This window comes from Rhodamnia argentea, chromosome 1, assembly GCF_020921035.1.
Source record: "Rhodamnia argentea isolate NSW1041297 chromosome 1, ASM2092103v1, whole genome shotgun sequence".
Lineage (NCBI taxonomy): Eukaryota > Viridiplantae > Streptophyta > Magnoliopsida > Myrtales > Myrtaceae > Rhodamnia > Rhodamnia argentea.
This window is the reverse complement of record NC_063150.1, coordinates 21,161,863-21,222,810: the sequence shown is the minus strand read 5'-3', so window position 1 is coordinate 21,222,810 and position 60,948 is coordinate 21,161,863. Positions and strand designations below refer to the sequence as shown.

Below are 60,948 nucleotides of genomic sequence, written 5' to 3'. Positions count from 1 at the left end.
TTAACTTAATTTTGCGGCTGAAATTGATGATATTTTACATTTGCTTTAATGTCATGATAGTTAACATAGGGCTGACTGATTAGATTGTTGCGTTTATAATTCTTTTCTCAAGGGTTAACTTATATGTGGAAAATAGGAATATGTTACATGATCTTTCACGTATAGGATTCCAGTTTTGGAATTGCCACAACTTTAATTAGTCACTATATAATTAGTTATTAATTTATGAGCTCTTCCGATATAGAGTGCACCAATCACGTTTCTGCATAAAAGTAGAAAATAGAACTCTCTTGTAAGGAATGAAGGAAATAATCTTGGGTTTTCTCTTGATAGGAAATTAATTAATTACTTATGGTTTTTAATTAATACATTTATATGATCGTTAACAAGTGCTTTCAAGGATTTGGCGACAAATGCTGTCATAGTCGAGAGACAAGGAATTCTTATGTTGCAACTTCGAGTGTTTGTCTGACATAAATCTTGAGGCAACTTCCACTTGTCACGACCTAAAAAATAAACAAGTTAATTTTCGGGCTAATGGATTATCAGGTTAATTAATTAACTAACCTAACTCGGACTCTCCCAAGTCCATACCAAATCGCAACTTAAGGTTCAAATAATTAACATGCAATGTGTTTTGAATTTGGAGTCGCCACTAATCATTTTCGGTAGGTTGATTAGAAACCTAAATAAAATAGCGGGAGAAGACTATCTTATTTCCGCGAACCGGAGATTTTGAATTCGGGGATTTGGTTACGCTAGATTACTCTAACGCCCTTTCGGTACCATTTTCATGAAAAATATTTGATTTGGCAATTTTGATGGATTTTACTTGAAATTCAAAGATGCAATTTTTTTGATTTTTTCTTCTTTTTTATGGGGATGTAAAACATTGAACTTTGTACGATGTACACCATGGGTGATTTAGAAAGAAAGAAAACGCAGCCAATCACGAGTATTTACAAAAATAAATTAACATGTAATAATGCTAAATTTTGGGACACGTGACATGTCTAAAATAAACAAACAAATGTTCACACCAAACGATTACATTTTTGTAGATCGAGATGGAAAGGGTTACCTTCTATTCCACAAAATCTTACTCACGTACACGTTATGGCTTCCTTCAAGATCTCGGAGTTGGAAGAACGTGGCTATCGTCGAAAAAAGGCAAGTAGTCGCGTTGTTGGATGGCGAGAGGCGAAGTACGTGTCGGGACTCGTCGAAGATGATGCTCGACTAAAACTCTTTTCTTCACTCTCAAATTTTCTCTTACGATTTTTCTCAAGAACTCTCTTTTTTCCTCTCTAAAGAATTTCTCTCACAAATTCTCTCAATTCTCTTCCACTCTAAAACTCTCTCAATTTTCTTTCACTCCCCCTCAATTCTCAAGAACTCTCCCTCTTTTATAGCCAAATTTCTCCATCATCTTCCCTTCTTCATCTTCTCTTCATCATCTTCTCTTCATCACCTTCCCTTCATTATCTTCCCTTCATCATCTTCCCTTCATTATCTTCTCTTCATCACCTTCCCTTCATTATCTTCCCTTCTTCATCTTCTCTTCATCACCTTCCCTTCATCATCTTCTCTTCATCACCTTCCCTTCATTATCTTCTCTTGGTATTTGCAATGCAGTCCCCGAAGTTTCAAGTATTTGTAATACAGTCCCCGAAGTTTTAAGTATTTTCAATATAGTCCCCGAAGTTTCAAATCTTCTCGGTGTATTTTTCCATCCCATGCCTAGTCTAGACGCATGCTAAATTAAGTGTTCTGCTTGCCCAATTATATGCCAATGCAATGTACGCTAAAAATAAATATGTGAGATGATTTTTATTTAGAACTAAAATTAGTTCTAATTTTTATGCAAAAAATAGATTAGTCAAAATTTAGGCGTCAACAGCTGCCCCTCTTTGAGTGGAGGCTCGTAGAGGTTCCGCTCAAAGACAAAATTGAATCCTAAATTTTGATAGTGCAAATTATGGATGAACTTTTTGGTGGGAGTTTTAATCCCATTTTTTATAATGTAATGAAGTGATGCATGATATGCAAGACTGTAAATAACATGTGTCATAATTCCTCTTTTCCATGTTAGAGAAACCAGTACATGGATCGCATACAAGAATACCTGTTTTACCAAATTTCTCGTAAGCTAATGGTTCTCTTAATTTCCAAGTTTCTTTTTGCGGATGCAAGGATTTTAAGGTATTGGTGCCTTATCTGTTACCAGAGGCTTCTTTCCGGTGCGAGACAAATCAAAATATATGTGTCGTTCGAGATCACAAGAGCTACGTCGTTGTGAGTCGAAAGAAGTGGAACCAAGTTCACAAAAGCTACGTCGTTGTGAGTTGATTAAATGTTGAAATCGCCAGTGCATATGTCTTCACGATTCGACAAAGGGGAATCAAAATCATAAGAGTTACGTCATTATGATTTGGTTTGGATCAAAACCATGGGTGCTTATGTCTTCATGATTTGATAAAGGAGCCGAAAATCATAAGAGCTATGTCATTATGAGCCGACTAAAGGTCAAGATCACCGGTGCATACGTCTTCGTGATTCGAGACCGAAATCATAAGAGCTACGTCGTTATGATTTGATAAGATGTCAAGATCGCCGGTGCATATGTCTTCACGACCTGACAGAAGAGGAAACAAAATCATAAGAGCTACGTCATTATGATTTGGTAAGATGTCAAGATCGTCGGTGCATATGTCTACACGACTCGACAGGAGAGGCATATTGCCCGATTTGAACAATATTTGAGAGGAGTACCACCGAATGGAATCGATAAGTACAAAAGGGGCATATTGCACGAATTGAATCATAACAACTATCATTAGAAGAGTTGTTAATTTGAAAAAGGGTTCAGAAAACTTACCTGGGTTCTCCAAACGATTAATCAAGGAACGAAACAGATTGCTCGTATCGTACACGGTAGGCATTTGCCAGCAAAACTTGCTCATTCAATAATCCTTGGATGAATTTCGAGACCTCGGGAGGGAACTCGAACATCGGGAATGTATTACCTATCATAGAATGTCAGAGGTAACACACACAAACATATTCAACAATGAGTATAATGCAATCACTCATACTATGGTTCATGCATAACCATTCTGTCAAGTTTGCATTACCAATTTTGTCCAGGGAGGTTCTCACATTACGAATACCTCGAATGTGAGCTGAATGGGGGGACTTCAGTCCGAAAGGGCTTTCTCTCACTCTCGAGAAAAGCTATTTATCCCGTCTGCAGGATTCAAGAGAAATCACTCAATCTTTCCATCATCGCATTCGATAAGGATCCAAGTAATCTCGCAATTGATACGACCGAGCCGATCCGGAGGTCTTGATTAGGACCGTAATGAGAGCTAGGTCAAAGGTTTACAAAGGGGACTCTAGTTGAGTCAAGGCTGCTGAAATGAATTTCTTCGTTATCTGCTCCGGGTTTACAAGTCAAGAACCCCGCAAAAATGAGAGAGAAATAATCTTGCTCGAACTTCTTCGAGTGATGCTTAAAATCATTTAACTCTACGTTAACTCAAGTGCCCTAATCGGAAGAGACTTTGGAGGGTTATAACGTAGGCTAGGATTGGGGACCGAGGAACGAAAAGGCTCGTTTTGGCTCAGAAATTAAATGAGAAGGGGCTTGACGTTGGTGATCATCGCCGACTAGTCACCGATCTTGGTCTTCCGGAAATGTCTTCGAAAAGAATACCATCATTGAATGAGGGATGGTAGTTTTTTACCGAAAATTGCACTTTGCAAACCGATTTCTTGGGGAGTCTTCTTCACAACAAGTGTCTGTCAAGGATTTGCAAGAGACACAATGCAAACATGTACATGGAATTTACAACTTAACATGCAAAAATGTACATTCAAAATTCAGAAGTACTTTACAAATGAATGTGCATTGGCCTTACTTTTGGTAGGCACTTTGCTTTTCCTATGCTTGAAATTTTCATATGAGATCAGCATTTGCTTTTCTTACTCCCGACTCTCATCTTTCTTTTTTTCTTCTTTTTTTCGAGAAGAGATTTCTTTTTCTTTTTCTTTTTCTTTGAGAGCTCTTCGACATCTCTTTATTTTGCTTCTTTTTTTTTTTTTTTTTTTCGAGAGGGCCCTTCTCCTTTGAGCTGAGTTTGCCTCTCCATTTTTTTACAATCCCATGATTTTGAACCAGGAATTACAACAAGTATAAACATTTACAAAGAAAAATTATGTAAACGTAAAAAATCTAGCATACAAGAAATGAGTCCATTCGGGAATTCTCTGTTAACCGGACCATCTCCAATTCTAATCCTTGGGAAAATGCTATCTTCGTCTTTGGAATGAGCAAATGGTCACCAACAGGGGTTTAAGAAATGAATTTGCGGGCTCAAGTGGGATATGCAAAGAATGAAGTGTATAGGATAGAGAAATGAATGCTCTTCATCATCCTAAGGCACTTGAATTAAAATTCGAGTATAAATGCAAAGAAACACCCGAAGATTAATGTTAGTCCGAGCAAGAAAATTTCTAACCATTTACCTCGTGTTGCTGCTGGAATTAACTCGTCTAGACCCCGATGTGGGGTGGTTCTTGACAGGGATAAAGAAATGAAACCACCGCTCAAAAGGGGTAATCAATGGATCACCCGTAGTGTTTGAGATAGAGAACTGAATGCCTCTGTCATTTCGGCTATCGTACCTTTTGCGAGAAGACCTTTTACCTTGTGAAATGCGGAACTTAGCCATCGTTCAACTCGCCTAAAAAAATGGGACGTGTTTGGAAAAAGATTGCCTTTCATCATCCTGTCTCGCCCCATTCCATACATTCGATGTATCTTATGTAGTTCATGTTCCTTATTCAGAGTTGGTAAATTAAACATGAGGAACAGTCATGCGCAAACTATGCAATGTATGAGTGTTTTCGAGCATATAAAATGTAGCAACTTTTTATCTTGGTGCAAGCACGTAAGAAAATTCTTAAGGGCGTGAATTGTGAGTTGCCCCTGCTCATGCAAATGAGTTGCAAAACTTCATTATCTAGTTTGAGACATGAGATTGTCAAAGGCTCCAGGAATTTCTCATTTCATTAATTTTTCGGGAGAAGGGATACTTCCCTATCCGGAAAGGCAACCCCTCTGTAAAAATCAAAAGGGAAAGCGTCAATGTACGTTCTCACGTTCTAAACGAGTTGAAAAGATACCGCTTTACCCTTGTACGTATTCCTTGCAAACTTTGAATTGAAAAGATCAATTCATCCGGATCAGATCGTATGTCCGGGATGTTATTTCTCCAGGTTACGTAACCATCTTGGCTGAGTTTCAATCGGCACCGAATCGCGAAGCAAAAAAGTTTTTATTAATCTTTGTACATTGATGCCAAATCCCAGGATCGAACCCGGGATGCCTCGGACCACTGTCATTCCCCCAACCACTAGGTGTGGGTGATGTTGGCGTCCATGGTTGGTTCGCTTTTTGCTATATTGTTCTCAAAACGGTTGGCAATCCCCTGTCGAGAATAAAATAAGCATAATTTAGAGTTTGAAATGACTGAGAGCCAATTGGGACGATACGGAGTTACCCATCTTTGAGCCCGTTTGGCCTTTTACTCGTATTCTCCCAAGTAAGGCTATTCGGAATTTTTCTTTACGGGCGTTCAGAGGCGTAGTCCACAAATTGATTTGCTACGGGCCTAACTTAGTAAGGAACTTACGCATTTGACAAGAGAGGAGAAAATTCGTCCTTTAACTCTAGGCAAATTCTAGACAGTTAGAAAGTAAAAAATATCCCACGTAGGGGAACTATACATGGAATTAAAGGAGTATTCATGCGAGATTGGTTCCACCTCTCTTGCTGGCCACTTCAACGATCAACCGATTCTGTCTTGGACTAAACACCAACAATCGTTGTTTGAAGACCCATAATAACTTGCTTCGGATCACAGCTCTGGAGGTCCTTCATTTCCAAACAGGCTCATCAAGGTAGCAAGCTCATCATCAAAGTAATCTTCTGATTTTTCGAGCAATTGATACTCGAATTGGGCATTGTTACTTGCTAACACCGGTGACAGATTGCTGTGAGCGATCTGACTCCTTAAGCTTGAGCCTCCGTCGTTGCTCGGGAACTTGTAGGGATGATCAACTGGTCTGCTACTAGAACCACCAGCGGAAGGTTGGTATGACCTGTATTCTTGATTGGGAAATGGCCGGGTACCTTTTGCTCGGTAGGTTTTCCCGGAATTGATCTTCCAATCAACTCCGGTCCGGTCGCCTTGGTCCCAAGCTGCATCGTGCTTCCTCAGCTTATCTCTAACCCTTTGAAGGTGATTTGTGACACTTTGCATGGTGAGTCCGTCTATATTCATCATTTTGTGTACAGCCGGTGGTCGTGCTGAATTGATTCCTAGCTGTCGAACCGCCTCAATGAATATAGAATGAAGCTTGGCGGACCAAAGGGGCCTTTTCTTTTGGACAAAATCGTCGTCGTCGCCTTGGTCGTGGTTTTTTTGTACGAGTAATTGCTTCCTTACAGCATGCTGCCAAATGTTTTGGAGCACTCGAACGCAGACCGGCTTCAGTAGGACGTCTCGAGCACCATGCGATATGGCCCTCGTTATGAACTGGCGATCATTACTTGCTGATACTACGATGACCCGTATGTCCAACTCGAATCAATGATCTTTAAGAGATCGAAACCGTCCATGTCGATCCCTACCACGGGCCGTGACGACGATGTCAAAATCATATTTGTACTGCCTCGGACTTGTAAGGCATCCGTTGCTTTCGCATAAGCAAAAACCCCGTACATGCAACTTTTCAGCATAGCAACGAGGATTGAGAGGGAAACGGGGTTGCCATCAATGACCATGACTCGCGAATCTTCGGGATAGGAAGGTTCCCATACTTCCGCTTGGAATGAACGTGTTTTTCTTTTAAAACCTTCCATATGTAGATCGAAAATGGCTGTTTCGACCAGAGACCGAGCTTTAGATGTTTTCGAGACTTGCAAAACAATCGCCCGAAAATCACAAAAGTGATGGTGGTCTTTCGTGACGAGTTCCGGTGGTCATTTATAAACTTTTTCTGATCCGTTAGTCTCGCATATAGGTTTTCGCTTTTTCTACGAAAGAGGACAACTTTTCCTCTCCTTTCCGGTCTTAGTGCCTTGGATCCATTTCGTAATAACTCTTGCCTCTCACTCAATCTGTCATCTTTTTCCTTTTCTGATATGTAGGAGCCCTCAAATCTTTTCGCTTTCTCTATAAACGAGGCAGTTATTTCCCTCCTCGGATCTTTTCGGTTCCCCCTACGAACGAGGCGATTATTTCCCTCCTCAAATCTTTTCACTTCCTCCCGAGGCGCTTATTTCCTCGAATCTTTTTGCTTTCTCTAATAACGAGGCAGCTATTTTTTCTCAAATCTTTTTGCATCTACCTATGTGAAGGCTTTTAATACTTTTCCTTTCGGCGTTCAGTCAAATCTGACAAAGAATTCACGCATTTAAGCATGACGATATTTGCGGATAGTAATGTTCTTTGCCCCTTGATTAACTCTAGGCGTAAAAGGAAGAATGTCTCACATGGGGACTTTGTAACAAACAGTACATTCATTCACGCATGTCTCTACTTCTCTTGAGAATTCATAAGGGCTAGCTAGTGATGCTCAAAAGAGTGATATTTTGAAAGCCCATAATAAAAACTCAAGCTTCATGTAGGCTACGGATTCGGAGTTTCATCGGTGTTGAATCGGCCGAGCGTGACATCGTGGAAACTCCAATTGTAGTGATGCATGTCACTTCCCTCGAAGGGCATCGGTTACGCCTCCGCAAGGCCGACTTTCTGGGATGTATCCCCAACGAAATCCGATTGTGCGAGAACTTGCTCGGGAGGATGAATCGATAAATGAGCATTTTCAATGCTCGGATGTGGCTCATCAAGGAACATGCCACCAAAGGTGATGGGGTTGCTGCAGACATGGCAAACAACGGTGTTAAGAGCATCCCTATACCTCTTGTTCTCTACTCGAAGCTTTTCATTCTCTTCCTTTAGAGACGCAAGTTCATGACTTTCACTTTGAACTTTCACTCGGGCCCGCTTGTTTTGAAACCAAAACCTGACCTTCAAGGGCTCCATTCCTAGCTTCCGGCTCAACTCATTTTTTCGTTTCCCGTTCACGTAAGGACACTCCTTGAAGGCAGCTTCGAGCTCTTTGATTTGATGTTTTCTTTTAAGGGGTTGACTACGGCTGCTGCTGCTGCTATTGTTGTTGCTGTTATCGAGATCTTGAACTTCACCGCCAAGGGAGTTGGGTTTTACGGCTTCAAGGCTGGATCCGGCCTCGAAATTCAGCAGTTCATTCTCGGGGATGTCTAGGTTGGTTGCCTCCAGTAAGTGCTGGTAGCCTTCAAACATGTTGGATTGAAATACTTCTTACTGGCTTTTGTTCATTCTACTCTCCGATGTATGCTTACTCTCTCCAAATTCTTCCGAGTAAACATGCATGTTCCGTAGCCTCCCTTTTAACGTGGATGAAAACCACTAAGCCAGTGCTTCTCCCAAGATTTCGTGTTTCCCGCTCTGTCTTCTTCATTTCCTTCTGACATGGTGGGACCCTCAAATCTTTTCTGCGATATGCTTGTCCCTCTTTTAATATGGCGGAACATTTAAGTCATTTCGCAACTTTTTCGAATTCGTGAGCCTCGAGATGGTAGATCCGTGATTCACGGACGAAACGTCTGTAGTTTCACCCGGATAATTAACTCAGCCCCCACAATAATTATTGCTATGACTTTTCCTGCCCTTTAAATTAGGATTTAACGCCGAGACGATCATCGCTTTCATATCTTCATCTCCAACCTTCTAAGCACTCTTTCGCATCCATTCTTTTTCGCTTGCTTCAACAACAATGGCCTCCCTCCCTGCACACGTCTTCTCGGCTGAGGTTTTGGCCAAATGGGAGAAACTTTATAATCTCCTAGGCCAGGGCTACTCTTATATAGCCAACCATCCGGAGGTCGAAACTGAAATTCGTCTTATGTTTAGGGATATGGACACTACTTCTATTCAAGGTACCAAGTTAGAAGAGGAATATAGGATCTTCCCTACCCTCTTCACTAACTTCCCGGAGGCTTACAATCATGCTCATCAAGATGTTACTTTGGCCCATCTTGTGAGGGCACGCTATCGGGATCGGACGAGATAACTTGGTGTTGGCCGATCTTGTAGCCGACAATTATAAGAAGGCCCTTGACTACGGTAATGATCAAGTCTCACCGCTGATTCGTGAGAGGGGGAACTTGGTGGAACGTTTGGCCATGTCTCGGACCATCTTTGAGCGTGATCCGCTCAATATTGTTTTGAAATTCCAATGCACATGGCTGGAAGAAAGGATGGACGATCCGACCCTGGATATAGCCCGCGGGAGAATGCTGATCCATGACTTGGAATTTGCTTTGTCGAGTATCACGAGGACAAGGTAGCCAAGCTTAAAGAGAAATGTGAGCTCCTCCTCTTTAAGGTGGCGGATCTTGATTCTCGGAGCGATCGGTGTAGGCGGGGTATCAACCGTATGGAGAGTCGGTTGAACTCCTTTGTGATGCTCATTAGGGCTCGGTTTGGCTTTACGTTCCCACCCCGCTGATCTGTTTGTAAGGTTTTCCGCTGAATGAAATGGATGCAAGTTTTTGCTCATTCGCATGTTGCTTTCGCATTATTCCATCTTCTATATGCTTGACGATTTTATCTTGGTCGTCATATTTTTTGCAAGATAACCATTTTACTTTGTAGATATGTAAATCTCACGCTCCCGATGGTCAATTCAATTGGGCCGGAGAAACCCCCCATTTGAAACAATCTCTCAGCAAAGATTAGTAGTGAGGAAACAAACGAATGCCCGAATGTGAACAACTTGTGAATCTGTCTTGATATTATAACTTGATTATGACAACATGAGAGTAAATCGGGTATAATATTTTTTTACAAAGATCGAATTGACTGGATTGGTAAAGACACGACCATCCATCTCGGCTAGAATCAAAGCACCACCAGGGAGCACATTCGTTACTATATATGGACCACCATAGTTTGGAGCAAACTTCCCTTCCGGGAGTGCGACTATTGGCAACAATTTTCGCAAGACCAGGTCATTGATCTGAAAATATCGAGGCCGAACTTTTTTGTTGAATGATTTAGCAACCCTCTGCTGATAACACCGGCCATGACATACAGCCTTAAGTCTCTTTTCGTCGATTAGATTCAATTGGGCCGTCCTCTGCTGGATCCATTCGGCTTCAGTCAACTTAGCTTGAGACAGTATACGTAACGAAGGAATTTCCACTTCAATAGGTAGAACAGCCTCCATTCCATATACTAGAGAATACGGGGTTGCTCCCGTAGATGTCCGGATCGAGGTCCGATATGCCATAAGCGCAAATGGCAACCTCTCATGCCAATCGCGATAATTTTCAGCCGTCTTTGCTAAGATTTTCTTAATATTCTTATTGGCGGCTTCTACTGCTCCATTCATCCGAGGACGATATGGGGAAGAGTTCGGATGCTTGATCTTGAATTCCTTGAACAATTCGTCCATTAGCTTGTTGTTCAAGTTTGAGCCATTGTCGGTGATTATGGCTTCAGGTGAACCATATCGAGCGATGATATCTCGACGGATAAATTTCACGATATTTCGTGCTGTGACCGCTAAATAGGATGCGGCTTCGATCCATTTAGAGAAATAGTCAATTGCTACCAAGATGAATCGATGCCCATTGGATGCTTTAGGATTGATAGGGCCAATAACATCAATGCCCCACATAGAAAACGGCCATGGTTCGGATAAGTGATGCAACTCATTCGGAGGGACATTAATCTTGTCACCATGAATCTGACATTTGTGACAACTCCGGACATGCTGAATACAATCTCTTTCGAGCGTGAGCCAATAATAACCCAACCTCATGACCTTCTTAGCTAACATGTGGCCATTCATGTGTGGACCACAGATCCCTTCATGCACTTCCATCATCAGACGAACTGCTTCGGTTGAATCAACGCATCTTAGCGGGACAGAATCGAATGATCGCTTGTATAAATTTTCTCCGTTTAAGAAGAACTTCGAAGCCATCTTCCTTATGTACTTTTGGTCAGACACGGTACTTTCTTGAGGGAACCGCTGCTTCTGAATATAAGTTTTGATGTCATGGTGCCACGGCTTACTATCGGGTTCATCGATCACGGCCATACAATATGCCGGCTTTTTTAATACCTCGATCTTCAGAGGGTCAACCTCAAGTCCATTGGCGATTTGTAACATTGAAGACAAGGTAGCCAATGCATCGGCGAATCGATTATGAGTCCTGGATAGATACTCAAATGAGATATCCTCAAATTCCTCCACCGGTTTATCCAGATACTCATGGTAGGGTAGCAATTTAGCATCTCTCGTCTTCCACTTTCCAACGATCTGAAGGATAATCGGAGCGGAATCTCCGAACACCTTGAGTCGGGCTATCCCCATTTCAATCGCAGCCTGCAGACCGAGGATGCATGCCTCATATTCCGCTATGTTATTTGTGCAAGGGAATACCAATTTTGCGGCCACAGGATAATGTTGACCACCTGGAGATATCAGAACCGCGCCCGTGCACGATCCCGATAAATTGACAGCTCCGTCAAAATACATAGTCCGGATGTAATCCTCCACCGACACGATCCGGTCCTCATAATAATAGGCATCATCATCTCGCCCCGGATTTTCAGCTAGGACATCTGCTATAGCCCGTCCCTTGATTGACTTTTGGGACAAATATTGAACATCAAATTCGGAGATGAGGATTTGCCATTTGGCAAGTCTACCAATCAAGGCGGGTTGATTAAGCAAGTATTTGATAGGATCGCACTCTGTCACCAGAAGTACCTGGTAATGCAAGGTATATTGCCGAAGCCCGTGCAGTACCCGGACTAACGCCGCACATGTTTTCTCTGCTTCGGTGTACTTCATTTCAGGCAGTGAATTTCTTGCTCAGATAATAAATGGCTCGTTCTTTTCCATCCTCCTGCCTCTCTTGTGCTAACATAGCACCCAAAGACTCACTAAGGATTGTGAGGTAGAGGATTAAAGGTTGCCCCGGTGTTGGAGGAACAAGCACGGGTGGACTCATGAGATGCTGCTTCAGTTTCCCAAAAGCTTCTTCACATTCGCTATCCCATTGGATTAGCGCATTCTTCTTTAACAGCTTGAGGAATGGCTTAGCGGTTTCTGATAACCGAGAGATGAATCGAGCAATATAGTTTAGCCTACCCATCGGACTTCGAACTTCTTTAACCGTCGTCGGCGGCTTAAGCTCACGAATAGCCTTGACTTTAGAAGGGTCGACTTCAATACCCTTATTGCTCACCACGAATCCGAGCAGCTTGCCCGAGCTGGTCCCAAAGACACACTTGGCGGGGTTGAGGCGTAACTTATACTTTTGGAGTCCGTCGAACAATTTCTTGAGCGTTTCGACGTGATCTTCTCCATGCCTTGTTTTTGCTATCATGTCATCAACGTAAACCTCAATCTCATTATGCATCATGTCGTGGAAAAGGGCAACCATGGCTCGTTGGTAAGTAGCCCCAGCATTTCCGAGACCGAACGGCATCACCCGGTAATGAAACATTCCCCATGGTGTGGTGAAAGTGGTTTTCAACTTGTCATTGACATTCATCGGGATCTGATTGTACCCGGAAAAACCATCCATAAATGAAAACAATTCAAACCCCGCAAGATCGTCAACGAGCATGTCAATATGTGGGAGGGGAAAATCATCTTTAGGACTGGCCTTATTCAAATCTCGGTAATCGACACGGACTCGAATACGTCCATCCTTCTTCATGATCGGGACTATATTGGCAACCCAATCAGAATATTCCGTAGTCTCCGGGAATCCGACGTCAAGCGCCTTCATGACTTCCTCTTTGATCTTCCGGACCAATTCAGGTCCGGCCCTCCTTGACTTTTGCACTATCGGCTTAGCCGAAGGATCGATCGGCAAACAATGTTCGACAATAGAACGGTCAAGACCGGGCATATCTGCATAGGACCAGGCGAAAATGTCCTGGTAATCCTTTAAGAGCTTAATCAAGCGCTCGGTCATCTCTTTGGAAAGGTTTGCCCCGATCTTAACTTCTTTAGGGTTTTCCGCATCGCCTAGGTTGACCGAGATAGTTTGTTCACCTGTCAAGGGCTTGATCTCCTCATGTCGTTCGAAATCTCGACGAATTTCCTCATAATCTGGATTGGACTCATCTAGGTCGTATACTTCTAAATCCACTAGGTTCTCCTCCTCATGTATCCCCCTGAAACATAAAGTAACAAAATCAGAAAAACAAACAAGGTTTAATTGCGGTGTTTTTTTTTTTTTTTGAAGAACTTTATTTATTTATTTTTTTGTTATTATATTTTTTTTCAAAACCGTGGGACATGAATTCTTGAAGAAGCCCAACCCTCGGTTCTTACCATGATGACAAACTTGTTGGTCGTTGGTTATCGTCATCGGGTTGGTTTGGGATACTTCAACAAGATTCGAAAAATAGTGCAATTTTATTGATATGAAATTACATCTTCTAGGAAAAAATTCAAGAGTGCAACACAAAATAGAAATCCCAATGTGACCCAAAACCTAAAGGAAACAGAAAAGGTCCCACGCAGGGGATTGCATAAACATAAAGATGTTACTACGAATCTAAACCCTCCAATGGATCATCACATATGGCATTGACGAATGATTTGGAAGGTTTAGGTGCTGGGTAAGATTCCTCTTCATGCGCTCCGTCTTCGGATATAGCAGCAATTGTTACATCGTCAAAACAACCAGCGATATCGAAGACCCCTTCATCCTCTTCGCACCCTATTGGCTCAACTGGAATATCTCGATCCTTTGGTGTGTTGGGGAACACAATCCCCAAGTCTTCTTCGAATTGGGTCAAATTATCGTAACCTCCAACCACTCCACCTGATCGGAAAGTGGTATATAGAGGTGGGGGTAAAGGGATCGCATGCCTCGCTACCGCGACCCATTACGCCTCTTTTATGTCCACGTCCTCGACATCCCGCACCGGCTGTATGAGATTGGCCTTTGGGTTCAATTGGGGTGCGAATCCCTTGGCCATGTCGACCTAAACCCATACCGGGTTTGTAGTCATTGCCAACCATTATCTTAGCCACCATAAGAGAAGTGGCTGATATTTCGGGAACCGGCAAAGGACTTTCCGGTGATGCATGGATGGTGTGTACTATCTCAAAAGCGTGGTAGGAATCTTCTTCAACATGAGTCGGTTCGATGTAAGGGATGGCCGTCTCATTGAAAATCCGGTGATCTTCCTCCCCATGGACAAATACCAACTTCATTCGACCACGAACTTAATTTTCTCGATGAAGGCTTGATGGGACAGCTCCGGCATTATGAATCCAAGGTCGGCCTAAGAGAAGGTTAAAGGCCGAAGGAATATCCAATACCTGGAAGAGAATGTCAAACAAAGAAGGCCCGATCTGAATCTCCAAGTTGATCCGCCCAAAGACATCCTTCTTTACGCCATCGAATGAGCGGACGGAAGTCTTGGCCGTCCGCAACCCGGCCGGTGTCGATTCCAAGACGATTCAATGTGGCTAATGGGCAAATATTTAGTGCCGACCCGTTGTCAATAAGTACCCGAGCTACGTGAGTTTGCTTATGTTTGATCGTTATGTGCAAAGCTTTGTTATGACCTCGCCCTTCAAGAGGAATCTCATCGTCGGCGAATGCAACCTGATCCTTTAGAAGGATCGTCCCCACAAAGTTCTCTAGTTTGTCCTGTTCAACATTCTCGGGTACGTGAATTTCGCCGAGTACCTTCATCAAGGACTCCCGATGCTTCTCGGATGACCGTAGAAGTTCGAGTAGGGATACCCGAGCCGGTGACTTCCGCAATCGGTCGACAACGCCGTACTCACTCGCCTTGATTACAGCCAAGAATTCCTTAGCATCTTTCTCGGTGACTTGTTTAGTCGGTTGGTCATCACTATAAGCGCGTCCCGATCTTGTTATCAAGGCAAGATCGTAGGACCAAGGAACCGCCTTGTCATTAGCGTACGGAAAAGGCTGAGGCGAGGCAATGACTATTCCAAGTTCGTCATCCGCTACATCTTCCAAGGCGGGCATGTCTGCTACCTCCGGGTCATTCTTGATCAAGTTAGTCACATCAGCATCTTCCACCCGAGACTCTTGAAAAGTCTCGGGTTGGGTCAAAGCTGCAAGCTCCCGATCCCGATTAATGACAATCTGGGATATAGTGGCCACCGTCCCCGTTTGACTTGCCCGGACTATGAATCCATTCTTCATGAGAGCGGAGACCTTTTCCTTCAACCGATCGAGTGATATCGGTTCACCGACCTCATAATATCCTGCCCTGATCAGAGCATTGAGAACATCGGCTACTTCAACTTTAACAAGCACCAACCCGTGTCTAATCCCCGGCCCGAATATAGCAAAGAACTTTACTTGAATGATCCGGCAAAGGATTATTCTGGACATTCGGCGGTTTGTTGCCTTGAAACGAGAATGCCTTAGAATCAAGAAGATCTTGAATCCGATGCTTCAACACGAAACAGCTGTCGGTGTCATGTCCAGGCTCCCCGCAGTGGTAATCACATTTCTTTGATGGATCATATCTTGGCGAGCTCGTGTTACCGGATCGTAGAGGCTCAGAAGTCGCAAAACCTCTCTTACGTAGAACCGCGAGTACCTGTGACGGGGTTCCCGGTAGAGGAGTAAACCGCCGAGGGGGCCGTTGATTCCCTCTTTGTCGTTGCACGCCGAAATTAGCCTGCTGCTGATTAGGAATCTGCACAACCGGCGTCCGGGTCATGGGTTTCTGGCTGTAGGTCATGTTAACCTGTGGAGCCGGTTCCTTATCTTTCCTTACCGCAAACCTCTTAGTCATCGTGGTGACATCATCGTACCAACCTTTCTTCATACCGTTTTCAATTTCTTCAGCCATTGCGATGAGATGGCTGAATGACGTAGCAGACGGATCCCGTAACTCGGGTTTTCATAATTCGCGGCGAGTGGAAACAAACAACTTCATGAGCTCCCTTTCCGGAGGGACCGGTTTCAATTGAGATGCCACGTTCCTCCACCTGGTGGCATACTGCTTGATTGTTTCTCCTTTCTTCATCTCAAGCTGTTCAAGATCTTCTCTGGTGGTGAGTACGTCCAAGTTAAAGCTAAAATGTTTGATGAAAGCATTAGCTGCCTTCTCCCAATCATCCATCCGATAGATCTCGTAGTCCGTATACCACCTCATGGCAGCTTCTTTTAAACTAGCCTGGAAAGTCTCGGACCATTAGGGGGCCATTGGTCGCATACTTGTTCATTCTTGCCTGGTACATCCGAACGTGCTGAACCGGGTTGGAAGTTCCATCATACTTCTCAAAGTCGGGCATCTTGAACTTCTCGGCACTTGTGACCTTTGAAAAGACAGACAAGTCAATCTGGGTATGTTGTGAGTCCCCTCAACCTCTCGGATCCTCTGTTCCATTTGGGCCAACCGCTTGGCCGTATCACCATTCAACCCGGGGCCACGGGGCTGGCTTGGGGGATTGGGACTACGGGCGGCGTGCTCGTGCTCGCGCTCACGCTTGTGAAGATCACATCTTCTAGCGGCATTGTCTGATAGGGAGCAGTTTCCGGGGCTTTACCGGAGTTGTCCATAGGAGGAATTGGAGCGGGAATGGTTAGCGGTGGGCTGGTGGTGGATGATTGAAGTTTGGCGGCGAAGGCAGCCATCATTTCTTCCATCTTTCGGGACATCATCCCTTCGAAGCGCTCGGTCAAGGAGCCAAGTTTCTCGTCTAGGGCAAAGACCGACGGTGGCGTTGATGTCGGCCATCTTCCTCGCGATCGATCGAGTAATATGTGGAGGATCCGTGATAAATTACCTGTACGTAGTAACAAACGCAAAATGAGTACAGAGAGCAAGAATATCGAGCCGGTCCATGGCATCCCTCTAGACTCAAACGAACAAAGTGATTATAACCAAAGGATTGAAACATGTAATTTTCAGTTTGTCCGCTTTTACGAAAAAATCCGTATCAATTTGCGCGTTGATCAAAACATGTCCAAATTTTACGAGCTTATAGTTGAGAAGATGATGAACAACTTTTATGTTGGTCAATCGGATTAGAAATGCACGGATCAAAGCAGTTTAATGTGTCTTTCCAAAAAATCACGTTCAGAAAACTGTTATAACCGCATGTTGTTGAAAAAACGAAGGGCCATCTTAAATTATGAATTTAATTCTGAAATTTTGTAAGACATTAGTTCAAACATAGGTCTACAACTTTCGTGTTTGGCACTTACTCAAAACTCGATAATAGAATTTAGTAAAAATCATACAACAGGAACAAGCCAAATCAGAATTGAGGACAACCGATGAAATTGTAAAAACTACATAAGCAAAGTGTGAAATTGGAAATAAGACGATGAGATTCCTAAACAATCAACCTATGAAAGTAAATACATGACTCAATTTAAGCAAACCAAGAAATCAAACGGTTTTTCTTTTTTTAGAGGCCACGTGATCTATAGACGAATGGGCCTTCAAGGCGCGCCGCAATCGTGCATTCTCCTTTGCCAAAGCATCTGCCTTTTCTTGGGCCTTCATCGCCTTCTCTTCGCTGGCTTTGAGTTGAGCTTGACGGGTATGCTGCATTGTCACGATCGGGATCTTCGGGAGTATCTCAGCGGGGATGGCATGAAACCGAATATACTCGAGTTGTGGCAAAGTGACTCCTTATTTTTCCGGTGAGCTCCTCTATGGGCCAAATCAGCTTCGATTAGAACACTCATGCCAAGCCTCGAATGACGTCTCGGTTGCTCTCGTAGTTCTCGTCCTTCTCAAATTGAACTTGGAATTCGTTGGGCCCAAGTGAAGGCGGGATATCCCGCGGAACCCGAAATTGTCGTGTAACCCGAAGAGGCCGATAGCTGGTTGCTCCATAAATGCCCATCAAAGGCACGGGTTTCGGTCGCCATGGCACAATCGAGCTTCTACCACTCGGAACCATACAACTTGCCAAAGGAAAATCTTAGGATTTGGATTCTCGAATAAATGGACCCACTCGCGTATAGTGCAAGTTTTTAGTTCGATCCTGTATTTGTTTAAATCTTAAAATAGGGTTGTTAGTCATACCCATTTCAAATACGATCATGTTTTTCCCGAATTGAGAAAGGTGTGAGAAAAACCAGATTTGTAAAAGCTCAATTGGGGCTCGAAAAGTCTTATCTTTTTCTTTCTTGTTTTCTTTTTTGGAATGAGCGAAACATGTTAGTGAAATGAAAGTTTCAGCAAGGATGGTGTTTACAAAATTGACCCCACCACAAACTTGTTTTACCGTCCATGCTATCACGGGATCTATAGCGTTCTGACGGAATGGAAAAATGATAAGTCCAAAAAAGGTTAAGATAAAAATCTTAGATCTCATGAGGTCGGAGTTATTTTCAAAACATTCAATGAGGAAAGATAATGGGCATGCCCTGCAGTTACCCTTGAGCACTTTTTCAATTTCTTTTTTAGTCGAACCCAAAAATTCAGCAAGCACTACCACCGGATCTACCCGAATAGGTGGTTCAACCACATCCAACTCAATTGATTTTCCAATGGCAATATCGTATTCTTCCAGAGTGGGTGTGAGCTCAAACTTACCTCCGAACACAAACGTGGTCGTCTCGGGGCACCAAAAATGAGCAAGTGCTTGCATGATCCCGCTTTGAACATCAATCTCAAGAATTGGCAACATGAACCCGATACGCTTGAGCACGTACTTCTGGCCATCCGGCTTCAACTTACCCCATAGCTTCTTGAGCTCTAGCTTTGGAGTAGGCACGAAACGGATATTGTTGCGACCCATTCGTATATAGATCACGTGCCAATTAAATCAACCTAAACCATGGACCAGCCCAAAATAAAAATGAGATAACAGGGCATAAGAGACAAGAAATTACCGCTCGTAGGAAAAAAATGTCAATCACAAAGACATGCACATGAAGTGTGGATTCAGATTTTAGTTCTTTTAGCAAAATGAAATGAAAGACAGAACGACATGTCGCAGCCTCGCGTACGTTCATCATGACTAGTTGCTGCCTTGCATACATAGTCACGACTAGTCGGGTCCAATCATCTCGGCTTGGTTCGGTCGACAAGAGCAACTCTCATGCATCATAGCCTTACGTGCATGAGAATAACTCTTGAGCCATTTTTTTGAAGAATTCGGGATCCAAGCGGGATAACCTTTAGCGAAGCCTTACCGCCAAGGTTAAAGAACCACATAAATACCATCCTCGAAACTATCGGGTGACCCGGGTTCGGTCACAAGTCAAGGTGGTGTAGTGCAATTATATAGAGGCATGCACGACATTTTAAAAGCAATCAGCACTCCGATAGTTCAAAAATTAAAATTCTCATCACCAAGCCTCGCAAAACGAGGTTAGCCACGTAGACTCCTCCCCTTATAACTCCCTTTCCCGCAAAACCATTTAACACCTAAGGATTAAAATTCAAAAAAGATTGCCGGATCAAGTGATTTTATTTTTCATGAAATTATTCTGGCCTAAGTCCTCTTTAATCCCCAGTGAGTCGCCAAACTGTCACGACCTAAAAAATAAACAAGTTAATTTTCGGGCTAATGGATTATCAGGTTAATTAATTAACTAACCTAACTCGGACTCTCCCAAGTCCATACCAAATCGCAACTTAAGGTTCAAATAATTAACATGCAATGTGTTTTGAATTTGGAGTCGCCACTAATCATTTTCGGTAGGTTGATTAGAAACCTAAATAAAATAGCGGGAGAAGACTATCTTATTTCCGCGAACCGGAGATTTTGAATTCGGGGGATTTGGTTACGCTAGATTACTCTAACGCCCTTTCGGTACCATTTTCATGAAAAATATTTGATTTGGCAATTTTGATGGATTTTACTTGAAATTCAAAGATGCAATTTTTTGATTTTTTCTTCTTTTTATGGGGATGTAAAACATTGAACTTTGTACGATGTACACCATGGGTGATTTAGAAAGAAAGAAAACGCAGCCAATCACGAGTATTTACAAAAATAAATTAACATGTAATAATGCTAAATTTTGGGACACGTGACATGTCTAAAATAAACAAACAAATGTTCACACCAAACGATTACATTTTTGTAGATCGAGATGGAAAGGGTTACCTTCTATTCCACAAAATCTTACTCACGTACACGTTATGGCTTCCTTCAAGATCTCGGAGTTGGAAGAACGTGGCTATCGTCGAAAAAAGGCAAGTAGTCGCGTTGTTGGATGGCGAGAGGCGAAGTACGTGTCGGGACTCGTCGAAGATGATGCTCGACTAAACTCTTTTCTTCACTCTCAAATTTTCTCTTACGATTTTTCTCAAGAACTCTCTTTTTTCCTCTCTAAAGAATTTCTCTCACAAATTCTCTCAATTCTCTTCCACTCTAAAACTCTCTCAATTCTCTTTCACTCCCCCTCAATTCTCAAGAACTCTCCCTCTTTTATAGCCAAATTTCTCCATCATCTTCCCTTCTTCATCTTCTCTTCATCATCTTCTCTTCATCACCTTCCCTTCATTATCTTCCCTTCATCATCTTCCCTTCATTATCTTCTCTTCATCACCTTCCCTTCATTATCTTCCCTTCTTCATCTTCTCTTCATCACCTTCCCTTCATCATCTTCTCTTCATCACCTTCCCTTCATTATCTTCTCTTGGTATTTGCAATGCAGTCCCCGAAGTTTCAAGTATTTGTAATACAGTCCCTGAAGTTTTAAGTATTTTCAATATAGTCCCTGAAGTTTCAAATCTTCTCGGTGTATTTTTCCATCCCATGCCTAGTCTAGACGCATGCTAAATTAAGTGTTCTGCTTGCCCAATTATATGCCAATGCAATGTACGCTAAAAATAAATATGTGAGATGATTTTTATTTAGAACTAAAATTAGTTCTAATTTTTATGCAAAAAATAGATTAGTCAAAATTTAGGCGTCAACACCACTTAAAGGAAAACTCATTTGTCGACAACCTTCATGTCCCTCGTGTTTGGCTTCTTCTCTAAATCAACAATGACGGACATCCAATATCCTCACTAAATAACCACGTAAAGTGAACTTCATCAAGACCCAAGTCGGTTAAGTACGGTAATACCTGGTAGCAGCACACACAATGGTCACTAGTGCGGATCCCAAACATGAGCGAGCAAAGGAATTTAGAGCGTTCGATGATATGGAGGCCGGGATCAAAGGCCTCGTGGATGCTGCGATTGCCAAAGCCGCGGATTTTCATCCGGCCGCCCAATAGCGTGGCCTGCAGCAAGGATCGCTTAGACATCCCAGTGATCGACCTAGGGTGCATGAACGTGGGCCCCGCCCGTCGCCACGAGCCGGTGCGGAATATTGGGCAAGGACTGGAAAAATGGGGTTTCTTCCGGGTGATCGACCATGGGGTCCCCGAGAGCCTCTTGGAGGAGGTGATAGAGGAGAGGGGTCACGCAGGTTGTTCGAACAGGAGACCGAGGCCAAGAAAGGATTCTACACCGGAGATTTTACGAAGAGGGTCATATACAACAGCAACATGGCCCTTTCTAATTCGGTAACTGCGGATTGGAGGGACAGTATATTTTGCTCCATGGGACCAGAGCCTCCCCAGCCCGAAGAGTTGCCCGAAGCTTTCAGGTGAGCCAATGGCTTCTCTTGCGCTTTCACCTTTCAGAAAGGTAAAATTCATGAACAAATTCGCAAAGTGAATCACTAAAGATAGTTCGCGGAAGAATTGAAGTAGTTCACATTGTTGCAAGGTAACAGACTTTTCGAGTATACTACTAAATAGCCTTTTTTTTCTCCTTTAATCAAAAGCGAAACTAGCAATTGTATAGAACTTGAGTTAAAGTACCTTTCCATTAAAACGGTGGGAATAGGGGTTGAAAACTCGGCAAATGAAAGTGCCCCGTCCTTCGTTCGGTCGGGTAAAGCAATTGCTGCCGCCGAATGCGTATGACGTTTCTCGCCTAGGTTCCACTACACATCATGGCGGATAAGCTTGCATTGAGTCTCAATCAACGAAGCGGATCGGTAAAGCGATCCTCAATGATTGATTAGTTTCACTTCTAAATTGACATTGAACATGATTTTCCTTTATTTGCGTTTTAGCAATAGCAGCACCAAGCGTTTGCCCTCGAATTGATACAGAATAGCAACACACTTTATGTTGTTCTCTGGGAATCCATCCAACCACACTTTTAAGGCAGCTCTATTTCAGTTTTCTGATGCTTCGAAAATTTTTTGGCGGAGAAATGCTGATGGAGTACTCAAAGCATGTGACGAGACCGGGCTCTCGTCCGTTTGAGCTCTTATCAGAAGCTCTAGGACACCGCTCAAATCACTTGAAGGAGATGGAGTGTGGAAAGAGAGACTTGATCATGTGCAACTTCTGTCCGCCATGCCCCCAACCCAAGTTGACCATGGGTGTGACAAAGCAATCAGACAAAGACTTCCTCATGATTCTCCTCCAAGATCAAATTGGAGGACTTCAAGCGCTTCATGAGAACCAGCGGATCCACGTTCCTCCAATTCTTGGAGCACTAGTTATCAACATTGGAGATCTTACGCGGGTAAGTAGCTTTGGCCGGATATCACTGTTCATTTCCAAACTTCTCCGAAACCATGTTTGGATTGGTCGACACACTGCGATCCTCTTCTCGCCCATATTGCTGCACTTTTTCATATGCTAAGCTAGTTAAAGAGCTCTTGAGAATTTACTCCGGCATCTTCCCCGTAGCAATAACATAATATCTTCATAATCTGCACTTTTCTTTGGTAGGAGGAATCTGCATTTACCATTCCCAAATGCCTTGTGCATCAAGTATAGTAACAGAGCTATTTGACTAATCCAAACTTGGTTGTACCGTGCTAGCCGCACATTGACAGGTTCAAAATTGTCTAAACGAGAGAGATGTATGCGCAGCACTTTTCACAGGAGCGGTCAATGAGGGTCCTAGCACTTTTCACAAGACCGAGTCATGGCAAACAAGAGAGGCCCAAGAGTGTCAATGGCGTGCTTTTTTGGCCACACTCCTCGGCCATCATCGAGGCTGCATGGACCCATCAAGGAATTAACATCAGCAGACAACCCACCGATTTACAAGGAGACTACACTTCCAAACTACACAGCAAATTACATTTCCAAAGGCGTATATGGAACTTCCGCCCTTCCCGATTTCAAGTCGTAGACTTTGTAAACAGGAAGATAAAGAGATAATGGGCGAAGGATATTCATGGTGTGGGATTTCTCTTCATGGTGTTAGCGCACGGGCGACTTTTTACATGGTTTTCTTCAAGTTTGAATTTGAAAATAAAAGTCTGTCCGTGGGTTCATCGATGTAAAACTACCAACGAACAGGATTGCCTTTCTTCACTGTTTGGTAACTAACGCTTATATTGCTTCATTTGATAGCAGCAACACAACTCTCAAAAACCGAGGTCCTTCTCAAACAAAAGCAGAACTTAAAAAAGAACACAAAACAGAGGGAGAGGAAGATTAACACATACCCCTCTTAAATGGAAAGAAAGATGCTATCTGTGAAACTGTCTTGAATATTCGTATGACAGTTAAAACACTAATCTACCATGAGAAAAAATTGCACTTCGGCAACATTTCTGTTTGGTTCAGCTTCAAATTCCACTTTGTATATTGCAGCAAGGATAAAAAGCAGAATTCTTGCATGCCTTCAACTCGCTCTATGACAATAACCAGAATCAACCGCAAAGCAAAAATCTACGTACACTTCGATTTTCTATGAAACAAGAGGTTTCCATTACGACTCGACGATATCTAAAACTAAAACTTAATTCATCGAATCGAGTTAGCAACGCATTAGGATGATGCAATGATTGATCCAAGGGCTACAACAACATCGGATCGTCCTGTCATCCGTCGATGTTCAACTCTATCCTAACGGATTTCTTTTCCATAAATTCTAAAACTTGTGTACAAGCCGCCTGGTCCCCCAAAGAATCAGCCATTATTAAACAGCATTGTCATTTTCCCAGCACGTGGGTAGCACATAAAGTATGACTTTCTCCCTCCATTGTTATGGACCTTATTATTCCAAAGTCAAATCCTCCTAATGTGATATCACCGTTCTCTTCTCTCCATCTCTCGGCTATAAAGAAGCTGCTACATCTCCACAACATTCAATTCATAATCCTAACTCACAAAAATTCACATTCACAGTGACATTGAATTGCGGTAGAGAGAGAGAAAAAGAGAGAGGAACAATGACTACCATCAATTTGGCCTCCGAATCTGGCGAGCGCAGCTATGACAGAGCGAGCGAGCTGAAAGCGTTCGACGACTCGAAAGCCGGCGTCAAAGGCCTCGTCGACGCCGGAATCACCGAAATCCCCCGAATCTTCATCCGACCGCAGGAGACATCCGAAAAGAGCTCCGAATCGGGCAGCAGCTCCGAGAATCTCAGCGTCCCGATCATCGACCTAGGCGGAATCGAACGAGACCCGGCCATGAGGAAGGAGGCGATGGAGAGGATGCGACGCGCGTTGGAGACGCTGGGGTTCTTCCAGGTGGTCAATCACGGGGTTCCGGCGACCGTGATGGAGGAGATGAAGGAGGGGGTGAGGAGGTTCTATGAGCAAGACGATGAGGCAAAGAAGGTGTTCTACACGCGCGACATAACGAGGAAGGTGGTGTACAACAGCAATTTCGACCAGTACACGGCATCGGTGGCGAACCGGAGAGACACTTTCTTCAGCTACATGGCGCCGAGCCCGCCGTCGCCGGAGGAGCTACCGGAGGTTTGCAGGTAATGTGAGCGTGTGACCAAGCGAGGCCTTCGGTCCCGCAGGCGACCATGCCATTTTCACCTGCGACGTTAAAATATGTTGTTTTCCCACAGAGACAAAATAACCTTTTCACCTTTGAGGTGACTTTTGTTCTATATTTTTCGTTTTATATAATTCAATTCTATTTAACCTGAAAGAACCAGAAAAAATCACAATAAGATTATAATTTATAAGTTGGATCTAATCTTAATGACTTTCATGACTAAAATTGCAGGGACATACTGATAGACTACTCCAAGCAAGTGATGAGCTTAGGCGTGCTGCTGCTCGAGCTCTTGTCCGAGTCTCTCGGGCTGAGGCCAGACCGCCTCCAGGAGATGGACTGCGCTGAGGGCCTGGTGGTCATATGCCACTACTACCCGGCATGCCCGCAGCCCGAGCTGACAATGGGGACGAGCAGGCACTCCGACAACGACTTCCTCACAGTGCTCCTGCAAGACCACATCGGAGGCCTCCAGGTCCTTCACGATGAACGCTGGGTCGATGTCCCTCCTGTCCCTGGAGCTCTGGTGGTCAATGTTGGCGACCTCCTACAGGCAAGTCCTGTTACTGTTTTATTCGATTCGACCATGTTTCTTATATTTGGCTATACTAGGCAAAACATCTGATAATTTGGAAGCAACCTCTCGGATCAATGACGCCGCCACCGCATCGGTTGTCTGTGGGGAAAATCGCACCTGAAGTTGGTGTCGAAGGGTATTGACCGAGCATTACGAGTGCACAGTCTGCGTGCAGAAATTGATGTGAAAAACATGGGTGATGTCCTGGGGGATCTGGGGACATACATTCTGACTGGGGGATTTGTTGCTCTTCGCCAGCACCATGATAATGGGGTGGATGCTGATGATGTCTGTCCCTCTTTTTTCTTCCTTTCAGCTTATAACGAATGACAGGTTCAAAAGCGTGGAGCACAGAGTGGTGGCGAACCCGGCGGGCCCAAGAATATCGGTGGCGTGCTTTTTCAGCACGAGCTTCCAGCCGTCCTCGAAGCTTTTCGGGCCGATTAGGGAGCTCTTGTCCGAGGACAATCCGCCAATCTACAGAGAAACCACAGTGAGGGACTACCTTGTCTACTTCAAGGAACATGGCCTTGATGGAACTTCCCCTCTCAGACACTTTAAGCTGTGAACTCTTATGTTTTTTTTTTTGTCTATGGAAGAGATATAGAATCATTCGGGAATGAATTAGTATCGTAGATACGAATTTGGAATTCCAGTTTGCTCGCCGTGTTGTGGCCATGTTTCTATAGCAATGTACTGATTGTGTATGAGAAAAGATTCATTTTTCATGCTACCACTGGACCATTTTTAGCCTATGTTGCTATAAACTTCTTATTTGAGCAAGCAAATTTATTTAATTAATTTCGTAGCAAACCAAAAAGTAACCGCTAATCTATTTTGGGCCGGCTAGGAGCCAAGTGAACGCGGAAGGACACTTCACTTCCTCCGAACCGGAGACTTGGCTACGATAAATGTCTGATTAACATCTTTTTCAGTACCGATTCTCAATCTTTCCAAAATGTTGTCCATGCAATCTTAGGCTATTTTATCATCCAACGCCACTAAACGGTGTCCTTTGCTCCCAACGGGCACCAGACAATGTTATGGCCTGATTTCCTTTGCTTATCTCGAGGCTGATATAAACTCAAAACACTTCCTTCGACCTCGGCCGGTGGCGGTCTGAGCCTTTCGCCGGAGTGTTTGATTTTTTTAATACAAAAATAAAAATTACAGCCAAGAGTTCTTTGCAATTTTTTTTTTTGGCCATATACTACTTAATTCATGATTACTTTACAATGAATATTTTATCAAACACAATTCGCATTTTTTCAAAGCCCCTCAGGCTAAGGGTCTTCGCATTTTCCCCGAACTCATTTCCAAAGCCGAACCAAATGCAGCCTCTATATTTCTATAGAAAATGGATCAATGTCTATTGTGCCAGATATTTCTAAAAATTGGATAACAAGTTCCAACTCATAGCTTGTGTGGTCAAAGATGATGAGGCTGTTTGCAATTTTCCGATTGCTTCTTCAACTTCATCGCTTCCTGTCATTTGAAGCCGTTCGCTTCATAGATGCCCTTCCCAATACACCGGCGTTTGGCAGGCGACGCGGAGAAAAAGCCAAACTCACATCTTCAAAGTCAGACGAACTTGCTATGCCAAAATTGCCCGTCGCTTCTTGGCCTCGTTCTGGAATTCCAGTCACTTTCGTGGGGATGCACCATGTATAATTGTTACCGCACGACCTTTATCGTTCAGTTTCTCCCACATTTAATTGGAAACGTCACACTGTTTTCAGTAGGGGAGAAAAATGGAAGTACTCGGCAGAAATGAAGCAAATGAAAGTAAACAGAAGTGCTAAAGGCTTTCGATGAATCAAAGACGGGAGGAAATGACCAAAATAGTCGTAAACCTATTATAATTGTGCCAATTATATTTATATATATTTTTTGCTAATTGAATCTTAATCTTTTGTATATTTGTGTTAATTCAGTCTATTTGATCAATTTTGGCTAGACCGCTAATGTCGACATCGGGCGGCGCGGACGTGGCAATTTTTTTATGTTTTGAATTATTGTCGATATTTTCTGTCTTTTTATTTTATTTTCTTTTTTTGGTTAAGGTTGGCACCAGGAGTCGATGTGGATTATTTTTTTAAAAGGTAAATTATTTTTAAAAAATTTAATTAAATTTAAAAAATAAGCTAAGAAATTTAAAAAATTATGAAAAAATTTAAAAAAAAAAAAGGAATGGCTTGGCACGTTGCGGACGTCTATCAATTTTGAAAATTTACGATGTAGTATTGAATGAAAAAATTGAGGTACTTAGAATGTATAGGTAGAAGGGCACCAAAAATGACAAAATTTGTGTACAACACTTACTTTGAGATCAAATATTTTTTTGATCATTTAAGTATCAAGTTTTTTGAAATACAATTATTTGAGTGTCAACTCCGATGAATTTTGCCCAAAATTTTACATGTCATTTTTTTTTTATTAGTAACTTAATCCTCCGTGGCTTGTCGTAGGATCCCAATCGCGAGCGAGGCCTTGCTAAGGTCGATGGGGCTCACCTGGTGAGGGTGGGGGATGGCCGACAGGGGTCGGTGAGCCCCGGCTAATGCCAAACAACCCTCGCCAATCGTAGGCGAGGCCCTCACTATGGTCGATGGGGCCCGGCCGTCGTTGGGCGACATGAGGCTTGACCTCGCCCTCGTTAGAGTCGAAGAGGCCGACACAACGAGGCTTGACCTTGCCCAAATTTGAGAAGTCGAGCCCTCCCCTACGGTCAACGAGCCCCACCAACAAACTTCCATCCTCGCTAGCTATTTCCGACGATGATGGGGCGGCGGTTGCGAGGGCTATGTAAGCCCTCGCTATAAGAAGAAGCTTTGTTACCAAATTGCATTTTAAGAAAAAATTTACTTACTTGTAATATCATTAATCTAAGAAAATATCATATACCTTTTATTTAGATAATAAACAACTCTATAATTAGGGAAAATTTCAAATAAGAATCCGAAATATGCTCATTGTTTTAAAGAAAGACCTAATCAAGAGCACTCTCGCCATTTACTTTTTTATTTTTTTTCCCTTTTAAATATCTTTTTCTGTTCTGTTCTTTTCTTTTTATTTTATTTTATTTTATTTTTCTTATTTTTTCTCTTTCCTATTGGCGGAGAGGTCGCTGGATTCCCTCGTTTTGGCGGGCGATCGCCGTTTGGAGGTTTGTCCGCATCTCAAGCTCTTCAAGCACGTTTATTCCTCGGTTTTTGCTCCAACCGATCATTAGGATCAGACCCAGAAGTAGTCGAAGAAGATTAAGAAGTAGGAGGCCTTCTCATCCGGGCTCTGTCTCAAACCTTAGAGAGAGAGAGAGAGAGAGAGAGAGAGAGAGAGAGAGAGAGAGAGAGAGAGAGAGGAACTACATATGAAAGAGACGGATGGGTCTTCTTTAACTTTGCCCCCCTGCAGATGGATTTTCTAACTTGTGTGCAGTTGATCTAAAGTTGTTAACCAGATTAGGGAGGCGCAAGACGAAGAACTCAGAGGAGGAAGACAGAGAGTGAGCTTAACTTAGATCGCATAACACTTCGCCCGGCCGGGCAGGTTGCCCTCACCGACCTCGGCTTGGGTCACCCTCGCCACGCTCCCTCGTTGGTGACGATGGCTGGAGAGGAGAGAGGAAAACGAAAAAGAGAAAAAAGAAAAGTAAAAAAATAAAAAAAAAGTAAATGATAAAAATGCCTTTCGGCCGGACGCTTCTTTGAAACAATGAAGACATGCCTTTCTTTAAAATAAAGTCCACTTCATGCCCTTATTTAAAAAAAATGAGGGCATTTAATATCCTTATTTGAAATTTTCCCTTTTAATTATATCTACACACTCAGACATTTGAACAAGACATTGCCAATTACAATTATTAAGCACTAATATTATTGAGATATTTCCGGACTACACTCACAAAGAAATACACGAATAGTTATTCAAAAACAACTGTGGCGGAGAAAAAAAATAAATAATTAGGAAATGAATCCATTTAAGTGAGTCAACAAATTTGTTTTGATAAGTATAATAAGATGACAATTGCGGTATGATTACTAAATAGAATTGATTATATAATAGTTTACTTTGGACCACAAAAATAAATAATAATCAATTAAAGATTGTTGTTAGATCCACTCTTTTAAGATTTTGTAGTTTAATTGTTATAGTCACCCAAAAACTATTATCTTAGTGTCATTGGCCAACACTTTTATGGTCGTGGAATTACCGCGTGAAGCTCCTGGCAAGCCAAGCCGGGCCAGCCTTCCTTTCTCTTAGTTGTTCCTTAGAACACTTAGGCAAATAACTTGCCCGTATCGAATTAGACCACACCTAGCTTAACTCGAGCATCCGTTATATCGAGCGAGACCAGATTACTCTAGGCATTACAACCGGTTCGACTTGCCAAGACCTCATCAAAGAGCGGCATTAACTCCCGACTAATTTGTACATGGGAGGCTAACCTTGTATTTAGAGCTCCTAAGAGTATATTCTATCTAACCTGTAGCTACCAGCACAAAGCGCCCTGACACCACTCACACGGCCTAATTGCTTCTTCCCTTCTACGTCGCTCACTTACCATGATGATACCACAAGTTTCCCTCCATGATTATAAGAGAATGGGAGAATTTGCACATTTGAGACACCGAACAACCGGTCCGTGTCATTCTTCCCCATTCAATTTCGTAACGTCCCCGTTGCAAGATGTTCTCTCTCTTCTTTGCGCCTTTTCCTACCATCAACGCCACCTCCCTTGGGACTTACATGAATGGTAGATGCGAACTCGCAAAACATAATAATTGCTCCATCGATAGCTTCTTTTTATTAAAGGCCGTTTGGGCTTCTTCGTTCACTTGCACTTTTTAGTTGTGGCATTTTTAGCCAACTATACTTTTTGGTAGCACCCTTTTTTGGTCACTTGTACTTTTCAAGTGTGACACTTTTGGCCAGCCGTATTTTACGGCAACACCATCTTTTCCCTATTAGGCACTTCTCAATATTAGCCAACCATTTGAGGTGTTTCCTTGTTAAAAACATGTAACTAGACCCGTTTTGAGGTTCGCTAAATTGATCAAGGAACATTATCCCATTTCAGTGAGAAATCGATTCTTGCTTGTGCCTCCATTAGCATCCCAAAAGCATGTCGAGGGCTGCACTTTGTCCGAGCTATTTTTGCTTTGGCGATTCACTCTCTGCTCTTATGAGATCGAGAAGGCCATAGATTTTCTCCGACTCGCCCTCCTATTGGAGAGATCTTGCTCTAATACCACTTGTTACAGGGTGACACTTTTCTAGCCGCGGAATTAGCTCATGAGGTGCCTGGCAAAGCCAAACCGGACCAGCCTTCCTTTCTCTTAGTTGTTGCATAGAGCACTTAGGCAAATAACTTAGCCATATTGGATCATACCATATCCAACTTAGCTCGGGCATCCATTGTATCAAATGAGAATAGATTACTCTAGGCACTACAAGTGGTTTCGGCTTTCTATGACCTCATCGGAAGAGCAAGATCGGTCGCCGGCATCGATCGCCGACTAATTTGTACATTGGAGGCCAACCCCGGCTTCAAAGCTCCTACCGGCATATTCTATGTAACCTATAACTTCTAACATAAACCGCCCTTACGCTACTCACACAACCCAGTTGCTTCTTCCCATCTGCACCGCTCTCTCACTATGTTGACACCATAAGTTTTACTCCAAAGTTATATTACGAGAGAACTTGCCCATTTGGGATACGAAACAACCGATCCGTATCACTAGCAAAGTCCATTAACGAAGAGCCCGACAAGAAGCAATCCATATTGGCGACTCTAAGATATGCAAAAATCTCACATCCGCTACACTAGCTATATCAACTATAGGATGTGTGGTTCCAATTACAGCATAGTGCATATCGTTATGACTCAAGAGACGTGAGGTTGGTCGACCTATAGTAGGGCTGTGTTTGGTCGTCGGGATTTCTAGACAAGATATAACCGAATAGGATAGGATATGAAGTCCACGGATTTTACTTTTATCCTATCCATTGTTTGATGACTTATAATAATAAAATCGGATATTTTCACATCACATTTTGTTTATTGTTTGGTATGAATAACATATCAATGTAAATAAACATAAAACTCACACAAACAAAAATAGTAGGAATCTCTTATGACACTCGAAGCTCTCCTAACACTTGTGCCTACTTTATTTTCATTGCTTAATTTTTATTATTTCTTTCTTTTTTATTTTTTTTTAAATTTATTTTTTCCTCTTCCATGGTCATTTAATAATATTTTACTAAATAGTAAACTCTACTAATATTCCTAAATTACTAAAACACCTAAAGTATGTAATAAACATAAACTATATATATAATTATATTATAAGATAGAAAGAAATTCAACTACATAATAAATTGGAAATAAATAATAAAGAAATTATTTTTAAATTTTATTTTAATTTTTCTATTAGAAATCAAATATTATTTATAGTCTAATACCATGTGAATTTGACCAATTTAAGACAAATATTATTAAAAAAATTTATGTATTAAGATTATTAGAAATCATATCCACCTTTATCCTATATTTCTTATTTTATCAAAATTATATTCTTTTTATTTCTCGCTTTATATTGTCTTGAGCAGCATTAAATATAAAATATGATAGATTTTATCCTACTCTGAATTTTATTCCGATTATCATACGCAGCTGAGTTGACGATGGAATTCCTGTCAGCCAGAAACGACAAGAGCCGCGACCCACGCAATCATCAAAGCACTTCATCGTCGAAGAAATCTTTAAAATGAAAACTTTTCCCACTTTACCTCGCGAAGCTGCGTTGACTCTGAGCCGGAAGAAAAGAGAAATGGCGACGGAGATGACACTAACCTCCGATGGTCGTTACGACCGGAAAACCGAGCTGAAGTCCTTTGACGACTCGAAGGCCGGCGTGAAGGGGCTCGCCGACGCCAACCTGACCCAAATACCCCGAATCTTCGTCCAGCATCACCTCAAGCACGAGCTCCATCGTGCCTCGGAATCTCCAGAATCGAGCCCGAGCATTCCGGTCATAGACTTCGAAGGCGTGGGCCGAAGTCAAAGCCCCGGCGAGCAGAAGCGAACGGTCGACCTGGTCCGGGAGGCGTGCGAGACGTGGGGGTTCTTCCAGGCGGTGAACCACGGCGTGCCGGCCGCTCTCATGGAGGAGATGGTCGAAGGGGTCAGGAGGTTCCACGAGCAGGACCTGGAGGCGAAGCGGGAGTGGTACTCGCGAGATTATGGCGCGAGGAAGGTGCTGTACAACAGCAACTTCGACCTATATGGAGCTCCGGCGGCGAACTGGAGGGACTCGCTCACCTGCGTCTTGGCTCCTCATGGTCCGGATCCTCAGGAATTGCCTACTGTCTGTCGGTAATCTCTGTGTCTGTGCTTGCGTGCGTATGGAGAACACACGCTCCTTGAAAGGCTGAAACTAAATTAAGTTTTGGGACTTACCACAGGGAAAGGCTTTCAATCTAACTATGCGATGCCCACTCGAGTCTTGTGAGAGGAATTCAATGTTCCGTGACAGTGTTTTTGACATAGCAATTCAATGGAAAAAAGCAAATAAAACAAAGCAGCTCCACCCTAGATAAGATTTGAGATGTGATAATTAAGTAAAAAATGGGGCTTTTCGACTCGGTGGAGCCGCTGCTTGGCTTGGCAAAACAAGTGCGCAGCCTCCCGGGAGTTCTTGCGATTTTCTCGTAGGGCTTTGGAGTTGAAGCAAAATGATCAGAAGGGGGCGTAGATCTTCAGGGGATTCGGAGTCGGATATCCATGGATTCGGTTTGAATGGAAATACTAGCTCCTTTTCTGTTCTTCCTCTTTGGTCTGCAAGAATGATTGCTCTGTTACACGAATCATGAAATCATATTTTAGATCCTCAGTGTTCATAACTGGGTTTGGGTTTTTATGCAAAGTAAATTGACCCGGTCTTTGAGAGAGTATTTTCTGTTGTGCACTGCATTTGACTAATCAATTGTTCTCCGTAACCAATCGACCTGCAGAGACGTCATAATGGAGTACAAGGGCAGAATTCTGGAATTGGCAGATACCGTGTTCAAATTACTGTCCGAAGCTCTTGGCCTCAGCCATAACTACCTGAAAACCATCCACTGTGGGGAGGGACTCTTCTTCGTCGGCCATTACTATCCAGTGTGCCCAGAGCCGGACTTAACCTTTGGGCATAGTGACCATACCGATAGTAGCTTCATCATCATTCTTCTCCAAGACCAAATCGGTGGCCTCCAGGTCCGCCACCAGAACCAATGGATCGACGTTGCCCCTATTCCTGGAGCCCTCGTAATAAACATAGGAGACATGATGCAGGTCAGTTCAGAGGAGATTAGCAGTTTTACATTTCCTATCAGTTAGGTTCTTGTTTCTATGTTTTCACAAGAGTCGCTGCATATCTAACCTACTCGGTGTTTTTTCGCGGGGCTGATCCGACGAGTAGGTCCTTCAATCAATTTAGTATCATTGTCCATGGATCTGAATTAGTGGATTGCAAGATAGTTTTTTTTTTAATCTATATTCTTCTATCCTAACTGTTTCATAGAGATTCGACCAAAAAAAAAAAAAAAAAAAACTGTTTCGTAGAGTGTTAGAGATGCTAAATACTTCCCTAAGTCGGTGTTGGGGTCTAACAGGAGAATTTTAGAATATCCTGTTTACAACTGTGGAACTTCCAGTTTACTCTTTGCAAATTTAGCTGAGCTAAGTAAAATCTATCTAATGATTTTTTCAGCTGGGTGTTATTATTGTTGTTGTTGTTTTTTTTTTTTTTGGTTTAATGATCTGTTGGTTTTAGCTAATTAAATTGACGACCGTGCTAGGACTAGATGTGAGAATGACTTGATAAAGTGTTCTCCTTTTTCAACAGGTTTGATTACGCATGCTATATTTATGTGTGATCGTTTTTTCAGAATATTTGGTCTTCACTTTGCTACTTCCTCCTTTATCTTGCAGCTGATCTCGAATGATAAGTTCATGAGCGTCAGTCACAGAGTTCTAGCCAAGAGCATCGGGCCAAGAATTTCAGTGGCATGTTTTGTCCGGCAGCATCTCCCTCCAGAGAATACTTTGAGATTGTATGGCCCTATTAAGGAGCTGCTATCAGAAGAAAATCCCCCAATTTATCAGGAAATCACGGTGAAGGATTTGGTCACTCATTTCTACGCAAAAGGACTTGATGGCATATCTGCATTGGAACATTTCAAGCTATGAATAATGTTAGACATGCGAATTCGATGATTTTCACTATCGAATGACGGTCGTACACATTTGATCTGTGTAGTTTCTCACTGCATTAACCCTTTGGCAAAGCATCCGGATGTTGCTTAGATGTAGTAGAGTACATGTTTGTAACGCCTGGCAACCTCGTGCTTATGTTCCTGTTATGGATTGAGAAGAAGTTTTTTGATTCTGAAGTAAAAATAAAGCAAAACGAGCCGTGGTTAGATTTACCATACTTGTTCTTGTTGATCCTTCAATCTGCGAGTTGGCCGACTCACCGAGTTTACTAATCCCAAGAGAAATTCTGTAGAGGATTATCTGGTTTAACTGATCTGTGATGCTTTAGATCATGAATGAGGGGAGCAAGACTTGAGGGCTGCTGACTTTCTGAATTTTGCTGATTGTGTAAAAAACCTTGTCCTTTTGCAAAAAAATGAAGCCAATGCTAAACCATAAAGCAATACTTTCCATTGCACGGAGTTGCAGCAGACATGAAGACTGATCTAAGCTCCATGAGAAGTGGGGCAAGTGATCAAAGATAAGTACACAAGCTTCCCATGAAGACTAATCTAATCTCTAGAATGCTTTAACTAACTGCAGGCGGTGTGAGTCCGCTTAAAATAGTTTCTCTCTTCCCCGGCAGCAGGCACCCTAGGATTTGAAGCAAAGCTTGACATTCCCCTGAAATGACAGATGAAGCCTGAACAGCTCTTGTGAATCCATGGCTGAGTATTCTCAAGTGATCACAAATCGATACACACATTTAATCGTTACCTCCATTGATCTAGGTTCGTGAGCTCCGGCAATGTAGGTTATGGAATCTCCGAGCTGAGGTGGTGGCTTGAGCTTTGTATTCATGGTTGTGGATATTTAATTGGATTAAGGGTTCATTTGATTGAGTGAAACTATATTTCGGCAATTGACTTTTCAGACTTTTACTCTTTTGATTTGCCGTGGATGACTTAGTTAATGGAAAATATTTTCTGATAAACGGAAAATTCATGCATAAAATTAGGAAAATAGATTTCTAAATCTAAAGAGATGAAAATACATTCCAAAATTGCTCATCTCAAAATTTTTAATATTTTAATATTTTAGTAGTTTAACAAAGAAATTAATATATTTTTTTTATTTACTTATTTTTTTTATGTTACTTTTGACTTTTTTTTTCTTGTCTTTCCATTCCGCCACTAGCCATGCCTTGCGACGGCGGTCAGCCAGCAAGCCTTCGAGCACATCCAAGGCCAGCGAGCCTCGAGCTTGCTTGTGGCCACCGTCGGCTAGTCGTGATGGAGGACGTCGCGACAGAGGAAGAGGGAAGAAAGTAAAGAAAAAAAATATAAAATATAAAAAGTAATTTAAAATTTTGGATTTCTTTTTTTCTAAAACAAAGTCATGATATAGAAATCATTTTCCAAATGAGAATCGGAGCAAGTTGCCCTTGCCGGCGTCGGTTTGCATCGCCCTTGCCACACCCCCTCGTTCTCGATGATGGTTGGAGAGGGGAGAGGAAAAAGAAAAAGAGAAAAAAAGAAAAAATTCAAAAAAGTAAAGCATTGAGTGCATGTCTTTTTTTAAAACAAGGTACTTAAGGCACTTATTTAAGAAAATGAGGGCATTTAATGTCTTTACTTGAAATTTTCTCTTACAATTATATCTACACACTTAAACATTATATATGTTTGAACAAGACATTGCCAATTACGATTATAAGCACTAATAGTTATTCGGAAGCAACTATGGCAAAAGAAAAAAAAAAGATAATTAAGAAATAAGTACGTTTAAATGAGTCAACAAATTTGTTTTGATAATTATAATAAGATGGCAATTGCAGTATAATTACTAAATGGAATCGATTATATAACAGTTTACTTTCGGCCACAATAAATAAACAATAAATAATTAACTAAAGGTTATTGTGAGATCCGCTCTTTTAAGATTTTGTGGTTCAATTCTCAAAGTCACTCAAAAACTATTATGCTAATGTCGTTGGCCCACACTTTTATGGCCGTGGAATTAGCCCGTGAAGCGCCCGGCAAGCCAAGCCAACTAGCCTTCCTTTCTCTTAGTTGTTTCTTAGAACACTTAAGTGAATAACTTGCCTGTCTTGGATTATACTACGCTTGGCATGGCTCGAGCAGCTATTGTATCGGGCAAGAGCAAATTACTCTAAGTATCACAACTAGTTCGGCTTGCCATGGCCTCATTAAAGAGCGACATCGGCTCCCGGCCAATTTGTACATGGGAGGCTAACCCTCTTTAAAGCTCCTAAGGGTATATTCTATCATGCCTAGTACTACTAGCACAAATAGCCTTGACGCCACTCATACGACCCAGTTGCTTTTTCACGTCTACATCACTTAGTCATAATGATGACATCACAAGTTTGCTCCATAGTTATACGAGTATGGGAGAACTTGCCCATTTGGCACATGGAACAACCGGTCTGTGTCATTCTTCCCCACTAAATTCCTCAAAGTCCCCGTTGTGGAATGTTCTATCATTTCTTTGTGCCATTTCCTACCATTAACGCCGCTCCCTTGGGACTTACATGAATGGCGGGTGCGCGCTTGCCCAACATAAAAATTTCTCCAGCGGTAGCTTTTTTTTTTTTTTTAAAGGGCCGTTCGTGGTTCTTGGTCACTTGCACTTTTTAGGTGTGGCATTTTCGGCCAACTACACTTTTTGGCAGCACTCTCTTTTGGGTACTTGCACTTATTCAAGTGTGACACTTTTGGCCCATTGCACTTTCTAGCAACACCATTTTTTTTCCTATTAAGCACTTCTCAATATTAGCTAACTAATTGAGGTTTTTCCTTGTTAAAAACGTGGTACTGGACCCGTCTTGCAATTTGCCAAATTGATCAAAGAACATTATCCCATTTTAGTGAGAAATCGGTTCTTGCACGTGCCCCATTGGCATCCTAGAAGCATGTCAATAGCCGCACTGTGTTCGAGCCATGTTTGCTCCGACAATTCACCCTTCACCCTCATGAGATGAAGACGAAAGAGAGATCAAACAAGGCCATTTCTGTCCACCGCCCTTCTCACGAAACCGCACGTGGACGTTATCGCTCATACGGCTCCCAGCCATCAAGCGCTTGGCCTTCCTCTACAAGGAATGGAAATGTGGACGAATCATTAGTAAGAACATGCCTTAAGCTAGCTCTTGACCGAGGGTATGACATCGTTCTTCATCTTTCTTTGTCGGAATTGGCTTTGAAGGAAAGGACTTCTTTATTATAACATAACTCTTTCTAGATGCTAAGCATATCACTCATTTCAGAGCAAGAGGAGTGTCACTTACATTCTTTCTAAGTGATTCCCTGGTAGCAAAGGAAGTAACAACAATGCTATATATAACTGCTTTTATTAAGTAAAGAATTGATAGAGATAATTGCCTAGCTAGCTATAGTACGTCTATTAGAATTGTCTAGATTCAGTTGGTCTTTCGTGAGTGAACGAGGCCGAGTCGGTTGCCTTTTATTCACAAATGAAGTACCAAGTCTTTAGTTGTATGAAAAACAAGCAATCCAAACGAAGTGGGAATGCCCCTCAATTTATTCTCACAAGAAGAAGTAAGTAATGTAACGAATCGATTGTTGCTGTGACATTCCGAATTCCGACCCCATTTTGAAGTTTATGAATAAAATGAGCATTGATGCATTTCAAGAATCTCACTCGGAATTGATCACTTTAGAAACGATCGACCGAAGGTGAATGGCTAAATAGGATAGTACGCGGACTAAAGAACTCGGCTACGGATTAGTATCCCGACCATAAGGATCGCCGAGGGTACATTCTAGGCCATGTAGGTCGATCTAGGATTAGTATTAGAACGATCTGCTAGCGTCGTGCAATTGGGCCGCGGGTGATTCCGCTAGACCATAGCATGATTTGCGGATGACCCCGAACCGATTTCTGACGATCACGTCCTACTAGGACTAGCGGTCTCCCTCGCGATTACATGACAACCCGGATCGCCGTGGTCCGAATAATTCTTAAACGTGATAAAAATCACGGGTCGATACACGTAGCTCCCGAGAGCCGCCCGTCGATCCGAGATGCATTGAAACCGCGATCGGCTAATTTTTAGCGCGAAGCAAACTTCGAAATCGGCGGCCGGGTATTTGCAAATTCCAGTGCAAATAAATTGGACATCGCCTAACTAGAGTCAATAAGGATTTTATATCGCGGTATGAGTCGAAAAAAGTGGAAATCAAACCGCGAAGCGAGAAGTGCACCCCGGTCCCAAATTTCGTTTAGTATCTTGAGAGACGGCGAAGGAAAATTTCGGCCACTTCACCATCGCATCACTTCAGCCAAATATATCAAAGAAATGAAGAGGGAAAAGTGTTCTTGAAGGTTCAATTTCCAAAGCCCATTTAAAACCCCATTTTCCCCAAAAATCCCACTACCTACCTCTACTATTCATGTCCTACACCCACTCCACTATCTTGTCATTCATGAATGAGAGCTAGTCACCTCAATCACTCTCTCTCTCTCTCTTCTTCTCTTGTGTCTTATGGGCTGAAGCAAATCCCCCTCTCACTCCCTCACCTTCATTTTCACTCTCTCCCCAAACTCACTCTCATCTCTCCCTCTCACTCCCTCTCAGCAAACCCCATTTCCGGCGACCCCAAGGAGCTGCAACCACCACCTCCACCACCTCTCCTTCCCTTAGAGGCCGTGAGCCGCCGCCGTCGCCCTCGAACCGCCCCTCTCCCTCTCTTTGGACGCCGGTGCAGCGGTTTAAGGAAAGGGGGCTATTCTCGGGTTTTGCTCTTCATTTGAAGGTAAGGAGCTAGAGTCTTGCCATAATCATCTAAGGTAGTTTAAGTGAGGTTCATGGGTGGATTTTGGGAGGATTTCATGGACTAAAGGTGTTGTTCTCTTATTTGAACAAAAGGGGACAGTTTGGATTCAAATCTGGTCACGCGAAGTTGCCGCTCATCTGCCGGGTTTTCTTCACCAAAAAGGACTTGTAAGTGGCTCTAATCCTTCCTTAGGACTATGGGATACTAAGGAGCTTGATAGCATGTGGATTAGGTTGATTTATGGGCTGTTTTGGGCGAGAATCAAGGGGACCGGTTTTGGAAATTCTGATTTGTGTGGTTTAGGAATTTTGGTTGATGAATGAACATGTTTGTAGCGGATTCGGGGATGTAGTGAGGGCCTAGAATGGTGTGGACCGAATGTTGCACGACGAATGCGAGTTAGGCGCCATTTGGGCGCAATTTGTGCTAGTTGTTATGCTAGTTGTTAACATTGCTTTAATTGTAGAATTGTGGGAAAATATGTGCTTTGGGGACTATATATATTCGGCCATGTGTGTGAGATGTGGTACTATGCGTTAGAATGTGTTTCGGACTGGTGAGAACTTGATTGGAACAAAATGAGGCGTTATGTGACTTGAATGGGGCTGAATGGAATTGGTGCATTAAGAACGTGTCAAGTGTTCTAAATTGATATGTGAACCTTGAAACGTGTCAAGGTGAGAATCGGCTAATTTGTGATGCGCGAACCATATGCTAGGTAGCGCGATTGAACCGTTGTGCTATTGGGCTTTATTTGTTATACTCGATCATGAAGTTTATTAATGAAAGCCTCTGGATGTGAATTATGAGTACTGGTACCACGATGCGTTAAACGCGGGGTTTATAACAGATTATATTATACTATGACATATATGGTCGTATTCAATCAAGTCGTCCGAGGCCATGGTGATGCCGTATTCGTCTGATTGTCCGAGACCGAGAAGGTATGAAGGTCGTATTTAATCAAGTCGTCTAAGGCCATAGTGATGCCGTATTCGTCCGATTGTCCGAGACCGAGATTTAATGGGGCGTATTCCTAAGTGTCCGAGACCCCGGTGTACACACGTATATATATATATATATACCGAGAATATATTTTAAGCCCGATGCGTAGTTACACGGGCTAGATGACTTAGAGTATGTGTTATAAGCCTAAGGCGTTGAGACGCGGGCCTAAGAATTAATTGCTTGATATTGATACTGCGTGTGACCGAATTGCGGTAATGCCTGAAGTCTAAAGTGCCATAGTATAGAAGTTTTGACTGCTGGGTTGATTTCTTATTGATTTGGGCTGTCTGTGAGTATTGGTTGTCTGCCCTAGTCTAATTAGCTCGGAGGTACCGTACCCTAGGGTCGGCTTAGATCCACCTTACTGGGATTTTTATCTCACCCCTTCGCGGGACCCCCTTTCGGACCACCGACCTTGAGAGATGCCCCCAGTGCATTTTAGAGTGCCGATGGCCATAACGACCACGAACACCGAGATTCCGGTAGATGAGGACAAGGCGTACATAAGAAGAGGAAGCATGGTTTGGGTCGATGAAGGAGACGACGACCGGAAGTCCCACCTTTTTGAAGCGTAGTTTTATCGAGATGGAGATATCACGTTCGGACCGCCGATGACTTTTGACGTGCCACGGAGTATTATTCTCGGATGGTGCAACCCCACTCCCCCAGATAGCGAGGTTTTCCATCCCGAAGTGAAGCCCGAGGATGGTCGGCCGAAGCCCCCGGAGCCGACAGAGGAAGCTCAAGTAGCGAAGTTTGCGGATGGCGATGCGGAGTCGGAGGAGCCCACCGAATCTGAGCAAGCATTGATGGATGAGTTCAACGAGCCACTGGATTCCGAGTCAGAGCCCGAGGCGGAGGATCCGTCAAATGGCAGTGGACCCGACCTTGAGGTTTAGATAACCGTGGGTCTTTTGGGCACCTATAGGCTATGTGTAGCTTCTAGTTGGGTCGTCCCCTTTTGATGTAACCGACCTCTCTCCCGAACCCTTCTGATGTATTGCTATGTTATTATGTTGTATGGATGTTGTGCTTTTATATTATTGAATTTCTGGTTTCTTAAGTCATTCTGTTGAGTTTTATTGTTTGGGTGTTGTATCGCTTCCGCATGTGCATATTGCATTACGTTAAGTTTATCGCCGTGTCGATCCCGGGAGAAATAAGCGAGAGTGAGGGATGTTGGCGTGCCGACAGGACACAGGGCGTGACAGTTGCTCACCCGACACGATCGTACGAGGTCAGAATTCACCCAACACGATCATTCGGGGTGAACAAAAATTGGGGATCAAATGCAAGAGAAATTCCCACCAATGATGAGATGTTCGATCGACTCCCTCCCCCTTTGTAGGGGTACGAACTCTTACGAGTGAGCGGAGGAAAGCCATTCTCGGTGACGACATTATTATCGCCAATGAAAAGGTTGCAAACGTGCATATGACCCATTCTTCTAAAGTTCCGAAGTGATCCTGATTATCATCGTAGTCTTCTTAAGCCGAAAGAAGGAAAGAATCTATTTTTTTTGGAGTACGCAGGGGGAGCAGAATTGTATCCGGCGGTGGTTCTTCGGATCGATCACGAATACTCAGCCCTCTCGTTTGGCTTCCACTCCAGTTGACCTCTGTTCTTTCCATCTCATGTGAGAAGGTAGGGAGCGAAACCAACCCAGCATACCTCTAATACTATGCCTCTATTTATTAGTAAAGCGTATACTTCTTGCAACGCTTGCTGAGCTTCTTCATCAAACATACATCACAAAACTAGTCCATCGAACGATCGTCGATAGAGGGCATCGTTCAAGTATATGTTTAACCGGTTTCGCGATCGACCATTTGATAGCCTTGTTCAGAAGTTGGATTTGGAACAGCTATACTAGAACTTCTGCTCCTTACCTACCAAGTGCTAAGTGTATCTACATTAATCTACTTTCTTTTAGACATAGCTCTAGATGTTGAAGACCTCTATGTGTGGCAAAAAAGCTACCTCTCCGAGTCGCCTCTTTCGGTTATTACTTTACTCCTCGATGAATTTTGGAACCCATATGTTCATCAAAATCAACCGACTCACTCACTTACTAGAAGGATCCAGCTACGATACCACTTGTCATTAGGCGACACTTTTCTGTTCGTAGAATTAGCTTGTGAGGCGCTTGGCAAACCAAGCCAAGCTAGCATTCCTTTCTTTTAGTTGTTTCATAGACTACTTAGGCAAATAACATGCCCGTATTGGATTATATCGCAGCCCGCTTAGCTTGGGCATCCGTTGTATCGATCGAGAGCAGATTACTCAAGGCATCACAATTGGTTTGGCCTATTATAGTTTCATTAGAGAGCAGCATCAGCTCCCGATTAATTTATACATGGGAGGCCAATCCCTCCTTTAAAGCTCCTAAAAGTATATTATATCTAGCCTACAACTACCAACACAAACCACCCCGACACCACTCATACGATCCAGTTACTTCCTCACCTCTGCACCTCTCACTCACCATGATGACACCGCAAGTTTCACTCCAAGGTTATACGAGTATGAGAGAGCTTGCCCATTTGGGATACGGAATAACCGACTCGTGTCCCTAGCAAAGTAGATTAAGGAAGAGGGTGATAAAGAGCCATGAATATTAGCGACTCTCGGATATGTCAAAATTGGCTTAAGTACATTACAAGTAACTTGTGTACGACGCTTACTTCAATGTCAAAACTTTCAAAACGATTACTTAAGTATCGGTATTTTTTAAAAACGATCACCTAAGTGCTAGTTTTTTTTAAAACGATCACTTCGGTGCCAATTCCGATTTGAGCCGATATGGCTCGTTGGAAATCTGACGTGGCTTTTATTATTATTATTATTATTAATGTTTGAGTTGACGTGGTTTGCTAGAGTTGGCAATCAAGTAAGTATTTTTTAATAAAATTGGTACTTAAATGATCGTTTTTAAATAAAATTGACACTTAAATGATCGTTTGGAATGTTTTGGTCTTGAAGTGATCGTTTTAAAAAAAAATTAGTACTTAAGTGATCGTTTTGAAAGTTTTAGCACTAAAGTGAGGTCGTACATAAGTTTTAACACTTGTAATATATTTAAGCATGTAAAAATCTCACATCCGCTGCCCTAGACATCCACTGGAGGATGTGTGGTTCCAATTACAGCATAGTGCATGTCATTATGTCTCAGAAGACATGAGGTTGGCTGGCCTATTCTAGATCGAGTCGACAATGGAATTCCATTGATAGACGTTTACTAGAAACGACATGAGCCGCGACTTCTCCAAAGTACTTCATTGTCAAAGATATCTTTAAAATGAAGACTTTTCCCACTTCGCCTCCCTAGCTGCGCTCTCTCAGCCGGAAGAAAAGAGAAATGGCGACGGAGATGACACTCACCTCGGATGGTGGTTACGACCGTAAAGCCGAGCTGAAGTCCTTCGACGACTCGAAGGCCGGCGTGAAGGGGCTCGCCGACGCCAAACTGACCCAAATACCCCGAATCTTCGTCCACCGCCACCTCAAGCTCGAGCTCCATCGTGCCTCGGAATCTCCAGAATCGAGCCCGAGCGTTCCGATCATAGACTTCGAAGGCGTGGGCCGAAGTCGAAGCCCCGGCGAGTGGAAGCGGACGGTCGGCCTGGTCCGGGAGGCGTGCGAGACGTGGGGGTTCTTCCAGGCGGTGAACCACGGCGTGCCGGCCGCTCTCATGGAGGAGATGATCGAAGGGGTCAGGAGGTTCCACGAGCAGGACCTGGAGGCGAAGCGGGAGTGGTACTCGCGAGAGTACGGCGCGAGGAAGGTGGTGTACAACAGCAACTTCGACCTGTATGCAGCTCCGGCGGCGAACTGGAGGGACTCGCTCAGCTGCGTCTTGGCTCCTCGGGGTCCGGATCCTCACGAATTGCCTGCTGTCTGTCGGTAATCTCTGTGTCTCTGCTCGCGTGCGTATGGAGAACACACGCTCCTTGAAAGGCTGAAACTAAATTAAGTTTTGGGACTTGCCATTGGGAAAGGCTTTCAATCTAGTTATGCGATGCCCACTTGAGTCTTGTGAGAGGAATTCAGGGTTCCGTGATAGTGTTTTTGACATAACAATTCAATGGAAGAGAGCAAAGAAAACAAAAGCTCCAGCCTAGATAAGATTTAAGATGTGATAATTAAGTAATAATGGGGTTTTTCGACTGGATGGAGCTGCTGCTTGGCCTGGCAAAACAAGTGCCCAGTGTCTCGCGAGTTCTTGCAATTTTGTCGAAGGGCTTTGGAGTTGTAGTTCAGTTGAAACAAAATGATCAAGAAGGGGGTGTAGATCTTCAGGGGATTCAGAGTTGGATGTCGATGGATTCGGTTTGAATGGAAATACTAGCTCCTTTTATCGTCTGCAAGAATGATTGCTCTGTTACACGAACTCGTATTTTAGAACCTCAATGTTCACAACTGGTTTTGGGTTTTTATGCAAAGTAAATTGACCTGGTCTTTGAGAGAGTGAGGTCAAGATTGATTTCTGATGTGCACTGCATTTGACTAATCACTTGTTCTCCGTAACCAATCGACTTGCAGGGACGTAATAATGGAGTACAAAGACAGAATTCTGGAATTGACAGATACCATATTCAAATTACTGTCTGAAGCTCTTGGCCTCGACCCTAACTACCTGAAAACCATCCACTGTGGGGAAGGACTCTTCTTCGTCGGCCATTACTATCCAGCGTGCCCGGAGCCGGACTTAACCCTTGGGACTAGTGACCATACCGATAGTAGCTTCATCACCATTCTTCTCCAAGACGAAATCGGTGGCCTCCAGGTCCGCCACCAGAACCAATGGATCGACGTTGCCCCAAGTCCTGGAGCCCTCGTGATAAACATGGGAGACATGATGCAGGTCAGTTCAGAGGAGATTAGCAGTTTTACATTTCTATCGGTTAGGTTCTTTTTTCTATGTTCTCGCACGAGTCGATGATATCTAGCCTGCTCTGTGCTTTTTTGTGTGGCTGATCCAACGAGTAGGTCCTTCAGTCAATTTAGTATCATAGTCCATGGACATGGGTTTTTGCACCACAATCTGAATTAGTGGATTGAAAGATAGCTTTTTTTCATCTATATGCTTCTATCCTAACTGTTTGGTAGAGCATTAGATATGCTAAATACTTCCCTAAGTCGGTGTTGAGGTCTAACGTGAGGATTATAGAATATCCTGTTTACAACTGTGGAACTTCCAGTTGGCTCTTGCAACATTAGCTGAGCTATGTCAAATCTGTCTAATGATTTTTCCATCTGTGTGTTAGTTCTTTTTAAACAATCTTTTGGTCTCAGCTAATTAAATTGATGACCGTGCAAGGACTAGATGTGAGAATGACTTGATAAAGTGTTCTCCTTTTTCAACAGGTTTGACTATGCATGCTATATTTATGTGTGATCGTCATTTCAGAATATTTGGTCTTCACTTTGGTACTTCCTCCTCCATCTTGCAGCTGATCTCGAACGATAAGTTCATTAGCGTCAGTCACAGAGTTCTAGCCAAGGGCACCGGGCCAAGAATTTCAGTGGCATGTTTTATCAGGCAGCATCTCCCTCCAGAGAATACTTTGAGGTTGTATGGCCCTATTAAGGAGTTGCTATCAGAAGAAAATCCCCCAATTTATCGGGAAATCACAGTGAAGGATTTGGTCACTCACTACTATGCGAAAGGACTCGATGGCATATCTGCATTGGAACATTTCAAGCTATGAATAATGTTGGACATGCAAATTCGATGATTTTCACTATTGAATGACGGTTGTACATATTTGATCTGCGTAGTTTCTCTCTGCATCAACCCCTGGCAAAGCATCCGGATATTGCTTAGATGTAGTAGAGTACATGTTTGTAATGCCTGGCAACCTCGTGCCTATCTTCCTGTTGTGGATTGACCAGAGGTTTTCTGATTCTGAAGTAAAAATAAAGCAAACGAGCCGAGGTTAGGTTTACCATACTTGTTCTTGTTGGTCCTTCAATCTGTGGCCGAGTCGCTGAGTTTACTGATCCCAAGAGAAACTCTGTAGAGGATTATCTGGTTCAACTGATCTGTGATGTTTTAGATCATGAATGAGCGAGCAAGACTTGGGGGACACTGACTTTCTGAATTTTTGTGATTGCGTAAAAAACCTTGTCCTTTTGCAAAAAATGAAACCAAAACACTAGACGAGCTTCCCATGAAGACTGATCTAAGCTATAGAATGCTTTGACTAACTGCAGATGGTGTGACTCTCCTTAAAAAGAGTTTCTCTCTCCCGGCAGCAGGCACACTAGTGTTTGAAGCAAAGCTTGACATTCCACCTGAAATGACGATGAAGCCTGAACAGCTCTTGTGAATCCATGGCTGAGTATGCTCGAGTGATCACGAATCAATACACGCATGCAATCGTTACTTCCATCGATCTAGGTTTGTGAGCTTCGTCAACGTAGGTTTTGAAATCTCCGAGCTGAGGTGGTCATTTGTGAGCTTTGTATTCGTGGTTGTGGATACTTAATTAGATTAAGGGTGGGTTTGATTGTTTTTCGGGAATTGATTTTTCAGACTTTTACCTTTTTGGTTTGTCGAGGATAATTTAGACAGTGGAAAATTCATGCACGAAATTAGAAAAGTGAATTACTAAATCTAAAGAGGTGAAAACACTTTTCCGAATTGCTCCTCTCAAGTTTTTTTAATATTTTAATATTTTATTAATATTGTTGTTAACTTCTCTTTTATTTTATGTTTTACTTTTTTTTTTTTCGGTCTTTTCATTCCGCCATTCGCCAAGCCTCCGTAACAACGGTCCGCAAGCGAGCCTTGGAGCTCGCTGGAGGTCGACAAACCTCGAGCTGGTTGGTGGCCACCACTGGTCGGTTGCAATGGAGGATGTTGCAACAGAGAACGAAAGAAGAAAGAAAAGCAAAAAGAAAAAAATGCAAAATATAAAAAGGATGAAATGAAAAAAAAATCAAAATTCCTAAATCTATTTCAATTGTGTCAATTTAGTTATAATCTTTTTTTTTTTTTGCCAATTTAGTGCTAAACCTATTGCAATTGTGCCAATTCAGTCTATTCGGCCAAATTTGGCTGGCCGGAGCCGGCCTTCCCGTGACATAATTTTTTAATTTTTTTAATTTTTCTTTCCTTTTTGTTTTTTCCTTCTATCTCGTTCTTCTTCTGGCCGGTGATACCCCAACACAAGGCTCGCTTAGCCGATTACAAGGGACTGTCTTTTAGCTTCCAGACTCGCTCTTGAGACTCAACTTTCAAGATGTTAGAAATTTCTGATCCACAGGATTCACAAATGCATTCAGGGATGGGAGTCCATGTGAATTTTACGACCGCCCGGACTGGTCGGTGCAATTGTGTAAGTGTGGGGAGAATGCATCAAAGTGGCAAGTGGAGAGCATACTGAACCATATCGTACTGCCAAATTAACAAGATGATTCTAAATCCAAGGAATCTTGCTTTGAAGAGGAGAAGAGGGAGTTTAGAAACTTATAGCTGGAAATCATACTAATATTTCTGAAGCAGGCTTTGAAGTGAACAAGCTCTGTCTGGATACAGTACATAGGTGGCCTTTTATAGGCAAACTTACACATAAGATGACAACTGACTTACAAGCTTTGGATTCTCAAATAATTAAGATCCATAATAGACGTGCATAATTGATACACTTTAAGCATGATTGGACTGAACAACTTTTAAAACTTTTGACCACAGATGGTCAATTATTGAAGTAAAAGGACATGCACATGTGAGCCTAGTTGGCTAACAAAGTGGACAGGTGGAATGGACAACTCATCACGAGGGATAATAATTTGCGTCGTCTGAGTTTGAGCTGTCTGAGCCATCTCTATCTCTTGAAAGCTCTCAACAACTGTTCTTCTTTGAATTCCGAGATCTTTCTATCAAGTTCTGGACCATCATACCACTTGGTACGTCTCTTGAACTGGACAGAATATCTCTTGAACTGAACGGAATGTCCTGTGAATTGAAGAAAGTTGGTTGAGGAAAATCTTAAGGGTCTTGAGACAGTGGACTTTCCCATGGATCCGGAGATGACTGGGAATCCATATCCATAGAAGAGGACTGTGGATTATTCCTTTTGAATTCTTCAAGGGCTTCAAAGGTCTTGGGATGAGTGTGAAATCTGTCCCATGAAAGGTTGGATGTATATGGCCAAATTTCTGAAAGAATCACACGATTTTCTCGACATAGAACTCTCTGGAGTTTTCTGTTTTCGTGTGGAATGGACAGGATTGATCTTGAAAAAGTCTGGTGAATTTAAACAACCCGTTCATGAATGTTTGGCTTGAAAGTGGTTGTGCCAATTTGAGCTGCATCTAATCATCTGTCTGCTGAAGAACCTATGAAAAATCATGGCTTGTAGAAAATCACTACAATATGTCGTTTTGGTTCAGGTCTGCCAACTCTCCATTGTAACTTGAATTAATCTCTCCATGCACCAAGAGGCTGAAAGCATGTGAGCATTTCTAGCAAATGTCGCTGGTTATGGTTTCTATAATCTCCCATAAGAGCTTGAGATGAAACTTTAACAATTTTATCTGTGGGAAATTCAATGGCAATATGGTAGAGATTGAACATATACCAAAACATCCATTTGATTTCTTCGGGAAACTCAAGATCTGGGCTCCATTGGAGTGGATGGATGAAAGGATAGTTATAATTAAGATCTGATTTTAACATTAAACCACCATAATCTCTGAAGATGTGATAATGGTAATGCCAAAAACTGAGGGAGAGGTTTGCAGTGAACTGATTATGTCCGATATGGTCTGGAACATGAGGAGGGTACTGGTGTGAAGGTCATTGGTGTTCTCTCATATTAACAGTACGAAAAGTACTACCCGTGACTTCTTTCCGCACATACATGTTAATAGAGAAAATGGGTTCTTTGGGTCCGGAAAGGAAATCTGCGAGCACATTTTTCTTCCTTGAAATGTGTTTGGCTTCAAAAGAATATTTGAAAAACCATTTGGCCCATCTCATAAGCTGTGAATGAGGGATTTGTTTCTGTTTGAATTTAAGCATCTTAGGAAAGGAGGACATGTCCATTTCAATAAGGAAGTGATGTCCTATCGGATGGAATTCAAACTTCTTTGTACCGTACTGAACTGCTAAAATTTCCTTGAAAGTGGAATGGTAATGCATTTATGTCATGTGTGAAACGTCCACTTTTGTAAGCACGGATGTGTTACTTACCGTCAAGTTCTTTAAGGAGAATAGCAGCCCGGTATTTGTCACCGGCATCGGTTTGCAAGATTCTTTTTCCTGTACAAGGAATTTGTAGAGGAGGGAGATTCTAGAGAGTCTCCTTCAAATACTTAATTGCTTTGTGTGACGACCCGAACCTCCGATCCTCCCGCTCCGATATCACCCGTAGTAGCCTAACCTTAAACCTCAGCTCCAACACCTTAATAAGTGCATGTCATTTGCCTAAAATTGTCAACGAAAAGGAGTGAGATAACTTAGTAAGTCACAACTCTAAAACACCAACTAATCTATCCAATGAAAAGAACGAGTTGTAGCAAAACGTAAGTTTCGACATCTCCAAACAGTCAAACTTAGTGTTCCCTCGGAGGCATAACATACGCGTTAAAATAAAAGTATACTATGCTGTAGAATGTGATCGTGACTTATGCACATGACACATATTCATCGCCATTAACATGACTCGAGCATTTCAAACATACGGTTAGAAAGTTGTCTCGTACCATCTCAGAGACCCGTCCATATCACACAGCAGGACCACCCAATCACACAAAGAGGTCTTCCCATACACTCCATGGGGTATCAATTTGAGCGCAAAGCCCATTTCCCACGAGCCTCGCTCGTGCCATTTACGTGATATGTATCACCATGTTCAAGTATAGTATTAATGTATATGCTCATGTCATGTCGTGGGATGTTGGTAATAACGAGTATTGGCCCAAAAGACAATGCAACATATACAATGAGAATACATTAGCTCTTCTAGTCTAACCCGTTTGTTATCGTGCATGGCCTTTAGAACACTACAAATCCAAGGCCACGATGAACAACCAATGGTTTGTCCTTAGGATTCTTCGCCGTGTACTTCGAGAATGAATTGCACTATGATTCCTATTATAAGAAAGTAGACATTCGAGAACAAAGGACAAGCTTTGCAATGCTAAATTGATTATGACAACCCTACCCCCAACTGTCGGGGACAACTTGAACAGTGTCCATATGTGCTAATTTACAGAACAAGGGTATTAAAGAATGAAGGCTAAGCATGAAATGGATGGATTTGGTACTAGGCCAATTAGCCTTGCAGTGACCTCTTTATTACCCCCATAGGCATCCACCTCCTCCTTTCACGGATAAATATGTTCTCTCTCTCTCTCTCTCTCTCTCTCTCTCTCTCTCTCTCTCTCTCTCTCTCTCTCTCTCTCAGCCTTAACAATTTATCGTCAAACTCCTTTTTCTACCCCAAACGACACCTATTCAGCTAAGATCAATGACATGCAACTCAGCTCTAGGCTAGTCGCACTCTCCTCCACCTTGATCACCTGCATCCGAGCCTACGATGGAATCGGCTTTGCGGCAATTCACCCACCAATCGACTTCCCATCGCGTTCACCGAAGCACCCTAAAAGCACCAGAACACTCGCAACCTCGAAACCCAACTATCCGGAACTAAAAACTGCTACTCGGCTCACCATCGCCCCCCTCTCGCATTGCACAAACTAGTAGGTGGTTTAGAGATGTACTTGCCTGGTTTGGAGCTCAGTGAAGATGGAATCAAGACTGTTGATGAAGTGAGCCCGAGCTGCCTTCCGTCACTCTTCACACCGCGGCCACCGAGAGGACGAGAGGATGAGTGAAGATCGAAGGAGCGAGGAGCCATAGTCGAGCCTGGGTCTTGTAAATTCATCGTCATCATACGGTGGTGTCGCCGGTTCAAGAATGAATGAAGGGACTGCTTGTTCTGTGGGGTATTGCAAAGGAGAAAAGAAAAAGGGAGGAAGGTGGCAGGGGCATGGGGGAAAATGACAACACGTGGAGGACATGTAGGGGGAAAATAAAGTGGCATGGGGGCTTAATATAAAAGGCCTTTGCAATTCAACCACAAACCGAATTCGCATAGGGACTGATTTAATAACTAGGTTCATAAAACAAACGAACACCACCGGTCCCGGATATCGCGTCCACTATTCTCATAGTCTCAAGCTAATCCGTCGCGCCAAACATATAACAATTTTTCCAAAACTCATTCGCCTAATAATATCTTGAATCCGATAAATATTAATCCACCTGATAAAAATACGGCAGGAAATCCAAGTCATCAAACCTTGTTCTATTTGGATCCCCATGGTGGAGCATTCTTCTTAAGCATTTGCTGAAGGGAATGAAGGACATTTGAGATCTTTGGCATAAAATCTCTAAGATAGTTAATAATGCCAAGGAAAGACTGCACCTGGTTAACCGTCAAGTTTTCATCTGGGAACTTTTGCAAGTCTTTTGTAATGTAGGGTCCTACGCAATAAGTACCTTCTTTTAAGTGCATACAAAGGAATTCAATTTCCTTTTGGGTAATGATCATTTTCTTTTGAGAAAGCATGATGCTATATTTTTTAACAATCTCAACTAACTGAGAGAGAAGTTTACAATGAGATTCCTTATCAACATAATAGAGGAGGATATCGTCAATGTAAATTTGGGCATTTGGCAAAATTGATTGGAAGATTTTGCACATGGCTTTTTGAAACAGAGAGGGTGCTGTTTTGAGACCAAATGGGAGGACTTTCCACTAGAAATGCTGATTTGGAATACAAAACTTAATTTTTGGTCTATCTTATGGGTTAATTCCCAATTGCCAAAATCCTGTCTTGATGTCAAATTTAGAATAAATTCTCGCTTGAGCACGGTTGGAAAAGAGGGAGTTTTTGTGTGGCAAGGAAAATTTATCATCCCGAAGAAATTGGTTCGGGGGCTGATAACTTATCACTAACCATAGCTTTCCACAATTCTGCTATGCACTTTTATTAACATAAAAGGCTTCACAAGCCTACTGTGAATCTGAAGGTTCAATGAGCCCTTGAGAAAGCAACCCAAAACATTCCGTTTGAGTAAGAGCAAGGTGGTTAGGATTCATGCCAGAATGGCTGGCTTTTGTGGGATTGATATTTCCATTTTTCTTGAAAGGGAGTCAAACAAAGAAATCCGGATTTGTCCAAAGAGGATAAGGACTATTTTGAGAAAATTAGGCATGGGAGTCTGCACAACAAGAAGGGAGAGATTGGGTGATTGGATCAAGAATCTCAGGCTATATGATGAATAGCCTTTGAATATCCACAAACTTTTTTAAATGGTCTCTAAATTGAAGTCCATCGGGAACAATTTTGAGTTGTGGAAGTTGGGCCAAAATATCCCAACCGATAATGAGATCCTTATCATGGGAATGACATCCAAGGATTTTTGTAGTGATCGAATATTGTGGGAAGATTTGAAGAGTGATTGGTTTATTGCATGCCTTAGTGGTAAAAGTATCACCAGAAGCAGAATGGAAATTCCTTGTATAAGGCATCCAGAAGTCCTCTGGAAGTACTTTAGTATCCATAAGGGATGCTACATCACTAGTATCTATGAGTGCAATAACTTAAATGGATTTCTCTTATTCAGAGAGAAAGATCCGAACTGGAACATATGGTGAATGGAAAACAGAGGGTCCGATGTGGAAGGAGTCGGAAGCGGGGTCCGGGAAAAAGGAAAAGATGTCTCCTGGGGAGTCATCGGAATCAGAAGAATAAGCTTTAATAGCACAAAGAATTTTAGAAGAAGGTTCTTCTTCTATGGGGAAGACCGATTCAATGTCTTCGTCACCGAGAGAGATCCTAGTGCTCTGGGCTATCTTTTGAATCATATAGCTTCCATGACGTTTTGCCCGAGGACACTTTTTTGGGAAAATGTCCTTTATTTTTGTAGATATAACATCTGTCTGACTTGGGTTTTCTTTTGGATCTAGAAGAATGGGACTTTTTTCGAAGGAATCTCCATCTTCATTTATTTTTGCCTTTTCTAGCAAAGAAGAAATTTCTGAAATGGTTCTTCTTCTTGTGACCTAAATAGGATGGATCACTACGATCCTTTGAACATTTAATCTTCAAGCTGGATTTATCGCAGTTCTTGTCCGGATTGCGATTTTCTCAAAGGAATTGCTTAAAGAGTTGTCTTCTATGGCACATTTCCCCAATAGCTATGTGCACGGCTTGTTGGATTTCTCCAAAAGTGACTTCTTCGAGTGGCTTCTTTTGAGTTTGCAGAATCTTTTCTGCCCCCTCTCTAATCTCTTTAGGAATGGAAGCCAAGAAGACAAGTTTAAGGTTTATGTTTACACCAAGGTGATAAAAGAGCTTGATCATTTCCCGGAAATGACGATCAAGATCCCTTTTGGATGTGGAACAACACTTGCGCTCAAAGAATTCCTTCCTCTTGAGTTCTTTGGTATTCCCTGGTTGGCCAATAAAGTATAAATGAATGACATGAGTGGCTTGGTTGAAATTCATGGTCAGAAGGAAGATTTGATCTTGTTCCGATGTTGCATTCCACCAATCTCTTAAAGATCCCGTGAGTCTGCTGGAAAACTCAAGGAGCACTTCATAAGTACTATGTTCCTTTAAGTTTCTAGCCATCATCCAAGCATGAAACTCTTGGAGACTTTTAGGCCATTTATGGTACGGGGATATCATCAAATGTAAAGAATGTTTTGGAGGAAGAGGAAGAGGAGGCGTAAGATGTAGGTTCCGGGGGAAAAGATCCATCTCGGTTCCACCATGTCTTCTTCCTTGGGGGCTGTTGGTTCCGCCATCATGATTCTAGCAACATCAGTGTGGGAGAAAGTGCTATAGAAAGATTGATCAGACAAAGAGTCCGAGGAATAAGACTCAGAAAGGGTATCCGACTCCGGGCCTAACAATTCTTTGGTTGGGTTGGCTGGATCAACAACAGAAATTGAAGGGACTTGGTGTCCGAGAAAGCTTTCCAAAGGATTAGACACCGTGTATGAGTGGGTTTGGCATATGGGAGAATCAAGTAGTGATTCATCCGGCTTTGAAGCTTTCGAAGGGGCTGAAGGAAGTGGAGGCGACAATCTCTTTTCTCATGATTTTTCTTTTTCAATCTCTTGTAACTTTGCTCTAAGAGCCAAAACATTGGTCTTAGGTGGAGGAGCATCTTTAAGGGTAGTAGCAAAAGAGGAAGAGGATCCTAAAGATCTGGTTGGAGGTTCCGGAATAGCAAGGAAAGGAAAAGGATATGAAAAGAAAGGCTTGTGTTATGTGAAGGAAGGAGGTTGCTATTCTAAACGAGCTTTTTGTTCTTCAAGAAGCTTACTTTGTCTTTTCAGCTTCTCGATTTCCGGTGTCCGGTCCTTCAAATAATGATGCGGGATTTGCTAAGTTTCAAGCAAATAAAGCCTTTTCTAGAAATCTTCAAACGTTATTTTTGTCAAGGTCAGTAGTCCGGCCTACCCGCTCAATACGAGTAGATACTTTGTCTAGTGCCATATTCTGGGCAAGAGCATTCTCATTCAGCCAATTCAAGACTGCTTCTGCGGGAGTCGGTCCTTTCCGTCTGCCATGTATATCCACATCATTGGGAGCTGATACTTCGGATGTATGATAGTACCTTTGCCGTGGGTCTGAAAATTTCTCCATCAAAGGGAATTGTAACACAAAGGAACTAGATTCGGATCTTATTGGCTGAACCGGAGGGAAATCTTCTGGCTGAAACATGTAAATGCCTAGTAAAACAGGAGGTGGTTCTGTTTTTGGGGCACATGTATATGGCTTTGGAAGATCATTTGAACATGATGGGTTTTTCTTGACCTATTTTTGAATTGGTTTGTAAAAGGGTGAGGTGACAGGTTTCTTTGGTGGTGGAGTCTTGGTTCATCCGGGGTGCAAGGAGGTGGTATAGAAATATGTGGAGGTTTAGGTGCACCATATTGAACCATGTACTGCTATCTTCCACCGTCTTCTCCAAGTGGACCAAACAATAGGATCACCGTCAAGATATCTCCGGTATAGAGAATCTTTCTTTTTCTTCTTATGCTTGGAGGAGGGTCTGTCATCTTCATCCTGTTGACCGGTGCAAGAAGGGCAAGTACGATCAACATCCCAAAAATAATATCTGGAAGGGTCTTTATAATAATGGATAGGGTGACCCTTTAAGTCAATAGATTACAAATTCTTTGGGATATGGACATTTCATGCTAACTATTTTAGTAGAACATGGAGTAAAGCATAAAATAGTTGGGAAAGAGGGAAAAGAAGAAGTGGAGCCTTCTTTTTCTTTAACGAAGTTGATGGTAACAGTAACATCTTTTTTCGAAAACAGGGGTTCAAAAGATTGAATTGGTCTGAAATTTTGGTGAACCTTTTCATAGTTGGTTACCCAACTATCCGGAAGGAGCTTGACAAGTTGATCTCTAGGTATCTGTCTGAGAATATGGCTACGGGAAATCTGGTCATGATCAACTGTGATGAGTAAAGCTTCATCGGGACCGGGAAGATTCAGATCAATAGCATGATTCTGAATCCTATAGACCATCCGATGTTGGAGTGTAGCGGGAAAAGAGTTAGGAGTATGAGGGGCTCTTGTGATTTGTAGCTGGACTTTAAGAGCTGAAAGTAGGCTTGGGTCAAGAACGACCATATTGAAATTTGGGAATAGGGTGACAAAAACCTTTCCAGCATTCAGAGTGGTCCGGACTGTCCCAATATAAGTGTGTTGATAGTCCAAGAAACGAATATCAAGAAGAGCAATTCGTGCTACTACTAGTAGACCTTTTTGTCCATGGAAGGAGAGAGCAAGATGAATAGCTCCAAAATGAAGGTGGGTAAATCCCTGCTGGATCCACTGCTGTGGAAATTCATAAGGGATTTGAAGGGTCATAAACTATTCTTGCTAAGTGGCTAGTATGTGATGCTGATTGAATTTCGAAGACTGGACATATTCCTTAACAACTCGAGGAGTATGTCCGATAAGGTGTTTTATGGATATGATGGGTGAAAAGAGAGAAGGTTTAGAGAAGGCGGAATAGGGATTTACAAGAGGAAGCTGGGTTTATGAAATCTTGCTTTGTCTTGAGTATGTTACCTCATAGAGGTAATCGGTTTTAGAAGCAGTAGATTTATGGAGTTCGGGAGGGGGAGCAAGTGAGACTTGGGATGTAAGCTATATGGGTGAAGTGATTTTAGAGGATTCTATATCGGTGAAAATTCTTCCCTTCTTCGCAAGTCCTAGCTCAGAATCATAATCTTAACTTGGGCCGAGGATGTATGGCTCCAATATATGGCTTTGACAATCTTAACTTCGCAAGTCCTAACATGGCTCTTGGTAAGGTCGATTGAGCCCTACCATGGCCGGATAGGCCTAACCTCGCCTTGGCCACGTGAGGCTCGGCCGACCTTGCTAGTGGTGGGCGAGGTCAGGCTAAGCCTCACTAGCCCGGATGCGTTGAGGGCTCGTCCGGACACGACAAGTCCGGATATGACAACTCAAAGTCCTATTTCGACCTATGTTACACGGATACGGGACATGACCCGTGACACTACACAACACGATATGTCAATACGTGAATTCTTAAAAAATAGAGAATTTTGACACACTGGGACACGTTGTAGATTAAGTATATATTTTTATATATACATGATAAATTATCAGTTTTTTGAAGTCACAATGATACCCATGACGAGGGAACTCAAGTTTCATGTCCCACATCGGCCAAAAAACAAAGAAAGTGATGGAAAGCTCTAATAAAAAGGAGACACAATGTAATAAGCCCTCATGAGTTGGCTGTCAAGTGTCCCACATGGGCTTAAAAACAATGAAAGTGATGGAAAGCTTCTAATAAAAAGGATGTACAAAGCAGCAAGTTGAGAGGGCCGCGGTGAAGTGGCTACCTATTGCGACTTTTGACTATTTTAAGTGTAAAAAAATTGGGCCTTCTAACTATTTTAAGAGTGTTACTGTGTCCAGTAGTGTTAGATACGTGTCCGACATGGAAAAAAATTTCAAAGGCCGTGTCCGTGTAATGTAGATTTCGACATCCCCAACATTAAGCTCTTTACACAAAACTCACTGCCTTTGGATCATGAAGTCAAGGCGTCGGTCTTCATGACCCACGGTTACGGATCCGACACAACTTGGGTCTTCCAGATGTTCTGCATCAACTTCGCTACCTGGGGGAAACCTTAGCTACAGTGAGAGATCAATGAGACATCAAGATGTAGGAATTCAGAAATCAAGTGCAATAGCTTCAAAAACGTTTGGAGCTTTATGAGGCTCTAGAGTGCAATCAACTGCATCGTATCTCTAAAGATGAAGAATCAGCAAATAGATAGGAAGGGAGGATTAAAGGAATCCTTCTCCCTTTCTATTGTGCAAGAAGCCATGCAGTGAGTGATGAAGCTGCTCCCTATCGTCATGCTCGTAGAAACTATGATTTGATTTCCAGCGAGATTACATGCCGTCTTCATGACCCACCTGCACGCCCTTGACTAGATGGCCTCGTTAGCCCATATATGGATCTCTCCGTCGCCGAGCAAGGGCAGCCGTCTCCTCTGACTGGTCTAGCCGGAGGAGGAAAAAGAAGATAGTTTAAAAAGAAAAAAATAAAGAAAAATAAAAGAAAAAAGAACATGTTGCTGGAAGGTTAGCGCTGGCTGGTCTCCACATCAGCACCGGTCAACCAAATTTGGTCGGATAGACTGAATTGACATAATTATAAAAGGTTTAAGATTTTTATGGGTAAAAGAAAAAGTTTAGGACTAAACTGGCACAATTGCAATAGATTTAGGACTTTTTGATAATTTTCCCTTTTGAAATCATTTTCCAAATGAGAACCAAATGCCTAAACATATTTTCGATAACAGTTACTAAAAAAAGGGAAACAAATGGTTCTCTTGAAAGATGATTTTCAAAAAATAATTTTTTTCTTTTTATGGAGCTTTTCGTAAAATAAACGCACTGTGAATTTGAACGAAACGGTCAAACCAATTTACACGTCCAAATACAAGACTACAATTCTGAAATCGGTGTGCTCGCGCTCTATGTTATGGTGATTGTGACCTATTTTCACTTGAGGGTGCGCTAGGATACTGTGCCTGGATGCATGGCAAAGTTCTCGTGTGTAACGTCAAAGGGTTGCTCAACGTGCAAGTAGATGTTGGTTCATCTCCTCTTAGTACATCGAAGGGCTGCCAATATGGCCGACTGCATGAGCTGAGCTTCGTCCGTGCCTAGACATTGAAGCGTTATACTTATTTTGGTGCTTCCTCAGGGTCAGACACGGGTTTTGCTGAGGGGAGGGATGTCGAAGTCGCCTCAGGGAGAGGTGCCAGCCCACTGTCGCTACTACATTCGTAAATGATCGTCTAATTGTTATGTCTCATAATAAGGAGGTTCCTGTGTAGCCAACAGTGAAGAAATTGAAGTGTTTCTACCAACTTGAAGGTGCTGGTTTGCTTTTGTTTGAATAACATAAAATTGATTTTTGGACTTGAGCACATTTGTCGCCGTTTCTAGATTGGTTGTTGGTGGCCTTGATCCATGGTAGACGTTAGGAAAGGAGAATAAAGACAGAAAAAAGATGAAGGATTCTTGCGATTATTGAAGGAAAACTATTCATGAATAGTAAAAAGACAAAAAATACTATTTATCTAAATGAAGGAAGGCTAATGTTGAATAAAGAAAAGGGCCACATTTGTTGTTCTTCAACATTCACTGTCTTGTCTTTTATGCGTTTCATTTATTACCTTGTATTTTATTTGATTTTTTGTTGGTGTATTTTGTGGACCTTTTTTTGTTAACCTCGGTCAGAAGATGTTTTTCAATGGCTCATTTAATGAGTGTTGAAAATCTGTCTTTGTGAAAGATATTTCATGTGTTCTCCTATTATATAAGGACGTGAGGATGAATGTTGTATTCAGTATCCTTCAGAAAGCATTCCAGTAAAAGATCTTCCCCTCCAATCTTATCTCGTGTTATTTTTCTAAATTCTCCAAAGTCATCATTATTGTTTTAGTTCCAACAATTGGTATCGGAGCTAGAAGTGGTTTTCACTAGTTCCGTTCATTGCAGCTTCCAATGTTGAACGGAAAGAATTCAACAACTGATCCATTTAGATGAAAGTTCTTTTCAAATCACAAGATTTGTGGAATATGATTGAAAATAGCTACAACGAAATGGCCAATGCCAAAGCATTCAAGGCTTCAAAAAAGGAGGAGAAAGAATTTTTGGCGGAGTCTCGGAAGAAAGATTAGAAATCATTGTATGCGATCTTTCTAGCCGTGGAGGAAATAATATTTGAAAAATATCAAGTGTGGAGACCGCAAAAGTAGCATGGGATACTTTACAAGAATTCCACAAAGGTGACGACCGTGTTCGATGGGTGCAGCTGTATACACTTCGAGATGATTTCAAGTCTTTACACATGAATGACTCTGAATCATTCTCGGCATATTTTGATCATGTGCAAACATTCGTTAACTAATTGAGGATTAATGGTGAAGAACTCCACGATACAAGTGTCATAGAAAAAATCTTGAGGCTTTTGACCGAGAGATTTGACTACGTCGTCGTTGTAACCGAGGAAGAGCAAGATGTGTCAACCTTAACATTGGAGCAGTTGATGGGTTCATTGTGCTCTCATGACATAGAATGAATCAAAAGTCTGTTGGTTCAATTCCCGAGCAAGCATTGCAAAGCCTGGTTGCTCCATCATGTTGAAAAGGCTATTAAGGCGGTCGTGGTCACAAAGGAGGCTGAGGTAGAGGTGGAAATTCAAATTTCATCAACAAAAATTAAAACACATGATAAATCAAAAGTCAGGTGTTCTAAGTGTAACAAGTTTGAACATTACAAATCCGAATGCCGGGCAAGGGCGACGTACAAGCGGGCGAAGCATGCACATACCACCGATGCTGAAGAATACATGGTGCTAGCATGTAAGAAGGATGACTCGAGCACCGTGGACACCAACATATGGCAGCTAGATATTGGTTGCAGCAATCATATGTTTGGCCGGAAGGAATTACTCTCGCAATTGGATGAGAGAAGCCGTGATGAAGTCAACTTTGGGAATAAATAAAAAAATTCTTGTGATGGTTAAAGGTAACATTAAGATTAAGTCAAAAGATGGTACTAATATCGCTATTGCAGACGTTTACCTTGTGCCGGTACTTTTTTGGAATTTGCTAAGTGTTGGGAAATTTTTCAAAAAAGACCACAAAATTCACATTGAAAATGGAGTTTGCACCATTAGAGGTGTTAATAATAAATTGATCACATCGATGCAGATGACGAAGAACCGGAAGTTCCCCATGACTCTTCGGATGAAGAATCTCTTGAGTTTTCAAGCAATGATGAAAGATAACAACTGGT

The 60,948-nt window shown here is 42.4% G+C and overlaps 3 protein-coding genes and 1 long non-coding RNA gene across 4 annotated transcripts; 3 read left to right on the top strand and 1 right to left on the bottom strand.

Annotated features, from left to right (window-relative positions):
* Window positions 1-378: 378 nt before the first annotated feature.
* LOC125316677 lies at window positions 379-21,088 on the bottom strand. The gene is made up of 3 exons (XR_007199772.1): window positions 21,042-21,088; window positions 15,962-15,965; window positions 379-489 (listed from the first exon to the last, which is right to left on the bottom strand). It is a non-coding gene; the product is annotated as an uncharacterized LOC125316677 (long non-coding RNA).
* Window positions 21,089-24,198: 3,110 nt separating this feature from the next.
* LOC115734002 (1-aminocyclopropane-1-carboxylate oxidase homolog 1-like) lies at window positions 24,199-26,089 on the top strand. Its single transcript, XM_048284619.1, has 3 exons — window positions 24,199-24,863; window positions 25,118-25,439; window positions 25,780-26,089. The coding sequence occupies exons 1-3, from the start codon at window positions 24,322-24,324 to the stop codon at window positions 26,029-26,031; spliced, it is 1,116 nt and encodes a 371-aa protein (XP_048140576.1). The 5' UTR covers window positions 24,199-24,321; the 3' UTR covers window positions 26,032-26,089.
* A 6,077-nt stretch (window positions 26,090-32,166) lies between these two features.
* LOC115730496 (1-aminocyclopropane-1-carboxylate oxidase homolog 3-like) lies at window positions 32,167-34,970 on the top strand. The gene is made up of 3 exons (XM_030661116.2): window positions 32,167-32,847; window positions 33,486-33,807; window positions 34,447-34,970. The coding sequence occupies exons 1-3, from the start codon at window positions 32,240-32,242 to the stop codon at window positions 34,702-34,704; spliced, it is 1,188 nt and encodes a 395-aa protein (XP_030516976.1). The 5' UTR covers window positions 32,167-32,239; the 3' UTR covers window positions 34,705-34,970.
* Window positions 34,971-43,810: 8,840 nt separating this feature from the next.
* Window positions 43,811-46,303, top strand: LOC115730498 (1-aminocyclopropane-1-carboxylate oxidase homolog 1-like). Its single transcript, XM_030661118.2, has 3 exons — window positions 43,811-44,441; window positions 45,081-45,402; window positions 45,992-46,303. The coding sequence occupies exons 1-3, from the start codon at window positions 43,897-43,899 to the stop codon at window positions 46,247-46,249; spliced, it is 1,125 nt and encodes a 374-aa protein (XP_030516978.1). The 5' UTR covers window positions 43,811-43,896; the 3' UTR covers window positions 46,250-46,303.
* The last annotated feature ends 14,645 nt before the right edge of the window (window positions 46,304-60,948 follow it).

Bases quoted from the DNA above. Each gene is read 5' to 3' on its own strand.
- LOC115734002 (XM_048284619.1), top strand. From the start codon at position 24,322: ATGACTACCATCAATTTGGCCTCCGAATCTGGCGAGCGCAGCTATGAC. The intron at 24,864-25,117 runs GTAATGTGAGCG...CTAAAATTGCAG, and splicing joins GAGCTACCGGAGGTTTGCAG to GGACATACTGATAGACTACT. The intron at 25,440-25,779 runs GCAAGTCCTGTT...TCTTCCTTTCAG, and splicing joins ATGTTGGCGACCTCCTACAG to CTTATAACGAATGACAGGTT.
- LOC115730496 (XM_030661116.2), top strand. From the start codon at position 32,240: ATGAAAACTTTTCCCACTTTACCTCGCGAAGCTGCGTTGACTCTGAGC. The intron at 32,848-33,485 runs GTAATCTCTGTG...ATCGACCTGCAG, and splicing joins GAATTGCCTACTGTCTGTCG to AGACGTCATAATGGAGTACA. The intron at 33,808-34,446 runs GTCAGTTCAGAG...TTTATCTTGCAG, and splicing joins ACATAGGAGACATGATGCAG to CTGATCTCGAATGATAAGTT.
- LOC115730498 (XM_030661118.2), top strand. From the start codon at position 43,897: ATGGCGACGGAGATGACACTCACCTCGGATGGTGGTTACGACCGTAAA. The intron at 44,442-45,080 runs GTAATCTCTGTG...ATCGACTTGCAG, and splicing joins GAATTGCCTGCTGTCTGTCG to GGACGTAATAATGGAGTACA. The intron at 45,403-45,991 runs GTCAGTTCAGAG...TCCATCTTGCAG, and splicing joins ACATGGGAGACATGATGCAG to CTGATCTCGAACGATAAGTT.